The 72089-nt window shown below is 50.2% G+C and overlaps 2 long non-coding RNA genes across 3 annotated transcripts; one reads left to right on the top strand and one right to left on the bottom strand.

Annotated features, from left to right (window-relative positions):
* Positions 1-25153: 25153 nt before the first annotated feature.
* Positions 25154-50648, top strand: LOC142929644 (uncharacterized). 2 transcript variants are annotated; one of them, XR_012945835.1, is made up of 3 exons: positions 25154-25890; positions 26044-26206; positions 50144-50648. It is a non-coding gene; the product is annotated as an uncharacterized LOC142929644 (long non-coding RNA). The 2 variants fall into 2 exon arrangements; XR_012945834.1 differs by having other exon boundaries at positions 25154-26206.
* Positions 50649-62138: 11490 nt separating this feature from the next.
* LOC142929643 (uncharacterized) lies at positions 62139-67517 on the bottom strand. Its single transcript, XR_012945833.1, has 2 exons — positions 67459-67517; positions 62139-63793 (listed from the first exon to the last, which is right to left on the bottom strand). It is a non-coding gene; the product is annotated as an uncharacterized LOC142929643 (long non-coding RNA).
* Positions 67518-72089: the final 4572 nt, after the last annotated feature.

Here is a 72089-nt window from a genome sequence, read left to right as displayed (position 1 = left end):
GATGTCGTACTACGGTCTGTTCTGGATAACCACAGTCGCACGCTGCCTCCCAACAAACCTCCACCTCGGGCTGCCACCATCAGAGGCACAACATAAAACAACCCAAGACGTAGCGTGGGAAGAAGAGTAATGTTTCACAATATTGGTAGAGGGGAGAGCCGCACGTTAATGAAGCGTCTTGAGTGGTGCATGCTTGTGGTTTTTATTGCAACGCAGTAATACAATTGGGACTATTAATGTGCCAGGAAGACTTAAGACATTTCCTATAGCAGTTACGTCAACGAGATGACTATTACTGTAAGTAACCACTAATCTCTACGGCTTGACTTGAAGACTCAGCTCTCTCGCTCGTCTCAGATTCATGTCGCTTATGTTGACTACGGCACTCTAAGCTCCGTCTCAAGTTGATCTGTCTGATCACGAACCTGCGTCTCATTCTGTCTCATCGCTGTGTCTCATTCTGTCTCATCGCTGCGTCTCATTCTGTCTCATCGCTGCGTCTCATTCTGTCTCATCGACGAAGCTTATCGCTCAGCGGGCCATAGCTCGGCACGCCACCCCAAGAGCCTTCGCTGGCCACATCTGGCTCCTGGGGGTCACCAGTTGAAGAACGCTGGCATACAGCGTATTCAATAAACGTGCCCATTCGTTTGTACTGATATCAGGCGGGTGGCACCGTATCAGAAGTCTCAATACATGGTCAGAAAATTCGAAGTTAAAATCTTGCTCATTGTCCCTCGGGGGCCAATACGATCAGCCTTTATTCGTGGGAAGTAAACGGAAGTTGAACTGTGCATTTGCTAGCCCCCGGAATGATAACGTGGAGTTTTCTCAGCACTGATTTGGGACCTGCCAAACAGAGATGAGCACAGCGACCCACACTGACGTGGCCAACGGGAGATGGCAAATTGAGCTACGAATGGAGAATATCGCAAAGGTCAAGTGTCGGCGCAGCGTCGCACTCCCGTGCGCAGTGGCGAGGTGGTGGGAAGAAGCCACGTGGTGTGGTGAGGATGATCTCCCTTTTGCTGTCAAAGTCACCGTTGTTGTCCAAGTCCTGCAGCTCTGCCTGTCTGTTAAGGTTACACGGGGGAGCTACGTCAGTGTCTCTCTGTGAGTCTTGCGCCTGACGTGGCTGACGATGATCGAGCTCGCCCGTGTGCCTCTCGGCGTGCACCGCTGCCTGCTCCTGCGCGCATTTCAAAGGCGCAGCGAGCACCGACGTTGAAAAGCACCACGGCTAATTTTCCGGATGCTGCGTTGAGGTGAGGGTTATGGGCAGTGGGAGATGGTTGGTCAGGGTGATTCAGTTGGCGAGTCAATTAGTATTGGAGTCGATGAGGGGGCGAGGACTGTGGCTGATTGGTCCAGAGAGGGCTATAACTAGTTGCTGATGGTTCAGAGAGGGCTATAACTAGTGGCTGATTGGTCCAGAGAGGGCTAGAACTAGTGGCTATTTGGTCCAGAGAGGGCTATAACTAGTTGCGGATTGGTTCAGAGAGGGCTATAACTAGTGGCTGATTGGTCCAGAGAGGGCTATAACTAGTGGCTGATTGGTCCAGAGAGGGCTATAACTAGTGGCTGTTTGGTTCAGAGAGAGCTATAACTAGTGGCTGATTGGTCCAGAGAGGGCTATAACTAGTGGCTGTTTGGTTCAGAGAGGGCTATAACTAGTGGCTGTTTGATCCAGAGAGGGCTATAACTAGTTGCAGATTGGTTCAGAGAGGGCTATAACTAGTGGCTGCTTGGTTCAGAGAGGGCTATAACTAGTGGCTGATTGGTCCAGAGAGGGCTATAACTAGTTGCTGATGGTTCAGAGAGGGCTATAACTAGTGGCTGATTGGTCCAGAGAGGGCTATAACTAGTGGCTGTTTGGTTCAGAGATGGCTATAACTAGTTGCTGATTGGTTCAGAGAAGGCTATAACTAGTGGCTGTTTGGTCCAGAGAGGGCTATAACTAGTGGCTGTTTGGTTCAGAGAGGGCTATAACTAGTGGCTGATTGGTCCAGAGAGGGCTATAACTAGTGGCTGTTTGGTTCAGAGAGGGCTATAACTAGTGGCTGATTGGTCCAGAGAGGGCTATAACTAGTGGCTGTTTGGTTCAGAGAGGGCTATAACTAGTTGCTGATTAGTTCAGAGAGGGCTAAAACTAGTTGCTGATTGGTTCAGAGAGGGCTATAACTAGTGGCTGATTGGTTCAGAGAGGGCTATAACTAGTGGCTGATTGGTTCAAAGAGGGCTATAACTAGTGGCTGATTGGTTCAAAGAGGGCTATAACTAGTGGCTGTTTGGTCCAGAGAGGGCTATAACTAGTGGCTGTTTGGTTCAGAGAGGGCTATAATTAGTGGCTGATTGGTCCAGAGAGGGCTATAACTAGTGGCTGTTTGGTTCAGAGAGGGCTATAACTAGTGGCTGATTGGTCCAGAGAGGGCTATAACTAGTGGCTGTTTGGTTCAGAGAGGGCTATAACTAGTTGCTGATTAGTTCAGAGAGGGCTAAAACTAGTTGCTGATTGGTTCAGAGAGGGCTATAACTAGTGGCTGATTGGTTCAGAGAGGGCTATAACTAGTGGCTGATTGGTTCAAAGAGGGCTATAACTAGTGGCTGATTGGTTCAAAGAGGGCTATAACTAGTGGCTGATTGGTTCAGAGAGGGCTATAACTAGTGGCTGTTTGATTCAGAGAGGGCTATAACAAGTTGCTGATTGGTTCAGAGAGGGCTATAACTAGTTGCTGATTGGTTCAGAGAGGGCTATAACTAGTGGCTTATTGGTTCAGAGAGGGCTATAACTAGTGGCTGCTTGGCGAGTTGGCTCGTAAGAGTAGGGCGAGGATTTAGTTGGTTAGTTGGCTAGGGTCAGTTCGAGAGATTGTATGAGTGGCTGGTTCGCTAGTTCGTACAGGTTCGTGTCAATTGCAGCGCTTCTCCGCGTGGCTGTTAGGCGAGTTGGTTCGGTCTATAGTCACATTCTGTGGTACTTTATACATGACGTTTTCTTTTATCGGAGCATCCGGAGAAAACCCCAGCTTGCGAGTGGGCAATACTCTGCTCTAAACACACGGAAAAGGTGGCGTCCACATTTTCTGTACTGCCTTTGTGAAAGCCAGGATATGGCGCCTTTAGTGCACGGGAAGGGTGTTTCACAACACGTGTGTGATCAACTAACCCTCGCTGCCTCCACAGTGCTGGAGGCCGCGTGCGAAGCCAGCACCGCACGGCTTAAAACCTCCAGCCGGCCGAGTCCAAAGAGATGGCCGCTGTGGTTCTGAAATGTGTCACTTGAAAGTAGAAATCATAGCAAAGCAGTTATAAATATTTACGTGCAACTGGGTAACACTTCCGTTAAAAGTCTATTTTTCTAGAGCGTCCTGGCTCATTGAACAAATACAGCAACACGGAACAACACGATGCAGAGAACGCTTGCAATAACATGTCAAGAACAATATCACGGAGGAACAAACGTTTGGTGAACCAGAGAGAGCCTTAAATATAAACAAAAAAGCAATTTCCCCGTGGGAAGTTTCACTATACTGTATAACTTTAAATTACAAGATAATAGATAGATGGATTTTGTTTATGTTATGAGGAAGGGCTCATTGAGCGGTTCGGCTTCATGTCATGGGCGTCCAGCGACGGTAGAGACGTACGTTGAACTTCTTTCGCACCGTACGTAGCCAATCGTGCTAATCGCAGGTGCGGGGGGAAGGACTACAAACTAAACACCAAAAAGCAGTTGCCAAGAAAATCGTTTTCAATGTAGATGATTTAAAAGTGCGTACCGTGTAGATGTTGCGACACGGTACGGATCTTTGTTACAATCGTGGCGATATTGGTCGCGATACGAGCAGCGAGGATCGGAATGGAGGAACCGGTCGAAGACGGTAACGAAACATTTGTTCATAATTAATCAGGACAACGTTAAATAAAAAAACATATTTAGATGAAATTCATAACATTCAATATTTGGGAGCAATAATATTGTTTTAAAGTAATTAACTTCATATCGTCCAAACAACCGTTATATTTGCCATTAAAGACCAACTGTGAAGGCTTGGTTATAAATAAAGTGGCACTATTTAGACTGGAGGAATCTGATGAGCTATGAAGCTCTTGATTATGTAATAACTCGCTTACATCATCAATTCGATTGCCCGATTAAATTGCATAACACGAAAATAGTTGGATAGCAACGTCTCTATTCAACCGCGTGTGCTGCTGTACGGGAGGTGTTGGGCGGGGATTATTGACGTCACTGACATCATCAGGTGCGTGGGAGGGGGGCTGGGGGTTTCCCGCCTCCGCTAGACAGAATGTCTTGGCGGCCATAATGGTTTTTGTATTTATTTATGAAGGGGTTTAGAGTAATCGACCACAGTACAAGTAGTTCATTAGGATTTGTAGTCAAGCGATCGACTTAAAGGACTAATTGTTCCGGCCCTAGTCCATGGGCTAGGACGCACCCTGGCGAAAGGGAGCTTTCCCCCATTCCAGCATTCACTCTCGGCCCATCACACAATCATCTTGCATTGCAAGAACATCCACACTGTTCGCATCGTCAGAGTTGGAGCAACAACAACAACAACTATTATCCTCTCAAGATCAGAACTCAAGTGTAGTGGGGATCTACGCATCAACGGGGGAACGATGACAAAAGCGATGGCAGAGATAGAGAACGACATCTCTCGAAGATCGAGTCGGCCTCTGCGGGTCACACCTGACCGACTGCAACTGCTAACCGTGCCTACGATGAGAATATTTCAGCAAAATAAAAGTGGAGTTTGATTAATCTGGTGGGGGGGGGGGGGGGGGAGGGCGTTATTAGTTGGAAAGAATAAAAACAGCGCGCGTTTGCTGCGGGGGTCTGTATCGCCAGAAGGCGTTCGTGCAGCCCCGGCATGGAAAGGGGGCCCCGGGTTTGACGCACAAAGGGGGCGCTGTGAATGGACGGTGCGACCGGGACGGCCCCATTCTCTTAAGTGGTCGCTTTTCTTTTAGGTTCACTATTTATGGGCCACCCACGGTCCACCCCGGCGTCCACCCCGCACTCCTCGGCTACTTCACCCCCCCCCTTCCCCCCAACCGCACCACCCCCCACCCCTCCTCTCACCCACACAAATCCTCACCAACTTTCACTCAATGCTTCCCCACCACTGCAAAGCCACCCACCACTACCACCACCACCACAACCTCTCCCCCCGCCCCCCACGAAAACGAACACGACGCGTCTCGAATACATAGAAATATATAAATATATTCCAAAAAAATTCCCACGTTCGCTCGTGCGTCAGAAAGAACACGGGAGAGTGGGTGATGTGCGTAACTCCTCTTCTTGAGGCCCGGCCTCTCTTGAGCTTTTCTCATTTGTCTTTGTTAGGGCATTGACGTGTTCCTTCGTCTGCCTTTTGTTTATAAATACGTGAAGTGACTTTTGCCAGCGCTGTGTTTTTTTTTTAAGTCAGCAAAGCCCTCTGTGACACAAGAGTTTATTTGATGTGCGTACGCAGTACATTGATCCTGCCCATGGTGTTGTGTGTGTGTGTGTTTAAATACGCAAATGCATCTTCACGTCATATGGTGGTGGGCGTCTTTCAATGAGCGCTGCATTTTCGCCATCGTTCAGCAGCGCCCTGGAGTTTCGGGTCAAATGTGGGGTGCGAGTTAATACAAATGTATTGTCATCGTTGTTAGTATTTGGCACTGCTTAATGACATAAATAAAGGCAGTAGGCTGACGTTTCAGCCGACGGCCCTTCTTCAGAGTCAAGAGCAGACCACTCGACTGGCTTCAGTGTGCTGCTTAAACACTTTTTAAATGCTTAGACATATTATTATTTTTTATCTGCGTACTGCGTGAGACACACGAACACCCAAAGATGATCACACAACCAAATGTCAATTCAAAACATGTATACTGTACACCGTTTATTTCGGACTGGCTATATATAAAACCATAATCAGGGTACATAATGGAGCACGAGTGTGTGTTTACTTGTGTTTGTACTGCTTTTAACATTGCATACATGTTGTTGTAAAAGTATCTTCTCTTCTTAAGTTATCTCTGTCCAAGGGCAGGCCCATGGGCTACGCTCCCTCTATGCAAGCTGATGCCTCCCTCTCCCCTCTCCAGCCCGCTCGCTCGCTCTCCACATCTACACGTCTCGAGCCACGCCTTAGGACAGTGGAGGTACATTCTTCAACAGTTTGATTTTTGTTCAGGCGGTACCATTTTATGGGTTAGTTTTGGCAAAGTCACGTATGTAAAAATAAAATACAATAATTAAAATTTTATTTCTACATACGTGACTTTACCGAAAAAAAACAATAGTATAGTAATTCCTGCAGTCACGAAAGCTTCAATTCTAGATAATTAATTGTACGTATATAAAATATTCATCCACCTGTCAGAGCCAAGCAAATGAAGTTGTTACGTCATGCGAACCTAAGTCCATTGATGTGGGTTTTTAGCGGAATTGTGATGATTTTGCCCGCTTTTAAACATTCCTCCTCCGGTTTTACGAATAAAAGCAGAGCCAATAAACCCACACTTTGTGCCACCGGCGCTTGGCCAGCTGATGTACTAAATGTGGTTGTGAACCTGTTTATTAATGCTGCTGTGTAAGCTAGACGGGCATGGGGGGACGGGGGGTGGGAGATTTAAGAATCTTTTCCTCATCGTTTCAGTTGCCGCGCCGGGAGACTGAACCGGTGACCTCTGCAATCGCATTGTCCAGGGTGCGGGAACCCTTCCGTCGCTGCAGCCTCCCTCTCCATCACGAATATCGCGCCTAATACGACCGCGACTTGAGAAATCAGCGCGACTCCGCAGAGGAGAGAAGCATCCCTTCTCGCGTCCTGCGCGGGCAGCCGTTCGGTCTTTGGCGACCAGTCAACCGATGGTCCGACCGGTGCCAGGGCAGGTCACCGTCCGTACTCTCCGCCAGCTAATTTCCATCGTTCTCATTGGCAGCGGAAGACCTCTTCATGGGTCACGATGCCCATCCCGTGAGGAGGTGCGGGTCGCCGTGAGTGGCTGCCACACAACGAGCCGTGGGTTCTCCTATCGTGTGTGTCGGGCTGTCAGGAACCTGGGTGGTCCTTTGCCCTCCACCTGACTGGGCCCTGCGCCCGTTGAATCTTTTGTCGCGTTCGGCCGCGAGGAGCTGTAAAGTTGGATGCGTCACTTCCGAGCATTCTCAGTGCCCAGCGGTGATTTATTCCTTTAAACAACAAAGAACCCCAACCCCATCCGTCGATGGGAGGCCGCTCCTCCTGTGCTGCTGCTAGCGTGGCACAGATCTCTAAAACCCCTTCCAGAAGCCCTGGGCAGTCCACGCTGCCGACTCCCTGTCCCTGATCAGGTCTAGGCTCAACACCTCCCTCTCCCCTTCTGCTTATCTCTAACTATCTCCGATTTACCTTCTGCTCATTCTTAGTCCCTTGCCCCTTTGGGCCATGACCGTTGCCTTCACGCATCTCTCCTGTTGCAGCGTCTCTCTCCCCACCTCTCTTTCTCTCTCCCCACTTCTATCTCTCTCCCCACCTCTCTATCTCCCCACCTCTCTCTCTCCCCACTTCTATCCCTCCCCACCTCTGTCCCCCCACCTCTCTCTCTCCCCACCTCTCTCTGCGCGGTGGCTGAGCCCAGGCAGAGGTTAAAACGGCAACCTCCTGCGGCGGCGTCCTGCGTGGTTAATTTGGCGGTTCTGACTTCTTTGTGCCGCCCTGAGAAAATACAATTTGCCACGCTCAGAAGCCAGCAGAAGCATGCATGGGCCCTTTCATTACGGGCGCATTACAAAGGCTCCAGGGAGCTGCCGCAGTAGCAGCAGCAGCAGCGTAACGGTTCGCACCCCGGACACGCGATCCAGACGGCCACCGGTTCGATTCCATCTCTCGGTGCGGCAAATTGAAACAATGGTGTCAATTTGTTTTTTTTTTAAACCACTCCCAAATGTAGCCATCGATCAGTACACCACAGTTAGTCAATTGGTAGTTATGTGTGTGGTGGGGTTAAGTGTGGGTACGGCCACCTCCGCAGAGACGTCCGGTCAGCGTGGAAGAGTAGGCCAAAGACCCTCCCTAGGGTGCCTCTCTAGAGCCTCCTCTTACGGAGACCGTACCACCAGGAGTGGTATGAGCAATTGCAGGTCTGAGCCTTTGCCTTTTATATTTTACACAAAGTACCCATGCAGCATGTTGGCAAGATTATTTAATTCCTTACAAGTGTTTTTTCTCCATCATCATTATTGTTATTGGGAAACATTGTCGGTTGAATAATCGACGGTAGATGTTAACCACACACAAAATGCGTTTAGATATAAAACACATCAGAATCAGAATATTTATTCATCCTGGAGGAATCCGATGATCTATAAAGCTCTTTTTCAAAGATGTCCAGTTGTATATATATACACACACACAGCAAGTGGCAAAATCGGTCACGCAAGTACGGTGATGTTGATTCCGCTCGGCCGGCAGGGCCGACACGGCGCCATCATCTTGAGATGGTTGTGAGCACGACGAGAGAGCTGGGGCCCGCAGTGGGACGGCCTCTGGATAATGGGCAGTTGCTAAGGAAGGGAACAACAAGCTGGTTGCCGAAGGAGTTAACGCAGCGCCGTAAATCTGGGTTACATATTAGAGAAGTCTATCAAACGCGCGTCTCTCCATTGCTGGTCAAGGGGGGGGGGGGGGGGGTGAGAGAGGGGAGGGGGAGGAGGAGTGGGGTGGGGGGGTTAGGGAGAGATGCGAACGGAGAGGGCTCGGGTACAGGGATGAAGGATTCAGCGTGTGGTGGAGGAGGGGGAAGGAGGGGAGGGGGCTCCATCTGAATAGTGTAACGGACGTCACAGCCCTGGGAAAAGATTGCCCTTCAAGCTGATTGAATCTCCCTTCATTCCCGGGCTGAACAAAAAAAAAAGCAAAGCTACGAGAGAGCAAAAAAAAAAGTAAAACTTCTCTGTGCGTTAATCTGCGAGCGAGCGGATGAGATGGAGACCTCCGATCCGCAGAGGTTCGGAGCTAAGAAGGCCGCCGCCTAAAGCCCATACAAGTGCCCTTTTGTTGGGTTCTACCGCTCGCTGCTTCAGCCATCGCTGCTGCAAGGGCGCACCGATGACATTCACCGCTAATTTGCGACTCCGGAAGCTTTGCCGCGTAATCTTTCCCCCCGTCCCTAAGGGGATTTATTGACAACTCGGGTTGGTTTCCTTCAAAAGATTCTGACCCCACCCCCACCACAGCCCCTGCTCCCCCACCCCCCTCTCTCTCTCTACCTTTCTCTTTGTGCGTGGTTGTTTTTTTTCTCCCGCCAACTTTTCAATTCGCACTTCATTGAAGCGCAACTGTTTTTATTTCTCCTTTCAGTCTCTTTTTGTATTCATCTCCTCCTCCTCATCCTCCTCCTCCTACTTCTTCTTCTTCATCACGAGTGGTGCGCGCTTCCTCCACCCATCCACCCCCCCCCTCTCTCCGAGACCTCCTCCCCGCCCAGCACGATCCGCGTCAGATTTACGTACTAACGGCGGGGGGGGGGGGGGGCACGGCTACTTAATTACGCGCGAGACGCGGAGGGCAGCGGTGCGAGGGTGCCAAGGGGCTCGGGGTCAAGAGGGGTCACCGCCCTGGCAACGGCAGCCGCTCCGCCGCGACTCTCACAGGGCAGCGAGAGCCACCTCCACCCCCCTCTCTCTCCCACTCGCCGCGACTCTCACAGGGCAGCGAGCGCCACCTCCACCCCCCTCTCTCTCCCCCTCGCCGCGACTCTCACAGGGCAGCGAGAGCCACCTCCACCCCCCCTCTCTCCCCCTCGCCGCGACACTCACAGGGCAGCGAGAGCCACCTCCACCCCCCTCTCTCTCCCACTCGCCGCGACTCTCACAGGGCAGCGAGAGCCACCTCCACCCCCCTCTCTCTCCCCCTCGCCGCGACTCTCACAGGGCAGCGAGGGCGACCTCCACCCCCCTCTCTCTCCAGTCGCCGCGACTCTCACAGGGCAGCGAGAGCCACCTCCACCCCCCTCTCTCTCCCCCTCGCCGCGACTCTCACAGGGCAGCGAGAGCCACCTTTTCAGACTTCTGCTCGATTAGTTGACGGTGAGCGGTTTGCGTGCGTGTGGACGCAACGATGCGAGGCTGGGCCTCATTTAGTGCGCCACCGTGGCGAGATGTTAACTACCTCGCCTGGTATACGGGAGGTTGTGGGTTCGAGCGTTACCCTGAAGCCTGCTCTATACTTGAAGTTTGCTTGTCTCTCTCCCCCGTGGTCGCGTGGATTTGTATCTGGATCCTCCGGTTTTTCCCCTCCACAATTAAATATCAGCATCACGCGTTTCGAGTATTTGGCTGCTTTACTTTTCCACATGATAAGCCACTAAGTTGAGTTATCATTTGTGATAGCCAGGTCGCTTCTGAAAATAGCTATATGGCTCAGTCGGCCTTACCTGGTCAAATAAAATATAGTTGATAGTTTTAGCTTAGGTGGATAGGCTGAGAGGTAAATGTGCAGCCCTGTAATTACTTGCATCACGCCACTGCTGGTGGAAGGGCCTCCAAAACCCTCAAGAGGGTTTGTGTTGCAGCCTCCTCTTTCACGCTGGCAAGACGCCTTGGAAGAGGCAGTATCCTCGTCGAACGACAACGCTGCCATTGCCACAATTGAAATATACTGTAATTGATGGAAATGCAATAAAAAAAAGTTAAAAACAAATGGTCTGTCAGGATTGTATCTGTGCAGAACTTAAGCGTCCTCCTCCGAAATGTGCGGGATTTCTCCGGGGGACTCCCACACATACCGCCAATAGAAAAAAAAGATTAATAACAAATTGACCAAATGTCACGCAGTCGCAAACTTAAAAAAAGAGAGTACAATGCGTTTGAGACTAAACATCAGCGACTGGCTCAGGAGTTTAATTTAATGGCAAGGTTTGCAGCCAACGATTCTTGAGTTCAAAGCTTGGATTCCGGTGGGGGGCCCCACGGTGTTGTGGCGACCACCGATGGGAGGTCCCCTGCCAGCTTCGTGTGGTGTCAGCCCGAGAGAAGTTCGCGTTACGTTGCTGTTGAAGGCCCTTAAATGGCCAGGAGCGATGGCCTGGACGATGGGCACACGTGGAGCTTTGTCCCATTAGGAGCGGCTCATCTGGTCCACATTATTTCCGTTCCTAGAGTTGATGTTGTTATTTTAAAGCGCCTTCTATTCGCCTTTTAGTCCCAGAGCTAAACACACACGCGCACACGCGCGCTTTCTCGCACACATACCAACCACAAAGCTCACCAATGTAGCCTCCGCAGGCTGTTGGGGCAAGTTCTGTTAGTGAGAACCTATACAGACTGGTAGGGCACACATATGAAGGGGTGGTGTGGCTAGCACCACGCCCGGCTGTCTCCCCAGTACTGATGCTTTTATGACACCCACACCAGGTGCTCATTTAGGGGCGCGTCAACTAGGGGAGGCCCACAGCTGGGTTGGATGTCACTCGCCACTTGTTGTTAGCCATGTGCGGGAATCAAATGAAGGTCACTGGATTCTCGGTGTCGTCGTGCGCGAACCACGACTCCACCACGTCACGCTTCAACACACACACAAGACAAAGACACCCCGTGTAGCCTCAACAGACTTTTGGAGCAAGTGCTGTGATCGGGCACCTACGATGGCCGGCATGGCACACGAGGGTAGCCGCCACCACGTCCGGCCGTCTTCGTCTCCCGAGTGGCGACGTTAACACACCGCAACAGGTAGACATTTGAGGCTTAGTCGACCTAGGGGAGGCCCAGGATCGGTTCAGACACTCGACAGATAATCGATAATCACACACAGAGACATACAAACACACTAGAGACCCCTCCTTCAGCCACACACGCGCAGACCCACATGGACGCACGAGAGATGATGAGGCTCCAAGCATCAGCCCACACTCCCCCGTGACATGTGTAAGACATTTCACATGATATAAAAACACAACTTCAAGAAAACCAAAACTCTTCTACTTAAGTCCAAGCAGTTTAACCTCTCTGTGTTAATGCGTAGAGGGTTGGATTAAGATGTATAGCTTCAAGTGCCTTCGAAGAGACGGTCCCTTATACTTTTCAGTCCAGAATGTTCTTAATTCCCCTAAAACTATCCCCGGCTCCCAACTTAGACAGTTCGGGTAACGGGTGTTAAGAGAGTTCAGAAATGTCTATTGTCTCGTGATCTTCGTGAGATGACATTTTTTGTGTCGTGATTTATTTTTGCACCTAGGTACAAGGTTCGTACGTTCTACATAATTAATAATCGATGCCGCTTCATTTCCTGTATCTTCTCGCGATACAAATGGGCCATCGCTCAACTCCGGATGACCAAGATTACTCTGCCATGTGCCGTGACTGACTCACTCGCTCGCGCGGAGACGGACGTTTCTAGCACGATGCAGATACCGCTGGAAAAATGGGAGCCGGCTAACGGATCAACATTCTCATTGAAGAGCGGCCCAGCGCATTACTGCGAGAGCGGCCCAGGTGTCACGTGCTCGGCCACCTGCATCTGAGCAACGGAGCACAACGCCGATCCGGTGGGAGCGGCGCGAGAGCGCGATGCCCACGACGACTCGGCCGCTAATGAAAGCAATTTCCGCGCAACTCCACGGCAATGTGCGTGCGACCAACCCACCTCCTGGCCGAGCCACACGAAGACAACGATCCCCCGTATAAACTGAACGGACCGCACGGGCAAGTGCTATCAGCGAGTAGCAGCGCCTATGAAGGCCAACGCGGCGCACGAGGGGGTGGGTCGCCAGCAACCACGTCGGCTTCGTCTCGCGAGTGGCGATGTTCGCACACCGCACCAGGTTACGCGTTTGAGGCTGAGTCAACCGAGGGGATGCCCAGGACCGTTTCAGATCATCGTCACTGATGTTGGTCATGAGCGGGGATCGAACTCGGCTCGTTGTGCAGCGCGCTAACCGCTACACTACCGCTCCCCATACTAAAAAAAATACAAAGATCCCCCGTATAGCAGTTAACAGACTGTTGGGGCAAGCGCTGTTCGCGTGCACATACGAAGGCCGGCGCGGTACACGAAGGTGGGTGAGTGGCCAGCACCACGCCCGACCGCCTTTTTTCTCCCCAGCGGCGACACACGCACACGCGCCAATCCACGCACCAACACACGTGGCTTTGGTCGGCACTTGGAGCCAGGATTTTAGGTGCTGGCCAATATGCCCCTCGGTGCGAGTCGATGCAGACGCGGGGTGTTCCTGCCAGGCCAGCTGCAGGGTTGTCGCCAACTCGAAGCAGGTCACGGCACGGTCACTAGGACGGGCGTTATTAGACAGGCCGGTGGAGGAGGACACCGGGGAGTTGTGGAGATGGTGGTGATGGTGAGCAGAGTGCAGAGCGAGTGGGTAAGGAGGATGGGGGGGGTGGTGGAATTCGGCTTCTCACTTCACCGTTGCCACGGCACAATCACCTGCCAGGCTGAGTTGAGGCTGAGGCGAAGTCGGGGAGGTCCAGAATCGGTTCAGATAATCGTCCCTGGTGTGGGTGGCCGTGATCGGGTAGCGAGCTCGGTCGAGTCGCCGAGGTCGTAGCGTGCTAATGGGCTACACTACTGCTCCCCTGCATGCACGCTACGCATACAGACAAAGATCCCCCGTATAGCCTTAACAGACTACAGGGACAAGTGCTGTTAGCGAGCACTTATAAAGGCCGGCACGGCACACGAGGGGGTGGGTGGCCAACACCACGTCCGGCCGCCTTTGTATCACCAGTGGCGATATTTACACATCGCACCAGGTACTCATTTGATCCTGAGTCGGCCTAGGGGAGGCCCAGGACCGGTTCAGACAATCGTCATCGGTGTTGGCCGTGAGCGGGAAGCGAACCCGGATGGCTTGGCTCATATCGCAGCGTGCTAACCGGTACACTACCGCTCCCCCCACACTATACACTACACTATACACTACACACGTTGAGACACACACGTAGTCAAGATCCCTCCCGTGTGTGAGGAGCCTCGCTCGAGAGGGGGGTGGGGGAGTCAATTGTCCAAGTTTGTTTTGGTGGAAAATCCAGGACGGCATTTCTAAATGAATACCATTCAGTGTCCTGCGTTTTCTTTCGCCTCATTATTATTATTATTACCGCTACTTTTTTTATTCACATTTGCTTTGACTTGTGAAAAAAATGCAGTTCCGGTTTTGTGACCAGAGCGAGTGAAATGAAATGTAAATAATGAAACAATCGCGCTCCACCTCGTCACCATCAGCGGCAACTCCTCGCATCGCCCTGCCCCCCATCGCGAGAGTTCGCCTCTCGGAGGGACAGGGGCGCAGAGCGGCGGTGACAATTTAAGTTCATTGTCTTTTGCAGAATGCTTTTAACCACTGGCTGTCATTTTGAAAGCACTTGGCAATGAAACCCTCATTTTTGAAATTTGCGGATGGTTGTTCGTGCGAAGCTATTTTCACCCGTCAGATATTGAAGAGCGAACGAACCTTTAAAAGGTGAAACGTAGAACACTGACGTATGGAGGAGTTGTGTCGTTCACGTTTTTCTGACGGGGCCCTTCATGATTGCACCTCTGTTGCCATTCCTGTTCGTGTGTCTGGGTCGGTGTTGCAGCTCAACATCCATGAACGTGCCCAGCATCTTCTTGTCTTCACCCTTCACCTGCGCTCGCATTGAGGTCACCTAACGGTGCGAAAGAAGTTCAACACGCATACATACACCATGTTGTGAACAATGTCCTTGGGTGGATACTTGCATCCACAAGGTCGTGAGAGACGGTACCAGCTTGAAGATACCCTGATCCAGCAGTGCATTGATCGCGGCTGATTTAATGATAGTGATGACTCTTAGCAGGAACACAATTTGCGCATTGGCGTAGTAACTGCATTATCAGTGACGTAGTAACTACATTATCAGTGACGTAGTAACTGCATTATCAGTGACCTAGTAACTGCATTATCAGTGACGTAGTAACTACATTATCAGTGACGTAGTAACTGCATTATCAGTGACGTAGTAACTACATTTTCAGTGACGTAGTAACTGCATTATTAGTGACGTAATAACTTCATTATCAGTGACGTAGTAACTACATTATCAGTGACCTAGTAACTGCATTATCAGTGACGTAGTAACTACATTATCAGTGACGTAGTAACTGCATTATCAGTGACGTAGTAACTACATTCTCAGTGACGTAGTAACTACATTATCAGTGACGTAGTAACTACATTATCAGTGACGTAGTAACTGCATTATCAGTGACGTAGTAACTACATTATCAGTGACGTAGTAACTACATTATCAGTGACGTAGTAACTGCATTATCAGTGACGTAGTAACTACATTCTCAGTGACGTAGTAACTACATTCTCAGTGACGTAGTAACTACATTATCAGTGACGTAGAACTACATTATCAGCTCAGGGGGCGCGACAATCGGTCAGGTGGGGCCCTAATATTTGATTCGTCTCACCTGGTCGTTGCGCTCACGGCCTCGAACACTCAACGCTGTAGCGGCGCTCCGTCTTCGCAATTTTTTTGAAAACATCTCATGGTTGTTGGCAAAGGGAGTCCCAAGTCAGTTTTTCAGTTTCAGTTTTCAGTTTAATTTATTTGGTGTAGCCCTGTGAGCCATTCGGCTCTTGAATCGGGTGCAACTGCAACAAAAAAAAACAAAAACATGAACAAGAAAAGCATCTTAAAGTGACTATGCGTAAACAGAAAAATCCAGGCTTGGCCACGTGGGGGGGGGGGGGGGGGGGGGTCAAGGCACCTCCTGCCCCCACGCAAGTTACGCCACTGATTTTGCTGCAATGTTTAGCTGAGGGAGTGCCACTGCGCACCTGGTGAGCGCTCGCCTGTGTCCGCTCCACGTTGACACCAAGAGAGCGAATCGAGCCACTGTGGCGGGATGTCAACTCCCTCGCCTGGTGTACAGGAGGAGGTCGTGGGTTCGATCCTGACCCCTGCTGTGTATTTGGAGTTTGTATGTTGTCTCTCTCATCATCATCACGGTGGCTAGGAGAGGTTAACTCCCTCGCCTGGTGTACAGGAGGAGGTCGTGGGTTCGATCCTGACCCCTGCTGTGTATTTGGAGTTTGTATGTTGTCTCTCTCATCATCATCACGGTGGATAGGAGATGTTAACTCCCTCGCCTGGTGTACAGGAGGAGGTCTTGGGTTCGATCCTGACCCTGACCCCTGCTGTGTATTTGGAGTTTGTATGTTGTCTTTCTCATCATCATCACGGTGGATAGGAGATGTTAACTCCCTCGCCTGGTGTACAGGAGGAGGTCGTGGGTTCGATCCTGACCCTGACCCCTGCTGTGTATTTGGAGTTTGCATGTTCTCTCCGTGGTCGCGTGAAATTTTCTCCGTTGTCCTCCAGGGTTTTTTTTTTTAACTCCACATTTAGAATCAACGTCACGCTGCTAAACATTTCCACGTGATAAGCCACTTCGGTGAGCGATCATTTGTGATAGCCAGCTCGCTTCTGAAATCAACAAAAAAAATAGCAATCCAGTTCAGTGGGTCTTACCTGCTAAATTAAAAAAAGTGGTTTAGATTGGTGAGTCGTTTTAGAGGCAAAACGCGTTCCGTGGGAGCACGGAGCGGTGCCGAAGCTCCTCGCCCCTCTCGTCCCGTCGCCCCCCCCACCCCACCCCACCCCCGGTAGCACCCGCCGCATGGTGCAGCTGTCAGCGGAGTGCTCGCGGATTTTGGGAATTTAAGCCGTGAGCTGTCGCGGCAGCGTCGGGTGGCTTAGTGGCGTGGAGAGCGCTCGCGAGCTGTCCACGTGGGGAATGAGAAGAAGCCTTCTCGGGTGGGGGTTTTTTTTTTTCTTCCCCCGAACGGGATCAAGGGATTCGGGCTCAGAGCCTTCTGGGAAATGCGCAACCCCCGCGACCTGAGTTGCGTCGGTTATTTCATTATTTTTCCCAACTTCATTATTTCTTTTTCAACTTTCACTAAAATGCGGGGGGATTGTTTTATGCGCACGCGCGCGCACGCCCGATCTATCGTCGCCGTATTAATCCCGAGCCCAACTCTGGTGCCCTCTTCTATCAAGTTCCCCCAACGTATCATCCCTGCGGTCTGTGTGCACTGGTCGCGATCGTGACCGTGGCGTCGTGGTCCGTGAGTTCGATGTGGACGATGGTTACCCCGTCAGCATCAATCCCCTTTGATCCACCCCGTCCCACCTGGATAACATCTCCTCGCCCCCCTTCTTCGAGAACGATCCATCACCCCCATCGTTAATCCACCCCGCTCGATGAACCCGCACTGACCAGCGTGGTGAGGTGTGGTTCAACGTTCACCTCCGTGATCGACACTGCATGGGAAGGCCGTCTTCCAGCGGCGGATTGACGGAGGGCTGCATTATTGATCTAATTGAATGATTCCTGACTTAATTCAGGCAAACATCCTAGAGTTGTGTTCTCAGGAGGCATTATCTGTACTTGTTTTCAGCTGCAATGTCTCCCTCCTCGAAAGGTGTACAAGGTAATATTCACATCTTCAATGGTGACTCTGAGCCAGTGTCTGAAATTTCCATTACTATGGAGGGGTCCGCGAGGCTGCCCGTGACAACCCCTGCTGTAGAGTTTGCTGTGAGCCAGCATCCCAGCTCCTCCACCCTCCCACCCGCCCCCCCCCCCCCCCGGGCAGGTGACTAAGGCCACAGCGCACAGATATCACACGTCCATGCTTCTAGGCAATGCGGTGTTAGTAAGGCATTTGTTTTATGTGGTGTGTTAGCAGAATACATTTTTTATCACCTCAACGTAGCGCTAACATTTCCTGCGCGACAATAAAATTCCCCCTGCACGGTTTCCATTCCGCAGCCGCCCCCCGCCCCTCTCGCCGCTGATTAATAGCCACCACAGTCAAGGGCTATAAAAATAATGACAGAGAAACTATACGGGGCTAGCGACCCGCTCTCTCCTGTGGAATTTCACCTGATTCACAGCGGAATGTCAAAACAATAACACATTTGGCAGTGGCGAATGGAGGTGAATGAATGAATGGTTGTGTCAGCAGACAAGAAGCAGGGCTCTGCCGTTCCACACATTTTTTTTTGCATTGAGCGAGCGGCACATCTGCCGCGCGTATGGCTCAGTCAAACAAAATACCCCACGGACGACTGCAGGACCCAAGCCACGCTTGAGTCGAGTCGTGGCCTCTGCTGGAGCTGCCGCCGTTCACTCACATGGCACGTGGAGACATTCACCCCGACATATGAACAACGCCGCACCTGAATTGAGCACCGTAGCCCTGGCCAGGTGCTCTGTATTTAGACTGAGCGGCCGTTCGGGGTGGGGTGGGGTAAGTGCGATTGGGGATTTGAGGAAGACTTACGGGGGCATTTTTTGTGTGCTTGCCGGTATTTATTTATTTATGCACGACATCTTTCCGTATAATTGCTCCCAAGGCGAAAGCGGCTCAAAGATGGCACGGAAATACTTCGGCCCCTCTTGAGTCACCTTTTGCCATGTGCCAGAATTACGCCCGAGGGCAGAATGTCATCGCAAGTGGCTTAAATATGCCTCCCTCTCGTCTGCCTGCCAGTGTGTCTATAAGCACGAGTCTACATGCCGCGAGTGATCGCGTTCGTCGTAACATCCGCCTTGTGGCAGAAGCATATTAAATTGATCTAACGTTTCTGGCAAGGGCCCTTCTGAAATATGAATTGCGAATGTGGTAAGGTTTTCGGTTATGTAATTTGTGACCCATTACAAGAACAGTCTCGTTTATTTTTATTTAATTAGCACAGTTTTTCCCCCTCCCCATTGCTCTGCAAATCGAATCTAATAAAAGTATTCATAATAAAGGTTCTTGGGTTAGAACCTTTATGAATAATATTGGTCGCGAAAGCCTACGTGTTAAACCTAATAAAAGTATGTCATCTCCTCTGCAGGACTCTTGATCTAATGGCCTTTACCAAGGAAAGTGTAACGGAGTCTTGAGGCTGTTGTTGCTTGGAGGGCCCTTCTGCACTGGGTGCGATTTTGGCAAATTCCACTAAATAAGTGCTTGGCGTCTTGTGGAAGGAGTCCAGAGAACCCGGAGTAAACCCACACGTACAAGGAGGTAAACACCTCATCTATCTGTGTACCTAGATTCAATATTTAATTGCTGAAGTGACATATCATGGTGGAGTGTGGCCAATCAAAATAAAAAAAATCCCTTACGACCGACACGGCGTGGGAAGGCCTTCATCCATTGGTGGATCGAGAATATCAGGAAAGCAATGTTGTGTTATTTTGTAATTCAGTTTGCAGCGTTTGCAGTTGATGTGACCCCAAGATTTGGGTGGGCTGAAAAACACACGTGCATTTTTATCATCGACTGGAATCAAATATTTTAAATGCTGTGTAACATATGCACATATTGTCCTGCCATTGTGTAAGTTTTAGGTAACACCACCGCGTGTATTTTCACATCAGCGTAACACACCCACACCACCCACTTCGCTTACATAATGACGATGAGTCACAGCACTCTATGTTTGTAAACGGTGTGCCAGTGCGTGAACGTGGGTGTGTATTTGTGACGATTAATTGAACCGGTCCTGGGTATTCCCTAGGTCGACTCAGACTTAAATGAGTACCTGGTGTGGTGTGTAAACATCGCCATTGGGGAGACAAAGGCGGCCGGGCGTGGTGCTGGCCATTCACGCCACCGTGTGCCGTGCCGGCCTTTATAATTGCTCGTTAACAGCACTTGCCCCAAAAGTATGTTAAAGCTATAAGGGTGATCTTTGTCTTTGTTGTCTGTGTGCATTTGTGAGCGTGTGGATGTGTGCACGTGTGGGGCAGTGTTCTCGTGTGAAACAATAACAATGGTATATATTTATTCACGGAAGCTTTTCTCCCTACGCTATGATTCCAATGACACGGGTTAAATTTTAGATTAATTACGTTCAAGTGAACCTGTTCTGAGCCGCCCCTATGTCAACTCAGCCTTAAATGGGTACCAGGTGCATTATGTAAATATCAGCACTGGGGAAACAAAGGCGGACAAGTGTGGGTTTCTGGCCCCACCGCCTCATTGTGTACGATGCCGACCTCAATCGGTGTTTGTGCACAGCACGTGCCCCAACAGTCTATCAGAACGCACGGGAGGTGTTTGTGTTTCTGTGTTCCTGTGCGTGGTCGCGTCGTGCTGGCCGCCCAACCCCCTCGTGTGCCGTGCCGGCCTTCATCGGTGCTGCTCCTCGCTAACAGCACTGGCGCCTCCGATTAGCATGGTCGGCGACGCACGGTGCGGACGAAGTTCAACGTGCATGCTCTTACATTCAAACGAGATAGGGTGGGGGATCTTGGCGTTGCACTTGTTGCACAGTTGACCGCATACGCTTGTGACAAGCTGTACTTGCTTCGTATATCCGCTGTGCACAGACATATCACAGACGTCACCCTTAACTGGTTATATAAACACAATCAGTTTTAGATTCAGTAGCCCGGGACCCGCGGGGTCAAGCCGAGTTCAAGCCCGGGTCGTCTATGCCAGGAGTCGTCAGCCTGGGGCTCGTGGAGCCGCACGAGGCTCTTTAAGGGATTGCATCGCGGCTCTTGAAAATTTTGAGGATTTTTTTTTGTACCGAATTCGAAAAAAATGTCTCGTCTTGTTATTTTGGTTGCCGACCCCTGGCCATGGGAGTCCAGTTCACCATAGATGTCCAAGTTTACCGTGGATGTCCAGTTTACCACGGGAGTCCAGATTACCATGTAAGTAAAATTTAGTATGGGAATCCAGTTCACCATGGGAGTCCAGTTTACCATGATAGTTCAGTTCACTATGGGAGTTTAGTTTACCATGGCAGTCCAGATTACCATAGAAGTTCAATTTAGCATGGGAATCCAGTTCACCATAGATGTCCAAGTTTACCGTGGATGTCCAGTTTACCACGGGAGTCCAGATTACCATGTAAGTAAAATTTACCATGGGAGTCCAGTTCACCATGGGAGTCCAGTTTACCATGGGAGTTCAGTTCACCATGGGAGTTTAGTTTACCATGGCAGTCGAGATTACCATGGCCGTTCAATTTAGCATGGGAATCCAGTTCAACAGGGAAGTCCAGCTCATGCCCACTTTTCACAGATTCGCCAACCACACTGTGGCCTTGCAGAGAAAACCACACGTAGAGTACTTAGCGACGTCTTAGGCAATGCCCTCCCCCCCCCCAACTTCAAGGCAGAGCGAGAGGCGGCGAGGTAGAGTTTTAAGAGGGGGACCAGGTGGAGGAAAACTAAAGTATACAAAGCACAAGGATCAAGAAAGAGCAAGTTCGAAAATCAGACGGAGCGCAAACAGACGTCAACACCAGGCCAAACCTTCGGATGCAGGACTTCCACCGCCACGCAATTAAAGAGCAAATAGCCCGTTGTAAAGTTGTTATCTTTGTAAACAAGGAAGTATGCCAGGAAAGTGAGATAGCGTCGTGAAAACAAACAAACACGATCTAAAGCGATGCGATTTCATCCTGCTAGGTCACCCGAAGAGGACTTTGTGGCGAGGGCTTCGCATCGACATCATTTTGGCTGTTGAGAAAAGTGTGGGGGGTGGGAGGCGGGGTGGGGTGAGATGGGAAGGGGGGGGGGCTACTACAGGGCACGTCGGGGGAATGATTCGACGGCCTATGGCCAGGATCAGCGACGGGAGTTGTCAGCTGAAGGAGAGGACGCGAAGCGACACAGAGGAAGGCGCCCCGCGGACACGGGCCGCTCAAAGCGGCTCGCGTGGAGCTCCCGAGGCGGATTGCAGCATCGAAATGCCGCGAGAGATGACGTGATGAAGCATTGGGGGGGCCTTCATCCAACAGCATTGGAGGGGCCTTCATCCAACAGCGTAGTGTGTTGCAAATGATGATCAATATCGTTCGAGTCGTAGCAATAGAAATAATAATACGGCACTGCAAACTGAAGAGTGTGCTCAGGTAGTGCGGAGAGGCATGCACGCGCAGCGATGAGAGCGAAGGAAAGAGAAAAACGCCTTTGAGAACAACTCAAGCGCGAGACGTCTTAGGGGCGGGGACGTGGGCTGCGACGAGATGCAACGCGGCGATGAGAAGGGCCGCTGAGTGATGGGCGAGACTGGTGACGGAGTGGCAGCCGAACGAATGAACGCGCTCGGGAAGACGGCCGCGGTGGCGACGGAGAGACGAGATCAGCGCGCGCGCAGCAGCAGGGGGACGGATTGCGGCATTGCAGGACCATACAAGGACGAGCGTGGAGGCGTCGTCATCCAGCTTTGGGACGCTCAGGGCTGATGACGATGGCTTAGACAGGTCATAATCCAGCATTAGATCAACAACCATGGCTCATGCCAAAGATGATGCTGATGATGAATACTCTGCTCAAGCATTGCTTACATTTTATTATATAAGCAATGTCCGACCAACTGCGCAGTGAGTGTGCAATGCAGCGTATGCGCCTTGTACCGAGTTGATGTCATGTAATGTACCCTGGCCCAAGTTACTGATGTCATACCATCTACAAAGTGTTCATAGCAGCAGTGGAGGATGTGGCACCTCAGCTGCGCATTCTCGTGGAATGTTTTAACTTGACATGCTAGATGGCCTTGCTGTATACTACCCACATACATGCAGCACAAGTAAGAAGGAGGATGGGTACTGTGCACAAGAAGGCACGCTTAAATGGTGCACGCACAAGTGAATAGTCTCGCGAACAGTCGTATTCCTCATCATCATCGTCGACCAGCTGTGATGTGTCCCCTGCTGGGTGAAAGTGTCCCCAGCAGGCAGAACGTTTTATGCACAGGATATAGGGGGCGTGCGGTCGCGCAGCGGTGAACACGCTGCGCTATGAAGCCAGCAAAGGGTTGATGGCCGGCCATGGCAAACATTCGTGGTGAGCCAACCCCCAAACTGCACTGATGAGCGTGGTGATGTATGGTCAAACATCCCCCCACGTGAGTGGCATGGTACTGAGAGGACTTCATCTCGTAGTGGGTCGACACAGGGTTACAGATTAAAATTAATTATGCATTCTTATTATACAGAATAGAAGGCAGACATGTTGACATGCGTAGACATGCAGGCGTTTATAAATAAATATAATTAATAATTAGACAATGCAGTTATTGATAAACAGTATCGGCAATCATGAATATTTACGTAAACATTTGGATATATAAAAAGCCTGATTTACAGACAGACATGTTTATATACAATTATTAACTGTGGAATAAAAAAAACAACATTATTTTATTATTAACTGTCACTCATCGGTATAAAGTGACAGAAACAATGCAATAATTTGCATAAACACACGCTTCATTGTATCGGTTCACTGCATTAACAACTCCACACCAAATATAAACACATTTGAAGAGAGAGAGAACTAGACCGCTGGATGAGTGAACAGGTGAGGCAGTGTTTCACTCACAATAACAATCACAATTACGCGTGGTCCGTTTATTGGTTTGTGTTTAGTTTTTTGTCCTCGATTAGCACGGTTGGCTACGTACTGTGCGAAAGAAGTTCAACATACATACATAATATAGCACGCCCTCAATTTATTCAAAGCCTCACCGAGTCTCAAGAGTCCTTTGCAGGACGGTCCTGCTTTGCCATACAGGTTTGACTCTTCATTGTTTTCATGCTTAATTCTATTAATCAAGCAATGTTTTTTTTTTCCGGAGAAGCCTAGCAGAGCCTTAAGACTTCTTTGTTAGGAAGGCCTTGGGTTGGAAATCTTTGCTAATTCCATTAATGGGTGTTTGGCTTCATGAGGAGGAATTTGACAGAAACCAGAGGGAAATCCACCACGTACCCACGTAGGATGGGTAGCTACCCATCTACCCGCACCCATTCAGGAAACTCATGGCTACCTCGCAGCCCGAGGTGACGACAGCGGCTGGCAGTGCCAGTCAGTCGCCCGTCCAAGCACCAACCAGGTTCAGAGGCGATCGGGCGCACGCAGGGCGAATTGGCATCCTCACACGTTACACAGCAATGGTGCGGTCTATGAACCGGTCCACTTAACCGTAAACGAATACTTGGCGCACTGTTGTAAAACATCCTCATAGGCGCTCGCCAACAGCACTTGCCCCAACAGTCTTTTGGAGGCCACGAAGGGGACCTCTGTCTTCGTCTCTGTGGCTTGAGTCACGTTGGCCTCTGTTCTATCTCTCCGCTATCAGCAAGAAGAGAGACAGCAGAGCCGCTCGACCAACGCGAGCTATCGACGTCGCAAGCAGCAGATGGCGCTCCAAGACCGCACGCTCGCTTCGATGCCGATTTGCGGTGGGCCCCGTCGCACGCTGAGCGATTTTGTTAACAACAGAAATGACAACGCAATCGTCACCGTCATCATCATGAGCCGTGATCAGTCCACTGCTGGATTAAGGCCTCCCCCCTATGCTGTTGCCATCTAGCACAGCCCTGTGATGTAACCGTAATCCATCTGCACACGAGACGATTCATCGTTCCACTTCTTCACCTGTGGGACATCGTCTGGGGCGCGCTCCCTCCTTTGGCTGCCACTCCGTTGTGAGTCTCGACCATCAGCCATCATCCCTTCTAGCGATGTGTCTTGCCCAATGCCATTTTTATTTCTTAACAGTCAATATGATGTCTCTCACTTGGATTCAATAAATTATTATATTTCCAACGGGAGACCTGTGTTTGCAACTCGTTTGTCATCAGTGCGTTGCAAATGAACTTTTAATTAAAATTAAAGCCGATTTTTCGAATAATTTATTTTGCCAATTGATATGACGGATAAACATGTATACTCACTTGCAAATCATGTATTATATGACTGTGATTAAAAAAAATATCATTTCCGAATAAATGGATTTCAGATGCTTTTATTGAGAATGAGAGAGAGTGGTGGCGCAGTGGTTGGCGCACTGCGCTATGAACCTGACGATCTCAGGTACATTTTATCGTCATGGATACAATTTGCAGTGTGGGAAATCTGCACCGGATCTGGGCCCAATCTTCAAACAACAACCACCATGACCTACGCAGGGTGGAGAGGCCTTCATCCAGCAGTGGATTGACACGAGGCTGTGAGTAAATAGTCGTATTTATTGTCGACATCGAGAATTCGCTGCACGTGACGAATTCCATACAAACACAGGCAGCTCTGTGTGAAAATGAGGCATGAATCAGAGCACATGATGAAATGAGTGGCGCTGTATAATAATATATAATAATACTCTTCTGCTTTGAAAAAAACGAGACGTTACCCAATCTATGAGGATACAAATTGAGCAATTTAAAATGTCAATAAGTTTAGCTATTTCTGCTTGTCGTTTTTTTCTTCTTCTTGACGGCAATCCAGTGGGCGAGTGCCGGCCTGATGTCATTAGGGAAGTGAGCGCACATCGCATGCTGGCACGGTGATGCGTGTCACCATCGTGCCAGCCACGCATGCCCACGCTCCCACATGAACCCGAGGGTAGAGCTCCCCCCTTTGTTTCCCAAAGATGCGCGGTAGACTCGGTCATTAGCCAGGGATTGTCTCATCGCGACAGCCACGCACAAGCCCTGCTCACAGTGCGTCATCTTCTTCTGTTGCTTCAAGGCACGGAGCGGCGCGAGAAGACAACGTCTTCCTCCAACCCACACGCGCATCGCACCCAGCGCCCCTGTCGCTAGAGCCTGCGGAAGAATCCGTGGAGCGATGAAAATCTTTTTTCACTGACGTCCGCGCAGATTGTACGGGAGTGGTCAGCACGTGTGTGTGTGACCTTTTTGCTATACAGGGTGCTTTCAAAGAAATGCTAACACCCATATTGGACTATCGTTTTTAATGGAAAAAGAAAACACGTTAACATGATAACAAATGTAATGTTAATAGCTTCAAAAAGTCAAAGAGTCTCTCCACTTGTTCGCCATCATTGTCAACGCATGCCTGGAATCTTCTCCAGGTGCTCTTCTTGCGGTATTGTTGCACATTCTCAGAAGTGTTAAAAATGTTTTTAAGCACCCTGTATATCAGTAAAAAAAGTGTCATTTGCAATTCCTTTAACACTCCACTGCTTTGAACTTTGATCGGCGTGCTGCGCTGAGCACCTCTGCAGCAGGGCATGTCAGAAGATGCAGCACCGCCCTCACGTGGACAAGAGGCGACTGAAGAGATCCCCCGACAAAGTTCTGCGAGGTCAACGCGAGCGTTTCAAATGGAAACGTCTTCATCTCCCCACACGCCACCAAGAAGAGCCTCGCCGTCATCGCGAGAAAATGGTGAGCAATGCAAATGCCAAGATTATGACAGCAGAGCATCGCTCCCTCCCTCCCTCCCACATCGCTATCGCTCAGTGAGAGCGACGAGACAATGAGAGCCACAACTCCCCACCTGCACAGGCATCTGGCCTCACCCATATCACGCTCCACAGTGGCCAGTCACACACACTGCATCGGTGGTGAGATGTTAACTACCTCGCCTGGTATGCAGGAGTGCGTGGGTTCGCTCCCGACCCCGACGTGCATTTAGAGTATTTAGCTGCTATACATTTCCAGGTGATAAGCTACTGCGTTGAGCGATCATTTGTGGCCAGGTCGCGTCTGATTGAGAGCTATACAGCCCAAGTGGGCCTTACCTGGTAAGATATAAAGTTGATTTATAATACTTTATAATTTAGAAGCTCTCTCTGCCGTTGCACCCAGTGTGATTGCGTGCACATCAGCCGGTGCAGGCGCGTGATCCTTAACCTTAACCCTTGAACGCACGCATCAGCACTCAGCCCTACGCTCTCGTTAATATATATTTTATTAATAATTCACAGCCCATGCCTTCCACTGCTGATTGTTGGACTGTACTTCTTCACTGCCGAAGGTGCCCAGTGCCCAGCACCGGTTAAAGAGGCCAACTTGTCGTGATGCGCTGCCTGCGGTCGAAAAAAATCACCAGCGGGAATTACCGTTTGCGAACGGGACAGCCCCACCACTTCCGCGGGTTGCAGCTGCACGGCCACTGATGACGGCCGTGAGTGGGGGACGCGGCGCGAGTGAAACACGCTCGCGGTGGGCCTCCGCAACGGAGATTGCATTCAAAGTTAATAAAAAATATATATTAAAATAATAATAATGAAATAATATAAATGCACTAATAATAAAATAATTATGAAACAATAGTGGAATAATAATAAAGTCATAATAAATGATACAATAATAATAAAATAATAATAGCCGGAATGGTTGCGATAAGGTGACGCTTCCTTCCCATGTGGCAGGGCGCATTGTGCACCGCGGCTGCAATAGCTGACCTTGAGGAGTCAGGTCTGACTTGAAATTAATGAAATCTGCTTGACCAAGAACTTCCTCCAAGAAAAAATGTAAGAGGCGTATAACGTGCGGGGTTTTTTTAAAAAAAATTTCTTTCCTCCAGACGAGAAACATGCATTGAATGAGAACATTTTAGACAGTTCATTCCCTTGTCTAATGTGGAAAAGCGGAGATACGGTGGTTAGCACGGCATGAGCCAGTTTCGTTCATGACCACGGCTGACATCCGTTGCGAGTCATTATCCGGACCGACCCTGGGCCTCGTGTGTGTGTTGAACTTTACCAACCCGCACTCACAAGCATGGCGAAGTCTCACTCAGACAACCCCCATTGGTTGACATGACGTGGGGAAGCAGTTATCCAGCGGCGGTTGACAAAGGGTTGAAAATTGTAATTTAAGATGTATTCATCTTCTTTGGTTCTTTCGGTAAAGTCACGTAGAATGAGAATAAAATGATAAATTGATCAAATAAAATAACACAATGAAATTATCACGAACGTTTCGGCCACAACACAAGCGGCCTTCATCAGGTGAAGGGACGAGACTGTCTGGAGGACAGCGCCGTCGTGAGAATTTTATTGTGTTATTTTATTTTATCAATTTATAATTTTATTCTCATTCTACGTGACTTTACCGAAAGAACCAAAGAAGATTAATCCTTGCAGTCACGAAAGCTTTAAATCGAAATTTAAAACGTATTCCTATTTTAATAATTGACGGTAATTTGTTCACCCACTGTTGGATGAAATCCTCTTATGTTGTCAGCCACGAGTTTAACCGTACTTCACGATGCCAGGGTTTAGGCCACGGTTAAGTGTGCTTACCAAAACACACAAATGTATCACTCACCAAAGCTCATGGCAGTGGTATCACAGAGACTTTTCTTGACTTATTTCAAGAAACTTGGCTGGGAATTAAATTCAGGTGGCCGGGTTCCTAGCTCGGTTCATCAATCATTGTGCCACTGCTCTCTATTCTCTGTATTAAAAAGTTACATTTTACGTATAATGATATAAAGTTGTTTGTTGATGGAAGGAGTTTGAACTAATGACCTGAAATTGAGCAGAAGACTAAATAGCGAGTTTATGAAAGCCAAACTTCCAGAATATCGTCCATAATATTTGAACATTTTGACACAATCTATTCATAGCACAATTAATTATTTAGATGTTATCTGCTCAGCCTATTGTGAGCCTGATGATTATTCTCAATCTCTTTCTTTCTTCGTTTTGTGAACAAAATTTCCTTTTCGTTTCCTGGCATTGGAACTTTTTTTTGCCCGAATTTGGGCGCGCGCACGCGGGCCCCCCCCCCTCTCCCCCTGTCCCCCTTCCTATTCTCATCGTTGCAAAGGGACAGCGCAGAAACGTCAATGAACATGTGGCTTCTGCAGCGAGGAAGTTCAGTCATAAATCGCCAAGCAGTTGTCACCCTATTTCACGGACCCGGCCGATTTCTGACGTAATCGCGATCTCTTCGAATTCCGTTTTAACTCAAACAGAAAAAAAAAACCCCGAGTCCTTGCTCAGCGGATTTTGTGGCTTTCTGCCCCCACCGGAGCTGAGTAAAAGCACTCAGGATGTACATGACGACGTGAAGTCGTGGTACGGCACGAGCGATTCGACGGGTCCGACCACCGCTTCCTTCGGGGGGGGGGGGTTCACTTCCCTTGTCTCCCCCCCCCCCCCCACCACCACCACCACCACCAGACAGGAAACACGATTTGGAGACTGCGTGTGACAGAAGCCACGTAGAGGATGTTGCCCTGTGCACTCTGACAATTCACCGGGGCTGATATTGGCTGTGAACATTGTTCGGCGTGGGATGCAAGGGGGAGATAATGGCACCAGCGGCCCTCCTCCGCCATCCCAGTCGCACATCCAGGAATCGTCTGAGACGGCGGTGCCGTTCTGTATCTTCCCTTGCAGTGCCTCTGTGCTTGAGAGGTCACAATGTAGGGTCATTCTTTTCCCAAGGCCAGTCGTCGCTACGTGCTTGTCTTTTACTTGGGATATCTCCAAAAAAGACCCACGTTTGTTCGTTGTTAAGACAATTCTTTTTGTTCATCCTCGTTGCATGACACCTAGCGTAAGGCTGAGTGCCAGGTCAAGTGGACCGAGGGGTCATGTCCACGATACGCTTCGAGTGGAGAAATCAACGCGTTGAAAAAAAACACTTCACCTCGCCGTGGGTCTTTTAATTAATAAAAATAATTATGTCCAATTGCACAATTTTATTGGCTATTTTGCAAAGGCCACTGGATGACACGTTCAAAGCCTATCAAAATAAAAAAAAATGGCATTAAGAAGAAAATACGTTTAAGAGGCGTAATCCAGTGAAAGTGCAGCGCAAGGTGTTTCGCATTCGCTGACGTGGCCAATTCCCACCACGCTGCCAAGGGGAGTCGTCGGATCTGCCCATTTTAATTTTAATAGAATTACCTCCCCCCCCCCTCCTGACAGATTTAGGGAAAGCCTTTGATTTAAAAGTGTTGCTACAAAAAAATTCCTCCCCCACCTCGTTGTCCAGGGAGGTCAGATGGATTGGTTCGATGAGGATTGCACTCGACCTGAGATCATGACAGAATGCAGTGGGCAGGGCTGGAGCATTGCACAGCCAATTATAATTATCCCGGGGCGTGTTTTACATGCTTGTCTGGTAATGTGTTTACCATATCTGGTTCTGCTCGTCTTTACATACACAGCAAACATTATTTATTTGCCCTGCATTCCCCATACTCAACAGCAGAGTCGTCTTGATCAAAATACCTTCTTCAGACTAATAATAAACAACAGCTTCTTTTTCAGTCTGCTGCCGCATCATTGCCTCCGCGTGCCATGTCAATAATAGCGGTTGCCTGACCATACTTCATCATCTTGGTCAGTGTGGGTGCAAGAAGGATGGGGAGGGAGAGGTACAGGACTGGTTTAGATAGCATTCGCCATTGATACTTGTATTCTCGGAAAACGTACACAGGTCGTCGGGAACATAATGCAGTGTGCGATCCGAAGCAAGCTGAAATGTCACTAGTTTACCGAAGGTAAGATAGTGGTATCACAGGCTTTCACTGGATGTCTTTCAGGCGTTGTGTCTCATCACGACATCTCGACTTGCCGTCTCTAGCCGTACGGATGAGGGGGTGCCTTGGTTTATGTCTGCTCGCTAAATAAATCCTCGATGACAGGCAAGGTCAAATTACATTGTCCTCACACTTCGGGGCTATTCTGAAACTCTGGATTCTTAGGAATCACTCGAATCGATCGTCGGGTTAAATTAGATTATCCATGTGCCTATGTACAGTATAGGTTTATGCGTGTAATTGTAAACAGTTTACGTATCCATGTTTGACTCTGAAGGGTTTGTTTCCAACTCAATGTCTGCTCGAGGGATATTGTTTACGTTTGACATTTTTTTGGTAACATGTTACACTTGATTTAAAACTTCCAGCGGTTTAATGCATGACAATGTTAAGAGCGATCTTCGACGAGAAGCCAGCCAGTCCTTCTGCCTTCCCGCTCGACTCTACGGGGACATTGTCTCAAATACCAGACTACTATTCCATGTATTTTGTTGCTATAAGGTTGTGCTAATTAAAGGTGTTGAATTTTGTATAGTTGTGCTTGTACATCACTGTCACCACAGTCGCTTATTTTTAAAAATTTGCCAGTTGATAATTCGCCTCTCTGCAAGCCATTTTCAAAATCCTCACAATTCGGGGTTGCGATTATGAATCAATAATGAAAAAAATGTGGACTCGTTTTTGCTCTCACCTTTGTATAATTTCTCAGTTGTTTTCTTACCTGCATCATTTGTGCAATGATGCCCCACAACAGCCTACTTGATTTCCAGACTAATCATGTCAAGCAGCATTGGTTTAAGCAATCCACCCCTGGTCTGGTATTGACCTTCTGTGTCTCATCAGCAGGCAGGGCTCCTTTAAACGTATGCTGCTGGATAACCAGATGTTTTTAATCAGACAAGAGTATTTCCATGTAAACTGTGGGACCCTGGTTCAGCACAGGAAGAGCAATACCCGTACACAAGTTAGTGTGGTCTACAGGTGTTTGTATCTCGCATCCGTGTGCGAGGTGACACGCGATCTCCTGCGGTGGCTGTCCAACCTCGCATCGTTCAGAGAAAAGGACCCTCCCCATCCCCACCGTTACAGTATCAAGAGCCTGGAGGGCTCACAAAGAGAGCCGGGCGATCTGCTAAGCCACACGGCACACTCCGGTCATATTGGATCGACCTTTGATGCCACGGGTGGCTGCTGGGGGTTCGTTATCGCCACAGTAAACCAACAGACCTCCCGTGAATGCCCACTCTCGCCTGCCCATCAGGGCAGTCTCTCGGCTGCAGAGGCAGAACTCTTGTGGCAGAATCATCTGTCTCAGTCCTCCCCCCCCACCCACCCAGTCCTCAAGGGGAAAATGTATTTCTGGGTTGTTGGGGTCACGGAGAGATCACGAGCTCTTTATGTTCATAATCCAATCACGCGGTGAAGGCCCGGTGAACTAAACGTATCCCTCGAGGAAACCTCGTCAATTGTACTTTAAGTAAATGCATCGATTTTGGGGAAAAGCCCAAGCGTGCCCTGTTTGCTGCTGCTGCCCTGATGTCTTGCACATGGCATTAGTTAACGTACTACGTTATATATATGTTGCATACCGGAAAGCCCTTTTAGAATTTTTTTATATTTGTGCAAAACTATCCTTCATGTTGTTCAAACACCGGCAAGCCAACTATTATTATTGTGGGTTGCTGTTGACTTTGTCTGTGGCCTGTTTCTATTCATCGATATGGCCTCTGTCCGCCTGTTCCGATGGCCTTGCAGCTGCATGTTGCTGAGGCTTGGTTCTGCCTGTTGCTATGGCCTTAATTCATGTTTTGCCGCAGCCTGTTTCTGAGTGTTGATATGACCTGTTTCTGAAACTTGTCTATAATTTACTGTTGGCCTGCCTTGTTTTTGCCTGATGCTTCAGGTCTGATTTTACTATTTCTGTACATGTCTATGCTCTCTCACATACATCTAACCATGGCTAATATTAGTGGCAAGTGGTATCTAAACCGGTCCTGGGCCTCCACCCCTTCATCAACGCACACTGACCAGTTTGCTGAAGCATGACAATTGAACTCCTATGCCTCTGACATGGCGTGGCATAGCCTTCATCCAGCAGGGGATTCATAGAGGGATGTACATTACCATTACAGTATAAACAACATTTCATGCAATGGTTTATAAATTACATTTGACATTCTTGCATGATGAAATCGTTCTATTGTTTAGGTTTTTTTCCTGTCATATATGTTTTATTTGTTAAACGAGATTTTCCATGAAAGAGACTTGTGGTCTAAGGTGAAATGAAAACACTTCTGTCTGTCGCCCAACTGAAAGCCTGAAGCTCGATTTGCTGAGATGCCATCTGTTCCATCTGTATGGAATCGAGCGTTTCCCCCTCGCAAGCATGGGTTTTCTCCGGGTGCTGCGGTTTCCTCCCGACTGTAAACATTGATTGGCTGACACTGCCTTAATATATTGGTCACAACAACACACTCGCTCATCCACTCCCTCGCTTCCTCATTCACCCACCCGCTCACTCAAACACCCATCCACTAACTCAAACACCGACTCACACACCCACCCACTAACTCATCCACCCACTCACACACCCATCCACTAACTCACCCACCCACTCACACACCCACCCACTAACTCACCCACCGACTCACACACCCACCCACCCACCCACACACCCACCCACTCACACACCCACCCACTAACTCACCCACTCACACACCCACCCACTAACTCACCCACCCACTCACCACACCGCAGGTCACTTCTCTTCCTGCCTGTCCTCGCAATTCTTGACTTTAAAAAAATATAATAATTCTCTCCCGTAGTATATTTTTCCAAGCTCGCATAGTAAACTCGCTCAATTCACGTTAGCTCTCACCGAATACAACTTTTTTTAGAGTGCTGTTTGTGTCTGACCACTTGAAGTTTTGGACCTATGGGCCCTGTGCTCAGCAACTGTGTAAAATAAACCACATACACACTCCCTACCAGACCCAGCCACCTCTTACATCTGGGCTTATAGCCTGAGTTGTATTGGCAGTGGGACCCTTGATATATTTCTTGTTAAAAATTTAAAAACGACACGTGTACATGTGGTGTGTGTGTGTTTTTTTTACCCTTCATATGTTTTCACTTTGAACACACCGACAGTGTGAGCTCGTGTTTGCCTTGATTGGCCGGTGTGCGTCTGTGTTGCTGAGAGTGTGTGTCCGTGCGTATTCTTGCGTGTTTGTGTCTCTTTGTCTGTTTATTGTATTTCTGTCTGTCTCTTCACTCATCCAAATGTCCGTGTGTCTTACTATCCACCATCTGTCTGGCATTGGATGAAGCCAGTTCGTACAAATATATGTGTGGCATCAATCATCTATATTAATGTCGTCAATGAAAAGCAACATTGGAATAGCAATACAATAAATAATAAAAAACACATCTTTATCCAAATGTGAACTTACCATCTTTCCATTGCATTAGCTAATAATAATACAAAAAAACACATTTGTTTGCTCCTACACAAGCAAGGTCAACGGTCGGTCAACGATCGCTGGTGCTCCAGTGACTCGGATACTCCACCTGTACCAATCGGTCGGACGATGACCAGGCTAGGTAGAGGTGTAACATCATTGAGACGGTGTCTCAATAGAATCACTGAGCCGGTGTCGGAACACATACCGTCCCCGCAATATCAGTTCGTCCTCCTTTCTTTTTTTGATATCAAACAACGGGAATCCGAATCCCCATCCACGCTCACGAGGGCAGATATTCACTGGTGGGAACGGGTCTGTGCAGTGACTGCACTGACTTGGCATGCTGACATTAGAAACACGACGTTGTCAGGTTGAAAATGTCCCCTCTCAAGTACCCAATTAGTGCGGCTGAGATGCTTGCGGTGATGTCGCGTGTGGACCCTTTCGAATTGGTAAGGAGTCGTGCTGCTGCGGGACCGTAGTGGGACGTGAAGTTACGAGCCTGTGTCCGGCCTGTGCGCCCGTAGGTTCTCAACCCCTGCGTTGCGCCCTTTGAATTCTGGGCAATATAATTACGAGCTTGTTACCAGCCGACCACATAGACCCAAGCGCTGAATTGTACCGGACTTGTGTGTTATGAGCGCACGGCCGTGACGCACACTTTTCCAGCCACCCCGTGGAAAAAAAAACCCCGTAAAAATGGAAAAGGAAGAAAGTAAAGAAAAAAGGCAAAGCAATCTGAGTCGGTGATTAGGGCCCCTCTACTCGTTTGTGGGTCAGAGCCGTTGCCTTGGTGTGGACCTGTACGGAATATGCATCACCAGCGCACATCAAATGTGTTACTTTTTTGGGCGGTTTCCCATTAGGCTAATGGGCAACCATTTCATAACACCGCGGTTGTCAGGGCAACCCAAAGAAACACGTGCTTAGTGCCCATGCACAGACCTACAGGCGAAAGGGAAATTAGGAAACTTACGGAACATAAAAAACCGATAGGACATTACGGAAAAAACCTGTCGGAACATCAGGGAAACCGAAGACTATGGGAGATCATGGAAACTGGCATATCAAGGAAAACATGGGACAACACAAATATACGGCAAAGCCTCTCAAAAGCCGGGCTCGAACAGGATGGAAGGGTTTATGAACTGAATAAATTACTACATTAAAAAAACGCCCTAAGTAAAAAAAAACATCAACATGTCCAGAAAAAGTGCATGGTGGTCCTCGTGTGGCGATGCCATGAAAATACATTTCAGCAAATGTGATCGACTCTCATCGGCGGTGATGCAGTGACAGACGACTATCTTAAGAATGAAGTACATTTTTATTTGATCATAATGTACTTCATTTGAAAGTTTTATTTATTTATTTGCAATATGTTAGACATCTCCAATCACCGGAAAAGCTGTCCTCTGGATTTGTCTGGCTTTGAGAGCTTTTACTGTATAAGGCATCAAGAAAACTGCTAAATGTTGTCCATAATAGACATCTCCATATATGTTATCAATTAATATATTAATATGTAATGATCAGTATATTTAATATATGTTAATACTACGCAATCTCTTCAAAACTCTTATTAATGATCATATACTTTGCTGAGTAAATGCATGGCATTAACCCGAGCAGTCCCATGCCTAGCAAGCCCTGGTGGTCACCCATCCAAGCACAAGCCACAAAAAAACTTGACACATTCATCGATACAACTCCGTGGCCTTAAAAGGATATTTTATAATTTAGAATAGGCGACATGTCGGGCAATGGCCCTTCTTCACAGCGCATAAAATGTACAAGCCAGGCGTTTGCAGCTTCTGCGATGTAACGATAGGGTGAATATTTTCTTGCACAGGGGTACCTCCTATTGCGTTTCAATCGGTATTTTCTGCTTTGTGTATATATTGGAATCTGTGCGGTGCGTGGTTTTTTTGTACATATTCAATTCCAGGCCTTCTTTGCAGAAGAGACGCGTGCTCTCAGTCGCCCTCACTTGGCTATAAAGGTCGCGCATCTGTCCAGCGATCTAAATACCGCAAGCTCGGGGTGCCTCTCATGGCCAACAGGGTCTCGACATTGGCATTTAGCTCCTGGACACTTTGCCATTCGCAAGAACATAACGGTGCCTTGAGATGTATTTCAAGTCGCGGTGTTGTTTCTTGGTGTTGCAACAAAACATTCCCCGATCAAAGGGCAGGTACAGAGCCATCGATGTTCTGACGTCTCATTTGCAAGTGGACAGCTGCGCTGTAAATTAGGCATCTGGTGACCCCTTTCCTTTGTGTTGAAACTTTGAAGGATGCTCGGCAAGCGTGCGTCACACAGAGATCTGTGGCATGTCGGCAGAGGGAAGAAAATGTTTCGCCAAGCCAAGGGTAAATAAACGTGTGTGTGAGCACTGTCGTACAAAACCTAACACGTGTTATCCCACGATCGTTGTAAGATGCAACACAGCAATAAGGCGGCTTCAGTTCTCACTCACTGAGATATTGTCTGGGCCACCGGTAGACTGGAGGAGGCATGTGGCTTCAAGCCACGACCTTAAGCGAGAGGCGTGGTGTGCTGGGTGCGGAATAATCTCCAGGTCGATGAAATTAAATCTTGAACAGTTGTAATAATCCACGCAAAAAGGTGATTTATAGGCGGCGATAAAACGTAAACGTGTACAATGCACGGCCTTATTTTCAGACCACCAACTATAAAGGGTCAACACTGCAGACGTCATCTTTCAGACAGCAGCAAGGTAGCGAGCCGGGCAACCGTGAGACAGTTTACCGCGACCCCTCTCGTGGTTTCGCCGCGCGGTTATCTCCCGACGAGCTGTCGGGTTGCATCGAATTTTCCCCCGAAAAAAGCTTTCGGTCGAAAGCAACAGGGCGGTAACAAACCCCCGAAAGCACGCGGCAGGGTCGTGGATCTCCGTCCCATCCCACGCTGTCGCGACCTTTACCCCTCTCCCTCCGTCGTGGGGGTTGGTTAGTGAAGCAGGCCTCACACGTCCCTGCACCCACCCCGAGGCGGCCTTCATCCTTCCCCTTGTGTGGCCTGTCTGGCGCGGCAAGAACTAACGCGTTGTGCTTTGTAAACATTTTAAATTGGCTTGTTGTCTGCATTGGACGACCCGGAGGAATGTGGACAGGAGCTGGCGCGTACATGGGAGAAAGTAAACTTTATCTGTGCGAGGGAAGGGCCCAGAATTGCTTTTTGTTTTATTTGGGTTTTTAACAGTTTCGTTCATTCCCGACATTCCTTGTGCCAAGAAATTGAAGGTCCCAAGCAATGCGCATACCAAATTGTAACTTATATAAAGCGGGTGCCGATCCAAGTGTTATTAAACAAAAGAAACATTCCTCCCATATTGCACCGTGGAAAGGCTAAGCCCCTAACTGCCGCAGTGCCGTGTTGCCAAATGGGCCCTGATTCTTGTTATTTCTGCTCCCCCTGCCTTGGTCGAAATGCCTCTTCTTCTGTTTAAGCCTAAGGGGCACTGTCTCCTCTTCAGATTAAGGGTCCCCCCTATGGGCCTTAAAACATCCTCATCAATTAAACCCAGTGTAGGGAACTGGTGGTCTCAGTCCGGTTACCAATGATTGCACACGAAAAAACCCCATCACATTAACTCTGGTTCTGAGAATTAAGCATATCCGTTCGGCTGTAATGCAGCGAACATCACTCTGGGTGGTAGGGTGGAAGGGAAACTGCTGCCTCCCGCTGTATCGACCTAAGGTCATTTGAAGGGATATCCGAGGTAGCTCTACACTATCCACTTCTGCACGCCGTTTTTCCAACACAACGGACTGCAGTGCTCTGAGGGATCTCAATGGCTACCACGTCCTATGCAATGGCATCTAGAACACCATTGGGATTAAATCGTGGAAATAATTTTGAGCGTTGTATCAGTGTGTGTTAGAGGGCGACTTCTTCTTTCGTACGGATTGAAACCGAGAGGTTTGATGGCAGGGCCCTGTTTGAGAGATGTTGATTGTTGACATCGGCCGCAGTCCATCGTTTGTATTTGTGGCGTGGAGTGAGGCCGCTGTGATCCAGAAGGGGTGTCGTGATTTTTGGCGAACAGGCGGCACTGGGTTCATGTCCCGATGTATCGGAAGGTGCGCGGTGGGGGGTGTCACTAAAACTGACAATCTTTTTCTCGGAGCTCAAATTTAGACAAATTAATTGAGGAACTAAATTGTGACGAGATACTAATTTTTGGTGACCAGCATGAGACCATTAACTCTCAGGATGAAATCATTAACTCCCTATACTTTGAGGTCGTAGCTGAACGATGGGTGGTTGAAACACGGATTTTATCCCAGGATCTCAGCGGCGTTAGCTCAGCGCTCTGACCCTGACGGCGACTCAGCCACCTCCGATTTCATTCGTCTCGAGAGCTCCACGATTCTTCTTCTTCTTCTTGTTTTATACAGCATGCGTAGAACCACGACTAGAGATTCAGTTGTAAGCGAATGAGCCGTTCAATTGCTTTGTCTGAGAGTTGGTGACTTGCAGATACGCCGCCGGCTGGAACCCAGGCTCCACAATCGACGAATCTCGGCGTTTGCCGGCTCAGCGCTCTTGACCTCTGCACCACGCGGTCAGACACACACTGCGCAGATTCTTGACATGTCGATGGTGGCGAGGGAGCCCAGACAAGGCAGGAAGGCACGGGGCAGGAGAAGGAGCACGCGCACACAATGCAGGGAAGCGTGGCCCGGCACTGGAAACGTTTCTTTAAATCTCACACCAACAGGGAGATGGACAATCAAAGGGCACCTACATCTCGTTCATCATCGTTCACCAATGCGGCAGAGGTTGGTCGCATTTGCAGAACGTCTCAGTGCACGACCGCACCTCGAGATGCCGCGCACACCAAGGGGGAGGTGCACGTGACGAGCGATAATAATGAAGTCTGTCATTTACTTCCCTTTTCCTAGCCTCGACTGCAGTGTGCTTCACTCATTGTCAGAGGGATGGTGGGGAGGGGGGGCACTTTCCCCGATGAGACATCGTCAGTGTGAGGGCCGCCATATATTTGAAACCACTGGGAGCTTGACAGCAGCAGCACGATGATGATGATGATGACAATGATGACGATGATAGGTGCTGTCACTCTTTGTGTTTCGTGTCTAGGGACCGCACTAAAGGCCACCAGGGTCGCCAAGCGGCCCGGAGAGCCTTGCAATGAGGAACGCTGCTCTGCTGGATGCAGACCTCCGCATGGTCCATACAAATAGCGCCCCACCCGCGCCATTTATATAATGAAACATATAAAGCGACAGTGAACCCGACTAATCAGGAAATGCTAAATCACGGTTACATTTCTACGGTTCTCGCACAGCTAGGATGACTTTGGGACCCCACAAATTCAAAGCGTATTGGCTTCACGCACGACGTCACCGAGGTAGTATCCACACAGCGTGCCACGAGGCTAATTGGGGTCAGCGCTCCGAAAACGAGCCGTGGTCAGCGGAGCGTTGATTGGTGAATGATTTAAGGCGAGGGAGGCAGTTGGGCGTTCACGCTGCTGACAAATCCGCCGTAGTGAACAACACATGGTGCCGGCCGCCAGCGGTGGAATGTAAATCACGGAATCGTGGGGACGGGGAGTGGGTGGGACGGGCCCACGCGCTCGAGCGAAATGGACCCGGGTGGCATCGTGCGCCCAAGACTGACGGCGATCACCCATGGGGGCGGGGGGGGGGGGCAGGCCTTTATCCAGCAGTGGATAGACCACGGCCTGATGATGATTCTAATTATAATAATAATAATCATCATGCAATAATAATGTGGAGCGATTTCCATCATTTTAATTGACTGCGACTCCAATTTTTCATAATTTAACAAAACATATCGCAGGCAGTCGTTAACGTGGCATTTCTTGCTCGGGTGTAGTTTGCAGCTGTGGCTGCTGCATTTGTTAACGCTCCTCCTGTTATCTACGCTGCCGCCCACTTACCCACTTTGCAATCACGAGTTTCTCTTTAGTTGTGTATATATAGAGAGAGATTATTGCTGAAATGTGCGTTCCGAACGTACAGAATCATCAATCGTACCGCAGACGTTTGGAATTCTCTCAGGCCAATGCCCTTCCTTCGAGTGTTACCAAACTCCTGCGCGCTACTAAAAAAAAAAACCCGCATCTTTTTTTAACGTTTGCGTAATTTCTAAATCCTGCCGTGTTCTTTTCTAAATTTTAATTTGCCCCAGATTACGCGACAATTGAGGGTCAGGCCCCAAAAAAAACCACGCAGCATAATAATCGTGTCTCAGCAGCAGCAGCAGCATCCTTTTACCGTACACGGTGACAACTACAGGAGCTCCTCTGCTCTGCTGGCAGCTCGGCTGCGGCTAGCGAGACCAACGTTTGCACGTTTAACTTCTTTACCACCGTACATAGCCAACAGTGCGTTTCGGCAGTGGGTGGCCGCTTGGCCACGTCGGGTGTTAGTAGTGGGGCAGAGAAACCCAATGGGGGGGGGAGGGTGAGAGAAGTGGGGAGAGGCGGTCGGGGTGGGTGGGTAGAGTCGCTACCTCTCCAGGTTGTCCCAGGATCGTCCTCTCGTCGAGGTCGCTGCTGCTCTGAGAACTGTATAATGATTCCCCCGGGGACATTAAAAGCCCCAGTTTGTGTCTGTTCACATTGCAAACCACTGGCGACAATGGAGCACTCAGGGGAGTGACGTCACGCGTAGTTCTCCCCTGTTCCAGTCACGTGGGATATTCAAACTCTTCTTTCAATGATATGTCCCCAGTGTTGTACGCATGTCTGCAGTGACAAGGCTAAGTAGATAATCGAAGCGCTTGGCCAGTGAGGCACAGCAGGCGGGGGGGGGGGGGGGGAGGCTGTTGTTAGCCCCCTCATTGCTCCAGAACTAAAACGAATAATGCGACTCTGCGAGCTTCCCCGTCTCTAGACCTCTTCCCATCCAGCACCTTCACTGAGGCCGCTGGGTTCATGAACTCACGGCGGCGGCAGCAGCAGCAGTCCACTCCTGTTGGCGATCATCATCATCATCATGATCATATTCCATCCGCTGCTGATGTGTCCTCGTCATTGCTCTTTGCTCCAGTCCCTCCCTCCTTCTCCTCCTCCTCCCTCCTCCCTCCTTCTCCTCCTCCTTCTCCCTCCTCCCCCCTCCTCCTCCCTTCTCCTCCCTCCTTCTCCCTCCTCCTCCCTCCTCCCTCCTCCTCCCTCCTCCTCTCGTTCTCAGCCGTCCTCTTCCTCCGTTTCCTTCCACTCGAGCTAGGTTCACGTTTCTCTGCCATTCCTCTGAAGTGATCAAGCCATACTTCACCATGGTGGTCAGCTGTAGTTTGCGAAGGTGGAGAGCACATATTCGGAGGGTGGGGTCATATCAGAACAGTACAAGAACATGCTTTACTGCACTGACCTTTGCTGCCAAGCATGCAGCCCCATAGACTGTCACACCTCTTGTGCGTGCTGATGTCCCACCAGAGACTCTCTGAAAGCTCTATACCCTGTTTTAGCGTCTGAGATCGGATGAGATTGGACACATTCCAGGTTATTTGGTCATATGCATACTGCCTACAAAGGGGAGGAATATCCTGGTTACTGTGAGTAGTAATATAACTACCACAGAGGGTAATAATATACTGGCGATAGAGGGTAGTAATATACTCACTAAACAGAGCAGCAATATACTGACTACAGAAGATGCAGGGACTGGTTACAAAACCCATTCTTATGCCGGCTACAGAGGGCAGCAAACTATTGCCTACAGAGGGCAGAGGGGTACTTTGCGTGTCATTTTTACTTAACATAAGAAAATTATTCGTTGTTTCTCCTCCAGTCTAACATTATACATATACTGTTTTACGAGTGATAACTGCAATCAACCTCTGATTAATATCAATACTTGAGTTTAAAATTTCAAATCTAACTATCTTAACTACCTCGCCTGGAGCGTGTGTACGGGAAGTGGTGGCCTGTTGCTTGGTGCACTCTGATAACGCATTGGTCCCTTGCTTGATGTGTACCTGTTCATTACGTAAACATCGCCACTGGGGAGACAAAGGCGGACGGGCGTGGCGCTGGCCACCCACCCCCTTGCGTGCTGTGCCGGCCTTCATAGGTGTTCGCTACCAGCACTTGCCCAATAAAAGTCTTTGTAACATTTATTGTTTGTGCGCGCCAGTGTGCATGTGAGTCCGTGCGTGGAGATCGATGCCGCAATGGGTAGCGCACCGCTAAGGGCTATTCGTTTGCCAATCTGGGTTCAATTCCCGGCCACTGCTGACATCAGTGGCAAGTGAAAAAAACAAAGTTGAGTCACCCTTAAATTACTACCTGGTGCGGCGCGTGCAAATGTCAGCATTGTCGGGACAAAGGCGTGGCCACAAGCGCCTCTGACCACGCCACCCACTTGCGTTCAATGCTGGCCGTAATAGGTGCTCGTTAACAGCTCTTGCCCCGACAGTTTATGGCTGTACGGGAGATCTTTGTCTGTACGTCTGTGCTTACGTGCGTACGTGCAGGTGTGTGTGCGCGCGCGCGTGTGTGTGGTCCGATTCGAATGCCTGACGACGCGCAACATCAGCGGCAATTATCATGTTTTTTCTTTTAGCTTTGCCTGGGCCTGTCCTATAGGTTGACTCGGCCACATATGGGTCGGCCTACATTGTGCAAGCGCGTCAGCTTTGGCAGTGCAGAGTTGAAACGCGCCGTTAATCTGCGTCGCATCTCTCCTTTCCCGTTTGTCATTGCCCCGATGGGGCGTGCGGTAAATCGATCTTGAGAGTCGCGTGCAGGTCCGTAGGATGTGTGCTCACATGGACACGGGGACTTTTGTTTTCACGGTACTAAATTATACAACGCGAGTACATTAATCACATCTAATGCATGTTTTTCAACGTGTGCTTAAACAACTCCTACTGCTTGACATAAATAATCAAGGTGAATAGGTCAATAGACTAAAATGATGTATAGATATTTTATCTTAGTAACATGGAGCACTGAGCGTACATTACACTCGCACTCTGTGAAGTGCACTGCCTGCTAAATGAGTTCTGGATACAGTTTAAGATAGATTCTAATGGTTTATGATAGAGACGCATGGTTCATCATACAAATGGTTTATGACCAAATCACCGCGAATGCGTCTGCTCTTGTCAGATCACGATAGCTCAACTGCGTCGAGCCTGGGTATCGCTTGACTAATCATAATAATAATACTACTACAGTAAAGATAACATTGCTCTTCACGAAACGCCTTTTATCAAGGAGCTCAAAGTGTTGTGCGAGACTCCACGGCAGCGGACGGTCGGCGTGACAGTCGCTCGCGAAACGAGAAAGGATCGGCAAAATAACAAAGCCAAAGAATGCTTAAAGCCGTTTGCTGAATTGGCTAAAAGTTGACTGATCGGAAATGTGTGGATGATGTTTTGATGCAGCTTTATAAACGCCCACAGACTCTGAGATCCTGGAATCTCACGGGGGAGAGATGATAGGAGATTTGTAGGGGGGGGATGGTTTCACGATTCGGAGTCATGACCTCACTGACCCGCTCCAACTGGACGTCGTGAAAATGAGCTTCATAGCTCATCGGATTCCTCCAGAATGAGTCTGTGACCCTGACGGCGAATATCTGGGTCGCCCATCGACCCGAAAACGCAGAGACGATCTGCATCCACTGATCGTGGAAGCCTTGAGAGGACGTTGATGGGCACAGCATGTCTCTGACGAAGGCTGTGGGGCAAGGTAATTCAGAGAGTTGTACGTTCGCAGTACTGGACCTATATGAGGGTGGTAGACTGAATCCTGCGTGATACTGTAAGGCAGTGGAGGGAGACTGCCATGCACGCCAGGCTGGTGGGGGCCTCCGCGGGACCACGTGGCGTGCGGGAGACTGCAGCGCGGAACACGGCTCCACTGCTATGCTGCTGCTGTTCACCATCCTCGCCTTCACCCGTGCCGTGACGTAAACCAGCGTCGTGAGTCTTCGTCGAATAGACCCCTCACTTGCTGCACGCCACGGGAGGCATTTCATCCAGCAGCGGATTGACACACAAACAAAAATGTAAACTCCGTACATCTGACACGTGCCACGCTATTTTACAAATCCTCCGCAGGACATGGGGCCCTGCATCTCTGGCCTTGTGACTTTATGATGCACAGGGACGGACGCGTAACCACCGAGACCGGGTTCCTCCAAAGTCACGGAGCTCTTTGCCTCTTGCCACCCGTCTCGATGTCTCCGCCACTCTTTCTATTCCTCCCCCAGATCGAGTCTTCCCCCTTAACCCCTCCCCCCCCCACCATCCCTGCTCATTTCGACCTCTCTCTGATCTTTTGGGGTTGTTCTAAACTCCCAAACTTTTTTTATCGCGGATGTACGAGTGAAATGTTTATGCGGTTGCTCCCAGGCGTCTTTTTAAAATTGTGTTTTAGAAAGTTTTCTCTAGCCCTCTTCGTTCGGTGGGGGGGGGGGGGGGGGGCAAAAATACACGAGATGTTTATGTTACGCACAGATTATCAGGGTAATATATCATGTCGCCCATAATGCTGCGTTCAAATTCATGAGAAGATTTTGGGCCCTCATCTGCTAGGTCCTGCGCAGGCGCTTTGGGGGGGGGGGGGGGTAAGAAATAAATAGACCATAACATGAAGGAATATGTTTGTGTTTATTTAAACAAAAACATTAACCATTCTTAATGCTGCTATAACATGTAAGAAAACAATCCCCTAATGCTATAAATCGCTAGTCCGAGAGTATTAAGTACAGGGCTGAACATGACCATTTTTAAAATCGAAATTGAAGATAAATATTTTTTTATAAACGTAAAAAATGTCTTTCGTTGTCTTCTTCCTTCCTCTGCTGAAGTGACTCGAGCTTTTGAAAACAACAACAACAACAACAACCCTCACTGACTCTCTGGGACGCTGCATCACTGTTCGACAATGTGTTTAGGTGTCGTGTGGGAAGAGAAGTGCCATACATCCGTCCATGGTGGCCCCATAGACGTCGTCAATGTGTGTCGCAAATCTGACTGCCGTCAACCAGATGTAATGTTTCCCAAACTTTAAATCACCATTTTTTTAAAACTTACATTAAAAATACATACAATCAAGACTTACTGTTTCACAAATGTTATTCGCTCAAAAAATGTCCTTTAACAAAGAAATCCGGACAAACAGAGTAACGGACAAACTCACATTTGCTCCGTTACAGTCTGATGGTTACACACGTGTTCCCAGCAAGCTGTATTACCACTCACGCTGACGTTTAATAAGATGTATAATCAAATAGCCACGTTCGTAGGGCTACATCCCCACAGTACACAGAGTACGCGAGAGACTGCACATCAACTCGGCACGACAGGCACTGCGTGGTGCTCAGGATTACGCAGATGTGGGATCAATAAACACGAAAAGGAGCCACCTGACCAATATCGCCCCTGCGACTGAGGACCAAACGTGCACTGAGAACGCGATACGGGAGAATCTTCGGCTTCGTAGAAGACTCGCCGCTGGGCTAAGTTGTAGAAAAAGTTTTTCACGATGTTTCGGAGCCCTGCGTTTATCGGACAAACATTTCACAAATGAAGCAAAAGCAGCGAGACACTAAACCTGTCAGCTGATGTGTTGTGTTGTCGCAGCTGCCCCCTTCAGGCGCCGTGCCTGATATTTAAAAGAAAAATGTGTTTTTCCTGCTTCCAAAAGAAAGGTTTTGTAAATATTTCCTCAACTTGTATCATCGGAGACCGGTGTTGCTTGCTATGCGGATGTTATTTCACAGCAAGAAATTCCAGGGATTTTTTTAAATTAAGCTTCTGAAATAAAGCCATTGGAGGGTGTTTCTTTTGGCAGATAAGGCTTCTCTTTAGCCTCGTGAAAGCAAAGAAACATCAACTGATGTTTGGTCAAAATTGCAATGTTATTCTAGTCCATGTTTGTCGTATTCAACGATCCCGACGCAGATTGTGAGACGTTCCGTTCATAATGTATACGATACCCTTAAAATGATTGCGGAGTGTTCTTAATTACAGCTAATATGACCAAGAAGTTTATGTGCTAGCAGCCACCACATGGTTTGACTTAATGCGAAGGTAGACCTTGTTTTTTGTACCGTGCTACATCCATGTCCGTACGCACATGTTAGACGCACAGGCCCGTTGTCAATCCACTGCTGGATGAGCGCCTCCCCACACCGTGTAGGTTCGCGGGTGGTGGGGTGGTTATGTTGCCATACTTCACCACGCTGGTGAGTGCGTGTTGGTGCATGCAGGGAGTACATTTATGTGGGAGCATAGCAAGTAGAGCACAGCAATGGATTGTATTGCACTGTCCTCTGCTGCCCACATCTAAAGCTCCGCATTAGCGGGCTGGAACAAGCTGTTTGTGCACACCGCATTATCCAGGCTCAAAGAGCCTGCTTAGCTTGTAAGATCTATCGAGATCTGAGCGTATTCCGAGTGATTTGTCCATAGGGGCAATTTGACTTTTGACACAAAATGGGAAAAAATCCCCCACAACATTCCACCCATCTTCAAGAATTGCCAACGTAGGTTAGGAAGTCACGTGAAGTCTGTGGGTTTCCATTTGCCTGCAGCGAGTTTGATTGAAACTCCCCCCCCCCGCCCGCGTGTAGACCGCTGTACCGCGTGGGCTGTTAACAAGATTGGGAGACTTCGCATAGGAAGCGAGCGAGGCAGGCAGGCGAGGCAAAATGAGCTGGCTGCTGCGTCTGATAAAGATCGGGCAGCAGCGGGCACGCGCAAGCACGTGCGCCGCCACACACACACACAGCCACACACACACGCCGCCACACACACACACGCGCCGTCACACACAAACACACACGCCGCCACACACACACGACCGCCGCCACACACACGAGCGCCATCACACACACACGAGCGCCACCATACACACACGCCACACACACACACAAGCGCCGTCACACACACACACGAGCACACACACACACGAGCACCGCCACACACACGTGCACTACACACACGCGTGCACCACACACACACACTTGCACCACCACACACACGTCCACTACACACACACTTGCACTACACACACACACACTTGCACCACCACACACTCACACGTGCACTACACACACACACACACTTGCACCACCACACACGTGCACTACACACACACACTTGCACCACCACACACACACACACGCACTACACACACACACGTGCACCACCACACACACACACGTGCACTACACACACACGTGCACTACACACACACATTTGCATCACCACACACACACACACGTGCACTACACACACACACGAGCGCCACACACACTTGCACCACCACACACACACACACACGTGCACTACACACACACACGTGCACTATACACACGTGCACCACCACACACACACACGTGCACTACACACACACGCGTGCACTACACACACACACGTGCACCACACATACGCGTGCACCACGCAACGGGGGTCCGGCCGGGCGAGCGGGGTAGCCGGCACGAATCGTGGCCCCCGTCATTTACACCGAGTAGGCGCGCAGCCGGAAACCTGGGGGCTTTGATTACCGCACGATATGGACTTATTTAAACAAAGCCCATTGTGTGCCGGTCTGTTTGTTAGAGACAGTATTATGAGATGTGGTTTTATTATTATATATTGTTTATCCTATAGTGTCTGCGATGAATGCAGACACCCAGTACAATGATTGCTGGAAAAACATGGAAAGTACAAGGGTCGCACATCCGAACTCGCTTGGGGACTGGGGAAGATCGAAGCGGATGCGTGAAAAGGCCATGCACCGTGCGTGGACGTCTGCAGACAGCTGGCTCAGCGGTAGTGACCGGCAGGTCGTATTTTCAAGTTCGGAACCTGGATGGGGGTTGACTCATCGTCATCGAACCTCTGGGGACGACAACATGATTCTGGTTGGCCTTTTAATAGACTTTCCCCTGCCATGGGAATGTAGAATTCCCACCACTGGCTCAGGTTTGTAAAGAGGAAATGAGCGTCGCCTCAATGCTCATCCGAGCAAGACTTCTCTATGGACAATGACGGCAAACACCGCGCACAATGTTTATTCTACCGCGCTGCTGCCGCTGTAGATGCAGAGCAACGACTGCGGGTGGTCAAGCCGGACGACCGCGCCGGGAGTAGCGCAGTGTGTCGCTGCGATCCCCCCCCCCCTTCCTATTTGTGAATCGGACACGCCTACGAAGGAGACGTCGCAGCGATACCGCGCGCGATCACAGCGACGATAGCACGTCTTAGCTTGACAAGCGCCGCTGCGCGTCATCTGCTCGCTCTCGAAGAGAGAGCACAAAGCCACGCCGTGAGCTGGCACCGACGTTTGCCCAAGCTCTGCGGTTCCCTCTATATAGATGTATAACAAAAATGTTTGCAGCACCGCCGTCTCCTGGCGAGCCACGGTTACGGCACCCCCTCGACGGCCACGCGAAGGGAGTTCCACAGCGGCATCTGCGCGGCGATCCACCGAGCCTCGCTGGTGCCTCCGCAGTGCTGGATTACAGGCGGCCACGTGGATAGCCGCAACCGCCACCCGGCTAAAATGGGTTACAAAACCAAAGTGCGGACTGCTCGAGACGTGGGAACACGCTTGGCCGTGCTTTGGTGGTTGAGCAAATGTGTACGCGCACGAGATCAATAACACTTTGCTGCATGTGAAAAGGTCAGAGTTCATGGACGTCGATTGCATCGTGCGCAGGCAGATACTCTGCTGCGTGTGGGCATTTAATTGGCAATCCACGGCTGGATGAAGGCCCCCTCATGCCGTGTTTGGACGCGTCGATTGTTTGACCATACTCAACCATACTCCCTAATCACTGTGGGTTGGTGATTAAGGGGAAAAACTCCTGAATGGGTTCGAATATCAGTCACTTCTGATGTTAGCCGTGACCAGGATTCAAATTTAGGTTATTACGTTCATAGTTCAGAGAGCTTAACCCCTGCACCATCGCTGCCGTCTCCCCAACCCAGCACTGCTGATAATACTGCAAGTAAGAGGCATGTACAGTATTTATTCAGGTGAGCATCACTGAGTTTTAAAGTCACGTGACTTTACCGAAAGAACCAAAGAGTATGGATTCCTGCAGTCACGAAAGCTTTAAATCAAGATTGCGTTTTAAGTATGTAACTATTCGGCAGGGTCCTGCGTTTGATTGTTAGGCCAATTCTCGTTGTCAGTGGTGTATTGTAGGAAACAGGGCACCCTGGAGAAAACTGGCACACATCAACGGGACGCAACTCGAAATTCCACCCAGATGGGTTCACGGACCCAACTCAAAGCACTGACTGCTCCTTTTCACATTGCGTCGCGGCGGGCTGAGGAGTTTTACAATCGTCTGTGCGCTCCATCAAACCTTGCCTCCAAAGTGTTGCATCGCAGTCGTGTACCACCAAAGCCTGGGGTAACCGTGGTTTTCCCACGGACACACTTGGCTTTGTCATAGGAATGTGGAATTCCCACCACTGTCGCAGGGCTGTAAACAGGAGACGAATACCGCCCCATGCTCGCTCAAGTGGGAAATTACTTTATTTCTTTTGTGTGTTTGTTTAAGTTTCGTGGTATTTCTTGAATCCAGGTTGTTGAGGGTCTTGACTCGTTTAGCAGCATAATGGGCAGTGGGGGCCTTTAATAGAACAGTGTTGAGGAAAAGAAAGGTCACTCACTGGCAACCGCCAAATGTGGCGTTCCGCCTCTTGTGCGCGCACACGTGCGCGTGTGTGTTTGTGTGTAACTATTAACCACCGTAATTGATGGTTAAAAATCTCAAAAGTGCTTTAGGCAAAGTCAAGCAGAGATGGTCAAGGCTCACTTTAAGCGTGGTCTGCAATTTGAATGTTTATTTCCATGAAATAATTTGTGGCGTTTGCAAGTCATTCATCTGGCTTGAGTTTATACACTCGCTAGCCATAGGACGCACTCCCCCACACGCAGAAAGCAATAACGCCAACTTAAATAACCCAACTTCATCATCATCATCAGCAGCCACGATCTATCCACTCCTGGTTGAAGGCCTATCCAAATCATCGCGTGCCCTCCTCGCCATTGCGCAGTGCAATTATCCCGTACCAGCTCCTGCGATACGAGCCACGCCTCGTGCCTCTGTCGCCTCGGGGCACCTCCTCTCCTGCTCGTGCTCGTCTCTATCCCTTTGGGCTGCCACTCTGATGCCAGTCTCGGCCACTGGCCACCGTCCCGTCGGGCGGTGGTTCTCAAACTGCTTTGGTGGCCCACGGACCACTCAGCCGTGCGAACACTTCCGCGGACCACCCGGCACCCTCCCAGCCACCACCACCCCACCTGGTGACAACGCGCAGTCACTTCTCTCTCTCTAAATACCTGCATTTGCATCACAGCCCCTCGGACCAGCTGGAGTATCGTCACGGACTGCCGCTGGTGGGACCGGGGACCGCACTCTGAGAACCACTGCCTTGGAATATTCGTACGTTGAACTTCTTTTGCGCCGTACGTAGCCAACCATGCCAATCGGAGTGGCGTGTTCTGTTGGTGCCTCTTACTGCCACACGTCTGCATGTTGATGTCACTGTCAAAACGAAACACAGAGCTCACTTGCACCTGTGCTTAGCCTTTCCTGTTGCCCTCTTGCTCTGATATTTTACCTGCGCTGTTATTGTCGATTCGCGTCGGTTTCGCTAACGGTCGTCAAATAGCTCGCGTGTTGGTTGTGGAATATTCCTTTCGGGCTCTGCTCTAAACAATTCTCTGCAATGTGAATGTTTGCCTTTGCTTTGTTGTGGCTGCCGCGGCTCACGCAGCGCCACGGATCTCCCGTGGCAAAAAAAGTCGGGGAACTCTCTAAACGGGGTCATCTGTGGAACAAATAAATTGTACTTAAAATGCTGTGTGAGTATATAATAAGTCTCTGTGTGAGTCCATTAGTCTATAATCTGCATAGCCTTTCTAATCGCATCTTGTTTACCTCTTCTCAACACATGCCCAAACCATTTAAATCTGGCCTCCATTACCTTCTGGAGAATATTAGTAACCTCCGCTCGGGGTCTAATGACTTAATTCTTGCTATCGAATTCCCATACAAGTTTAATAGCATAAGTAGTACAATTGGAAAACCCATGCGGTAATTGCTGTGTGCTGACTGTAAGCTCTGCATTCAATCACGAGCTGGGCCCTCCCGGCTGTACGGTTTCATACACAAGCGACACGCGGTTACGTACGCGATGCGTGGCTGCAACTCCCACGACTTTGGGAATTAAACGCCCAGCAAATGAATCGTCGCCGACGGATGAACGAGACTGGTGACGAAGTGGCAGCCGATGGAGGGAACGCCGTCCCATGAGGATGGCCCCGCAGGGGGTCGAGCGATGTGGACAAACTATAAACTAATTTTTTTTATTTAATTCACCAGCTAAGAACCACTGAGCTATACAGCTCTTCTTCAGCGAGCTGACCACAAATTATAACTCAATGAAGTGGCTTATCACGTGGTAATTTATAGCGGCCAAAAACTCTGAACACATGTTTATAAATGTGGAGGGAAAAACCGGAGGACACGGAGAAAAATCTATGCAAGCACTGGGAGAACATGCAAACCTCCAAATATACAGCAGGCGTCAGAGTCGGGATCGAACCCACGAACTCCTGTATACCAGGCGATGTAGTTAATATCTCGCCACCGTGGCGATGAGTTGATGGGCAGGAGTGAGAGGAGGGATGGGTGCTGCAATAAACTGCGAGGGATGGCGATGTTAGGATCCAAATTGGCCAGATTTGAAAGTTATACTGCAAATTACTCAATTGGGGCGCAGACTAACGGCCAAGGGTCACTCTGGCCAATGAGACTCAACTTTGGTCTCTTGGAGTAATCATTCAGTTCAAAGAAAGTAAAATGTAGAACTTGAGCTTCATGTTGTGAAGAATCCTTTATCCAGCTGTTGAAAGATAATGGCTGCTGCTAATAATGATGAAGAATTAATTAATTTTACTTGCTACGTCGGCTTTCACTCGCAATGTCACGTTCAGAATTAGTTTATTGTGGGTTAGAGCGTCATGTCGGTAAAATATTAAATTCCTTTACTCATTACCCTCCACCATCTGGCACAGTCAATCAGGTTGTCACCATGGTTAATATTAGTTTTTGTTGTTGTTGTAAAACCGAAACCTTAAACAGCAAGCAAAACCAAACAATTCTGTACGAAGTTTCACTGAAGATCGCCATCAGCATCAAGTATTAACAACATTTCTGCTCTCTTTTGTGAATTGTCTTTGAATTTTGCCCAGCGCTGATGTCTGTGCACCGTACAATGTATCTGTTTGAGTCTGAATAGACTTAGGGAAGGCCCAGGACCGGTTCAGGTTTCAGCTGCTCCTGATGTTACCCGTGGCGGGGAATCAAACTCAGGTCACCAGGTTCGCAGCCAGAGTCGACAATCCACGAATCCAATGCTTCACGCGACCACCAAAAACAAAGATCCCCGTATAGCCTGCAACAGACTGTTGGGGCAAGTGCTCTAAGCAAGCACCTATGAAGGCCGGCACGGCACACGAGGGGGTGGGTGGCCAACACTTGACACACACACAACAATAACCGCCATTCGCCACTAAGTGGCGGTGACGCCACCACGACGCCTGTGCCAGGTCATGTGCACCTTGAGGCCACGTGAAGTGTCGAACGCGCGCTGGCAGGAGGTCACGGGGCAGACCCAAGTGCCACGGGTCGGCTGACTGAGATGACTGAGATGGTTGGCTGATGCACCACCTGTGCCCCCTACTGGGCCAACCTGCTGTGCTTTAGCCACCCGGCGCTCCGCTCGTTGTTGTGAGTGTCGCTCCTCCGCCCTCCGTTGTCGTTGGAGGGCGACTGCCTCCCAACTGCCCAGTAGCGTCCTTCACGAGCCTCCTCCACAGAGACCGATCTTGACACCGCTGGTACCAGTAATCGGTAAGTCCACTCAGCTCCACGTCCTCCTGTACCACATCACTCCATCTCTTCTGTAGCCCGTTTAGCCCCCTCGATCCGGCCGAACAAAAGCTGTTTCGGTATGCGGTGGCTGGGCATGCGAGCTACATGACCCAGCCAACGCAGCCTTGCCTGCCGGAGGAGCTCACCGATGGGATCTTGCCCAGATCTTTCAAGGATTTGTGAGCTCCTCACACAATCCAGCCTGTTTAAACCCAGGATGGATCGTAGGCAGGCTAGCCTAAATGTTTCTAACCGGCGAAGATCTTCCATTAGGGGGGTCTACGTTTCGCAAGCGTAGAGAAGACCTGAAGCTTCGTGCGGAGCGACAGACCAGGTAGCTTCCACACAGCGTTACGCAACCGATGAAAAGATATTGCCGCTGGACTGATTCGGAGTGAGACCTCTGCTGTTAAACTGGAGCCGGTCATAAGCACACTGCCCAGGTATAGGAGACTCTCCACTCTCTCCACAACTGCCCCATCACCGACTGGGAGTTGTGGGGGTGGAGGTAGACACACACACACGTACACACACGTACACACGCGCGCTCTCGTATGCTCGACTGGTGCTTTTAACGAATCGGCTGTATTCCATTGGAACTTTAAACAGATAAATGTTCGTTATATATATTAACTTATTATTGCGCATGCAGACCGCCGGCCTTTGATGTTACAACTCAAGCGCCGTGTGACAATTTGCCAAACATTTCAGAAGCAGCATCAAGGCCGCACGTCTCTAATCAGAGTAATGGGCCGCAGATGCATCGCAACGAAGTGCAAAATTCCCCCTTCTGAGCTTTTTTTGCAAAGAAAAAAATTAGTCACGATTGTTGAACAAAAAAAGGTTCTCTCTTTCATTCGTCAATCATCATTCCACCTGTTGCACCTAGGAAACCGTCGCACGAGTCTCGTGGCTAATTTGTTCAAGAGGGTCCTGCCGAGTGTGTCGCAGGAGGGAGCGATGGTTGTCACCGTGTAGTCACAACTGAGTACACTCGTGTGCGGGGTAATTTTTGCTCCCTCTCTCTCAAAAAGTTGGCAAAAAAAGTGACGCTAGCACGGAATAGCCCATGCACACTGTGAAGCAGACGACCGCTTATTCAGAATCAGGATATTTATTGGGACTTGAGGAATCCGAGGATCTATGAAGCTCTTTTTCACAGATGTCCAGTGGGGGCGGGTCGGCAAGTCACCGTGATAATTAGTGGGCAACACGCCCAACAGCATTATTAGACTAAACTATGTTTTATTTTACCAGGTAAGGCACGCTGAGCTTTACAGCTCTTTTTCAAAAGCGACGTGGCCACAAGTGACAGCTCAACGCAGTGGCTTCTTATGCGGAACTTCATAGCAAGCAACTACTCTGAATGCACGTTGTTTATAAATGTGGAGGGAAACACCGGAGGGCCCGGAGAAAAATGCAAGCGACCACAGGATGAGTGAACATGCAAACTCCAAACATACGACATGCGTCAAGGTCGGAATCAAATCCTCGACCTCCTGTATATCAGGCGAGGGAGATAACATCTCGCCAACGCGGCGTATTAACTAGGGCTGCCGCTGGATTCGACCGTGAACCTCTGGAACATTGAGCGGCGAACGCAGCCCTTTCCAGTGGGGCACGTCAGCTGTTCTCTTTCCCACTGCCGGGGCAAAGGCCTCCCCCGCCAATGTCTTTCACGTGTTGACATTTTCACGAAGGATCATTTTGATTTTTTTTCAGTCATTAAAGTGCATTATTTAATTATGCTTATCTCCGCAAAAGCAGTTCTTTGTTTCGTGTTGTTTCTAATTACACGCATGGCCGCTGCTGGGTGGAGTGGGTAATGCGCCAGTGGTCGGCGCATTGGAAGTCAGGGAGAAGAGGGTGCTGGAGAAGGAACAGACTCACATGAGGACCAAGCACTTGAATGACGACATGCGTGGTCATCCAGAGGCAGGGCAGACGAGAGCGGTGGGAAGTGGAGGCCGTCAGCGATGTGTCTTTGTACATGCAGCACGTGCTGCTTGTAAAGGGTCCCCCAACTCTATTGTTGTGGGACACCACTCAATTAAAACTTTGAAGACTTTGTATCAGGGCCAGAATCCCAAAGCTGGGTTTAATGACCAGGTAGCAGCAGCAGTAGATGTGTTTGTCTGTCTGTCTGCGTGCTTCCTTCTCCATGTCTGTCTCTTTAATAAAAAACAGTGGTGAACATTTTAGCCGGTCATGGGCCTCCCCCAGGCTGACTCAGACTTAAAAATGCACTCGAGAGACAAAGCCGCGTGGGCGTGATGCTGGCCACCCAATCCCCTCGTGTGCCAGCATTGATGCGTGTTCGATAACAGCAGCAGTCCGTTATTGTGGGGAGCGGGTCTTAGGCTTCGTGTCGATGAGTCTCTTTGTGTGTGTCTGTCTGCCTCTGTGTCTGTCTCAGAACGCTAGTCCTCCTCCTGGATAGGGCCCGACTTATTATCGAGACGACTCCTGAGTGTTTCAGTGAGCTCAATAGCGTGTGTGCAATGGCTGCCGTTGATGCGAAGCAGAGCTGAGCCTTTCCTCGAAGATGGCTCAGTGACTCAGCGGGGTGGTTAATGCCTCGTCTGATACATTGATCCGGCACTGCCGAGACCCTGGGTTGGAGTCCAGCTCTCAGCCACCCGCGATTAAGCAGCTGGGTTCTCAAGTTTCCAGTCGAGGTCACGCACGACTGGGCGCACAACACACCACCTTTAATTGTTTTTTTTTTCACTTCAATTGGAGTATTTAATTTGGCACTGAGCATTAAATGTATTGGTTTTTGATTGACTTGGAACGGACACTCTTCACAGGGCGTTGACGATGCCCGCCCCCAAGGTGGGTCCCGCGAGAGGGGGACACTTGTCAAGTCGGTGACACCGAAGCACTTTAATGTTGGCGTCCAAGACCCATGACACTTTGCGCAAGGCAGAAATCAAGGAGTGTAAGCGTCTCACGTCTGCCTTGGGTATCCGAGGGCATGGTCCAGACTAATGAGAAGAAGCCCTTTAAAGGGGAAGTGAACAGCGATGGTTGTTTCGATAATTCCACCATAGGAACGTGGAATTTCCACCACCGGCTCAGGGCCGCGAGCAGGAGGTGATTGCAGCCGCCTCGCTCCGTTCGCCTTGAGCGTGGATGACGAAAGTTCATCGAGGTGACGTCACAAGACATTGTGACGCCATCGTCGGGAGCAGGCTGCACTCGCCACGGTGTGGTGCACTGCTTCGCTCACTCTGCGAGAGTTCCAAACAGGACGTCCTTAATCTCGTGGCGTGAAGCCGATCGCACAATTGGAGTTGAAACAGGAGAGGGGGAGGAAAGCAATAACTTAAATTTTTTATTGCGTTATTTTATAAAGGGCCGCTTTGTGTTGGAACCACAGGATGGGAATGGCAACTCTGGTGGGTCACGTATCAGGGCAGGGAGACTTCCTCCGTTGCTGGGAAACGCATCAAACACATTTGGAAAATAGCCACGCTTGATACGAGAGCTCAATTCCCTCACCCAGACACCCCCGCCACCTGATGTTGATATATATTTTGTTATTGCACAAAATGTACTGCGTTCTCTAAAAGAACCGCAAGAGAGTCTCAAAAATGTCATGAGAAAGTTATTAATTTCTTTGTCTGGCTCGGTGCAGCTGGGATAACGTGAATTATATTGCTCGGACTATGACTCACGTTCAAGAGTATTTTCATTTCATGTCGTGCAAATCTTCTCACGCGGAGATAAAAAAAGTAATAATTAACGGATGCTATCCATAGGACAATGTTATATGAGGAACTTTTGACAATCATAATAGCAAGATAGTCGTCATAAACATACTTGGGATGAATACATTAACAAATAAAAGTGAGTACCGTGTCAGCTAGAACTGCTTTGTACGTCTAGTGTGGTGTCCTTCCACGCACCTCCGATTATCACGGTTGTCTACGTACGGTGCGAAAGAAGTTCGGCATGCGTTCATCTCAGAAGCTAAGCAAAGGCGAGCCTGGACGTGCACTGCGGCTTGGCAGGGCGCTGTAGACGCGGGCCCCGGGGTGTGCGCGACACACCAGAGGTGTTGCGGCTCTCCCTTGCAGTGCGTGGCACTCGCTTCCTTCCACGTGGAGCAAAACGATCGATTAGAGGAATTGGCGAAACATCCCAACGTAGCAGCATCCTCCCGAGAAAGATCATCGAGACTCGGCGATGCTTCCCCTGCGTAAATAATTGGCATGATTATTATTGTTTGTGCGTTTTTACTATTATTTATCAATTGCGTGTATGTATGTTGAACTTTTTTCGTAGCCAACCGCGCCTCCAGATTTTAGGAGCTGCAAAAAAAATCTTGCTCACTAACATATGAATAATAAGCATAAAAAGAACACAACTACTCATGGAGAAAAAATACACGTCTTCGCAAGCGGGGTATTTAAGAACTGTGTGTCGCTGCGAGTTACCCAAGTCACAGGCAAACCATGTTTAGTATTTTCTCAGCGTTCGTTGAAGGTGCCAAAGGCTCCAGCAGCCCAACTGAAGGGACGTAGCGAGGGACCCTGAAGGGTAGCAGGAGTAACGTCCCAAGCCGTGCCAGATGGCCGCCTCATTGCTAAACATGGTACCGTCGGTCCGGATTGTGGTCAGAATCATGGGCCACATTGAGACTGCTTACGCAATGGCCTTAGCAAGAGTTTGGGACTGCGATGATAATAGGGCGCTCCAGTGGCGTGATGTTAACTACCTCGCCCCGTGTACAGGAGATCGTGGGTTCGATCCCAACCCTGACGCCCGCAGTATATTTGGAGTTTGCGCGTCTCTCTCTCTCCCCAAAGTCGCGTGGATTTTTCTCTGGCTCCTCCGGTTTTTCCCTCCAGATTTAGAAACATGCGTTTAGAGTTATTTGGCTGCTATAAATGCCCACGGGTTAAGCCACTTCGTTGAGCTATTATTTGTGACCAGGCAGCTTCTGAAAAAGGGCCTAAGCTGGTAAAATAAAAATAATTTCGCTCATAGTTTAGTTTAAAAACAAACAAGAGCCGAAACGATGATCAGACTGAAGTTCACAGACGCAGAATCGACGTTTTGCTGATTGGTAAGACAAACAAACGAGGCAGCATTTGGACGCCGGACCTCTTGAACGCGGTTTGGATTCTCAGTCGGGGTCGATCTGCGTCTCATAATTTAAGTGAAAGTGGCGGGCATTCCACGGGACCAGACATCAGCAGACAGCGATCACAGCTGGCATAAACACAACGTCCACGCTAAGTTCCCAATCATGGACCCAGACAGATAGCAGCGCTCTCCCTCTCACTCTCTTTGTGTTGAATTTTCCTTCGCCGCGGCTGATGCATCACACGAAGGGGGGGGAGGGGACGTGAGAAAATCGCACTTAATGTTATTCTCGTAGCTGTGAAGCCAACTCTGCTCTCCCCCATCGCCCTGTCGAGGACGGCGACGCGAAGCGAGCGGTTAACGCTCTCGGCACTCACTTTACCCCGCTCAAACTGCTCGCTTTCGGGGGGGGGGGGGGGGAGAGGCGGGGGTCAAAATAGACTGCGAGTCAAGGGAGTCGGAGCGACGAGTGACACGACTCGGTGCGTCCTCACGCGGCGCCGGGAGAGGTGAACTCTGTCGCCCGGCTCCGGAGAAGCTCGTAGCGTTGCGGCAGAGGAAAGCGACTTGTGTCAGCGAAAGAGAACTGCCCTTTGGGCGACAGCAGAGTTAACTTAAAACTAAACTACGTTTTTTTTTTATAAACTAGGTGAGGTATAGTGAGCAATTAATTTATTTTTACGAAGCAACCTGGCCACAGATCATCATGTCGCAATGTATAGCAGCCAAATACTCTAAACGCGTGATGTTTATTCTTAATGTGGAAGGAAAAATCGGAGCACCTGGAAATAAAATCCACGCGACTACGGGGAGAGGGAACACACAAACACCACATATACAGCAGCAGGCGTCAGGGTCGGGATGGAACCCACGACCTCCTGTGAACCAGGCGAGGTAGTTAACATCTCCTAGTTACCGTGATGATGAGAGAGAGACACACAAACATCACATATACAGCAGCAGGCGTCAGGGTCGGGATGGAACCCACGACCTCCTGTGAACCAGGTGAGGGAGTTAACATATCCTAGCCACCGTGATGATGAGAGAGAGACACACAAACACCACATATACAGCAGCAGGCGTCAGGGTCGGGATGGAACCCACGACCTCCTGTGAACCAGGCGAGGTAGTTAACATCTCCTAGTCACCGTGATGATGAGAGAGACACACAAACACCACATATACAGCAGCAGGCGTCAGGGTCAGGATGGAACCCACGACCTCCTGTGAACCAGGCGAGGTAGTTAACATCTCCTAGCCACCGTGATGATGAGAGAGAGACACACACAAACACCACATATACAGCAGCAGGCGTCAGGGTCTGGATGGAACCCACGACCTCCTGTGAACCAGTCGAGGTAGTTAACATCTCCTAGCCACCGTGATGATGAGAAAGAGACACAAACACCACATATACAGCAGCAGGCGTCAGGGTCTGGATGGAACCCACGACCTCCTGTGAACCAGGCGAGGTAGTTAACATCTCCTAGCCACCGTGATGATGAGAGAGAGACACACACAAACACCACATATACAGCAGCAGGCGTCAGGGTCTGGATGGAACCCACGACCTCCTGTGAACCAGGCGAGGTAGTTAACATCTCCTAGCCACCGTGATGATGAGAGAGAGACACACAAACACCACATATACAGCAGCAGGCGTCAGGGTCAGGATGGAACCCACGACCTCCTGTGAACCTGGCGAGGTAGTTAACATCTCCTAGCCACCGTGATGATGAGAGAGAGACACACAAACACCACATATACAGCAGCAGGCGTCAGGGTCAGGATGGAACCCACGACCTCCTGTGCACCAGGCGAGGTAGTTAACATCTCCTAGCCACCGTGATGATGAGAGAGAGACACACAAACACCACATATACAGCAGCAGGCGTCAGGGTCAGGATGGAACCCACGACCTCCTGTGAACCTGGCGAGGTAGTTAACATCTTCTAGCCACCGTGATGATGAGAGAGAGACACACAAACACCACATATACAGCAGCAGGCGTCAGGGTCAGGATGGAACCCACGACCTCCTGTGAACCAGGCGAGGTAGTTAACATCTCCTAGCCACCGTGATGATGAGAGAGAGACACACAAACACCACATATACAGCAGCAGGCGTCAGGGTCGGGATGGAACCCACGACCTCCTGTGAACCAGGCGAGGTAGTTAACATCTCCTAGCCACCGTGATGATGAGAGAGAGACACACAAACACCACATATACAGCAGCAGGCGTCAGGGTCGGGATGGAACCCACGACCTCCTGTGAACCAGGCGAGGTAGTTAACATCTTGCCACCAGTGGCGCAACTCGACACCGTCTCATTGCCACCCTCCTCCTCTAATGGGAACGTTTCTCCGAGGTCTATTCACGCGAGATACGGCCACCTAATCCCCAACAATCAGTGCGACCTAATCCCGGCCGATCAGAGCAGTGGGAATTACCGGTGGAGGGCGGAGGGCTGCAGGGAAGAGACAAGAGACATGCCTTTAAATGCCACCGCCTCTCCCCTGACCGGGAGAGTCGTCGCGGTGTTTGCCGCGAGACACGGAGCTGCTGCTACTTCTGCTGCTGCTTCTGCTGCTGTTTCTGCTGCTTCTGCTGTTTCTGCTGTTTCTGCTGCTTCTGTTGCTGTTTCTGCTGCTTCTGTTGCTGTTTCTGTTGCTGCTTCTGCTGCTTCTGTTGCTGTTTCTGCTGCTGCTTCTGCTGCTTCTGTTGCTGTTTCTGTTGCTGCTTCTGCTGTTTCTGTTGCTGTTTCTGCTGCTGCTTCTGCTGCTGCTGCTTCTGCTGCCAGCACTCCTCGCTCGCTCGCTAGCTCGCTCCCCTGCCGAGTCCTGCTCTCGCCCCGCAAGGCCTGACAGCGGCTCCCAACTACGTCCGTCTATGCTTGCTTGCTGGCGTATTACGCGATACCTTGGGCATTCACGATCACGGAGGTGCTCGATTAAAGCTCAGCACCTCAGCGTCTCCCCCTCCCCACACCCCCGCCACAGGGAGAGTGGTGCTATACAGCGGTTAGCGGACTGCGCTATGAACCCGGCGGCCTGAGTTAGAATCCTTCCCAAGGCTGACATCAGCGGCGAGTGACATCGGTACCGGTCCTGGGACCTAACACGGAACTGGCACTGCCCGACGTGGTGCAATTTTGGTGAAACCCCCAAACTCCCCCCTACCCCTCACGACGGACACGACAACTCTAATTTTCAGCAGTGCTACTGAGTCAGAGGCGAGCATTCCAAATTGCCTTGGCGGAGAAGAGTCGAGAGTGCACCGTTGTTGTCATCAACAGTGCTGCGTGTGTGTGATTTCTGCTGACGGCACTGATGGGCCAGTGGTGGAACTTTCACCGCTCCATGGTGGGGGGCCGATCTATTCTTAGGATTCTTAGAGGAGGGCGGCTGTTGCTGGAATCACCGTTGAAGGGATGAGTTATAACCGGAATGCGAACGCATTGCTATTGCCTGGAGATTCATAGATTGTCAATGCCTTAAAATTGCCAGTAATTGAACGGTGCTTACTCAATATCGGCTCGTGGTTCGCGAATGCACTGCTAGATGAAGGCATCCCCATGTATGTATGTTGAACTTCGTTCGCACCGTACGTAGCCAACCGAGCTAACAGGAGGTGCACGGAATCAAACTCAGGTGGCCGGGTTCAATAGGGCAGCGCCACCCATGTCACGAGTGCTCCTCGCGTGTACCCACTCGGGCACACACACTCAGATGCCGCCCACCCATTGCCGCGCTCTGGAAACGACGGCGAGTGCCATCACAGCACCCCCCCCCGCCCCCCCCCACTGGGGACCGAGCCCAATGGGACGTGGGTGAGCAGGGCCGTGTCGGTCGTCGGCGTTGAAGGGGGACGGGTGGGGGCGAGGTTGTTGACTACCTACCGTGCGAAAAAGTTCAACACACACACACGTAGAGTGGCAACACAGAGAGAGGGAGGGAAAGAAGCCACGAGCGAGCAGGGCACGTGCCCGAAACCCGAGTTCGGCCCCGTCCCCTGGCAAGCTCCTGCCAACAATGTGGATCTACAAAAGCGCGATGGTCATATTCGGTTCTCTCACGCAACAGGCATGCCGGTGGTGACACGATGCCGGCATTCTCTCCATCATAGGGGACGAGGCGCTGATGGGTCGTGGGTGTCGCTGTGTGGTGTGGTCGGGATGGGCCCTGATGTAAGGAATGAATTGGGAGCCCCCCCCTCCCCATCTCCTCCTCCCCCTGTCCAATTGCCATCGAAGTGCAAGAACAAAGCAAAATACATAAAACAACCCGCGGTATTACAAACATTAGTCCTTACTAGTCAGTTTTAAATGGGCAATTGTGTTTATTGCGCGGTGATCGTGAAGGTGATTATTTTGAACCGTGCTCAAAATACAATTCTGGAAATTGTCCACGACGCAAAATGTGTTTAAAATCATAGCTATGCATGTTCATTTGTGTTTTTTTTTATTGTTGAATGTTTTGTTATTGCTTTGAGGATGTTCGTGTTGTTGTGCCTGGTTCTTGCTCTGCGTTCGGCATTGCCACGTGATCCAGGTCTCCCGTGGAAAAGAGGCCATCAGTCTCAGTGACCTCTAACCTGGTTTAACTTAAGCAAAGTTCTTCATTACAAGGCCCGCAGGCCACTAGCGGCCCATTGTGGCCTTTAGTGCGACCCCCGACAATACATCGATAGTGGAAACACCCCCATCATCATCATCATCGTGCTGTCAAACACCAATGGATTCAATGTGAACTAAAGCATGTGTGCGGGTAAAGCAGTGCTGGAGTGGTGAGCGTGTACTGCGCTACGAACCCGACCACCTGCGTTTGCTTCCCGACCACGGCTAACATCTGTGGTGGGTGATGCCTCGTCAGGTTGCAAGCACCCCCAACTCAATGACCTGGTGAAGTACGGGCGAACAAACACCCACGACCGACGCGGCATTGGGAGGCCTTCATCCAGCGGTGGATTAACAAGGAACGTGAATGTCTGTCTGTATGCAGATAACAATGCCATTGGGCGATTGTGTTTGTGGTGAATGTGGACAAACGGAGACCGCGGAGTGGATTTTGACAAGGTCAACCCTGGCACGTGACCTCCTGGATCATCCGTGACCTCGTCGGATGCTAGGAAAGAGAGGCGGATGGAGAGGTGGGGGGTGGGGGGGCGGGGTGGGGGGGAGCTGAGACCACTGCGGTGTCTCTTCCATCTCCTGGTCGAAGGCCAGTGCTGCTGAAACTGGAGACTCGGGAGGCACGCAGAGACGCCTGGGGGTGTGGAGGTGGGGGGGGGGCATGGATTGTTTTGACGTTTACTCGTCGTAGCAGGTACGGGGGAACGTTTTCCAGTGTGTGAATGTTCCAACACGCCTGCGAGTCGGTGACGCATGACCGATGTCAAATTATCCAGATGTTGCCTCCATAACGAGGCATCCCTTTCCAACCGAGCTCACGACGATTCGCCGACTAAGATTAAACGCGTCCACTTACGACACACGTGCGTCGAGGCCCCCGCGAGCGAGCGACTCGATTGTTCACAATGCATGCAAATTATGCGTCAAGGTCACGTTAACGCTCATCGCATTTCTACACAACATCATGGCCGGGAGCTCAACACCCTTGAACGTTTGGCGGCCCCCCGCCCCACGTCGATCGAGCGTCGCTGCACAAGCACGGCGGTGGTGGCGAGGTCCCAGCAGCAGCTGTAGCAGCGCCACGGTATGTTGGGGATGGCAGGAAAGGAGAGGAGCTCGCCGTTCACGAGCCGGGACAGAGCAGCTCTCCCCCGTGCCGTTCAGTGGCCGATCCAGCACTCCACCACCTCCTCTCATTGGTCGCACTGGCAGCCGTCAGTCCCCACCCCCGGCCCTCGCAACTCCCTCGGTCGCGCATGCGCAGTTGCGGCAAACGGTGCGCAGTGAAGATGGAGCCAGCTGGAGATTGTGCCGTGGAATGAACGAGGCTCGGAGGCGCCCGCCTGATGGAACAATCGAGACCGAACAAAACGCAGTGAGGATGAGCGAGGCGGCTACAACGAGGAAGCGCCAACGCGATGGACGAAAGTCGATTCTCAAACGGAACCGTGACGCGCCTCGTTTATAGCACCGCCTAAAACGAGCTCCTTTACTTAATCGAGAACAACCTATATCTCCTCCCCCCCGCGCCCCGTCCTCATCTTCCAACCCCTTCGCCAGAGACGTCACCGTGTTGAAATCACACCTTGTCCCAAGCAAGGGGCGTTGATCGCACGAGACAGTGCCAATGACCACTCCCCCCACCCCCGCGATCCTGGCCACGGCACGTGTTGCCTGGCCTGCATGCCGTCACGAGACTGACCCTGGAATGATTTTGTCGCGGAGTGAAATCAGCGCGTGCGCACCACCACGGGGGGACTCTGTCACAGCGGTGGGTTGACTCACACACTTGGCCTGAAGCAATGGGACACGCTGATTTAAACTCATGGCTCTTGTACACCCAGCGGTGTTAAATGTTCGGTGGCGTAAAGTGTGAGTACTCACGATTATTCCAACATCACTGGGCAGTGTGGAAGAGTAGGCCAAATACCCTCCCTAGGGTGGCTGTCTAGAGCCCCGACTATAGTTGAGTCGGTACAACCGGCGGTGTTGCGAGCAAGCAAATTGCAGGGCTGCACTTGTAGCTTTGCCTTACACCGCAGGTGGAGGTCACTCAGATGAGTGATAGCAAGTACGAGACGTGCACACGTGTGTACGCTGAACTTCTTTCGCACTGTACGTAGCCAACCGCGCCAATCGGAGAGACACCGAGTCGCCACCGCTGAACAGCTGGGATCACATCTGGGCTTCATCCACCCGTGGTGAAACGATCGATCTGACAATCTATCAATGTCATATAGAATCCACTACGCCTTGGCTAAGCCACGCTAACCAACTCCTAAAACCATCACGGGAGTGGTGAGGCCATCGTCGAGAAGTGAATTGGTAAGAAACTAACTGTACGTAGGACTACAGCAAATATAAATTATCTTTAATGTTAACGTCTAGAACGATGGATGGACTTCACCGGCTCGCCGGCAGAAGGCGGCACGGCAAAGTGTGGACCCGCATCACCTGTCCCTTCTGTCCGGGATAGACTGCTCCTTAGCCCGTGGCGTGCGATGATTTTTCTCCCCGGTGCTCCAGGCTTCTCTACACAATGTATGAACGCTCGTGCCTTGACTGCAAGCATCTTCATAACGTGGACCGCGTGGCTGCTGCCGTCTCGCTTGGCCTGTGGTTCCTCGTCGATCGTGAGATGCCATTGACACGATCGACGGCGCTCTATCGACTAAACAACCGCGATTCGTCCTCTCGCCCTTTTCTGCGGTTCCTCGTCAATTCGCGTGGCCCGACTTTGCCACGGCGACTTCGACAAACGCCGTTTCATTTCGTTGCGTAGAAAGCCACCGGGGAGCTGCGCACTTTGAAAATGCCCAGATTGAAAACTCATTTCTCGAGAACTTTCCTTGCGTGCTCAGTTCGTTGTCCTTCCCCCCGGCACCTCCGATTAGCGCGGCCGGCTACGTACGGCGCAGAAGAAGTTCACCGCAGCGCGTGCACTGCCCGCCTCTTGTCGTCGTAGCCCCGCCGACTCGCGCGACGCTCCGCGGTCGAACTCGGTCTGCCCCCCTGCGTGTGGGCGCAATCGTCCGCTCTCATCGCCCCCGTCGCTCGCCAGCTGGGGGATTGTTTTGTTTGCTCGCTCGCTCTGAACGAGCCGCGCCGCTCGCTTACACCACCCCCCCACCACCACCTCCTCCTCCCCCGGAATGAGAGGGAGCGTTGATTGAGTCTCGCCGTGGTGAGGGAATGTTTGCGCTCTTCGCAGCTCCTGGACGCTGATATTTTGTTCGCCCAGGTCAGGAACACGATGAAGCCACAGCGCCCTGCTCCTGCTCCTTACATCATCATCATCATCCTAAGTGTCAGCGCTGCGGGCCAACACACTCCGCTCGCATTCCGAGAAGGTCACTCGGTTTTTGGTGTTGTCTGTGTGTTTCATTTTTTACGGGCGAACGTAATTTTGATGGTTTTTACTCGTATGTTACACGCATAATCATTCACGGTCCTTCCTTCATCCTCTGTTGGATCAAGGCGCACTTCATGGCAGCTCTTTGTCCATGCTTCAGCAAGCTCGTCAGTGTGCGGAGGCGTCAGGACTGGTTTTAATATCATTTTACCACTCTGGGCCGCCTTTGTATCCCCAAAGTGGTGACGTTTATACACCGCACCAGGTCGTCTTTGCAGCCTGAGCTGATCTGATCGCCGTAAGCCCCAGCGCTCCGCTCAATTCCTCTTTATCCGTGGGTTAACGCCGATAATCGTAAAGATAAGCCCTGTGTACGACAGCAGGAGAATACATACTACACGCAGATTCTCAGAATAATATATGATTATTCATAATATATATTTTTTGGGGTTATATCGTGTAAATATAAATGTGTCGTTAAACCCGCCACCACCCAACACAGCCAATTAGAAAGGTTTGTCACTTAAACAAAACGTGCCAATTCGTTGCTACTTCAGCACACCGGTTGTGTGTTGGAGAGTAAACCCACAACGTGTACGATCCGAGTAGCGTGACGTTCCGCCGGTGATTACAACAATCGGCGTCATCAGGTGATTGGCCAGAACTGTGAGAACCTTTATGTTATACAACAGTAATACGCCTTACAGCAAACGGTGGCCCTGTGGATAAATATACAGCACGAAGAATAGAGTGGTCGATAATGGGGGAGAGGAGGAGGTCGGGGAGACATTTACTACTATAATGAGCCAAGAATGTCTGAGTTTCCCGCGCGTGACGTCACTCCACGTTGACCAGCCCCCCTCATTAATAATCATGAACAGGTGACGTCCTCCACATGGACCCCCACCCCTCATTAATAATCATGAACAGGTGACGTCCTCCACATGGACCCCCCCCCCCCTCATTAATAATCATGAACAGGGGCGAGGCGACTCCAACCCCCTCCTCGGCGTCAGCTCACAACCCTCACTACAAAGGCAGAACCCTCATCACGTCACGCGATCTCCGTAACGCTGGTGAGACATATAAGTAAAAAGGACATCATGATGAACAAAGGATTCTAACCTTTAAATGAAATGAATCTGTGTCACCGCGGCCTTAGAAATTGCACGCGAATTGATGCAATGAATATATCACGTCGCGGTCTGCTTTTCGCTTGCAAGTTTCAGATTGACTGCAATACACCCGTCCTTGGACGGGCAAAAGGCTCGTTTGCCAATACCTCCCATTATCTCATTGCATTCCAAGAGGTCACACTGTGACCGCAACTCTTAGATGCGAACATTGACCGTGCAATGAGACCCCATAGCGTAAAGAGACATACTGTAGTCCTTGCCGCTAACATCTGGCACGTACACCAGCATCGATTCGAAACACTCCTAACTCTGCACGTCACAAACATTTGCAGAGTTTTGCTCGTCGAGAAACGACGCCGCTGACATTTTAACGCGCTCCCAAGGAATCCGTACTGCCGATTGTGGCTTGTGTAAGGAATCGGTTTTAATTTTTTTAAAGAGGAGATGTTCCCAGAGACGGATGTGATGCGTGCAGCAGACGGAGCTGTCTGACGCAATGCGGGCGGCGATCGTAACGCACCGTGGACTGTCGTTGTGTCTCCTGGCAAGACGGTCACGACAAGGCCTGGCTTTGTTACTGCGAGAAGGGGGGAGGAGTTGGGGGGGGGGGTAATGAATGGTAGTGGGGGGGGGGGTGCGGTAATGAATGGGGGGGGTGATGAATGAGACGTCGTCATCCGGCGAAGAGCGCTGACTGTCAACCGCAGACGTCAACAATGGAAGTAACACGACTGTTTAACACGTAGGCTTTTATTATGAGCAACACGACTGTTTGGAGAAATAAAAAAAACGTATAGAACCGAGTTTTGATGCAAGGGCGAGAAGAGAAATAGCTGAATGGCAGGCGGGTGAGAGTGAATGACGGAACCGTGCTCGAGTTAGCTGCGCGCTGACCTTTGTGGTAGCGTGATGCGTGAGTGATGTCGCGGAACAATGTCATTCATTCAATCAATTGACCCCTGGTTTTCAATTGTTGTCTGCATGTCTGTGGTCCTGGTGGTCTCCCCATGTGCCTGTCTGCCTGTAAGTCTCTGTGCCTGCCCGCCCACCTGTCTGCCTCTCAGTCTGTTAAGTTTGTTGTCCGTCTGCTTGCCTGCTTGTTGGACTATTCTGCTTGTGTGTCTGCCTGTCTCACTTTCCGTCTGTGTCTATGTCCGCCCGTCTGCTCGTCTGCCCGCCTGCTGCGTCGTTCTGTAGATCTTCTGCCCTTCTCTGAAACTCATCGTATGTCTCTGCGTTTATTGTCCCAGTTGGGCTCCGTGCCCGGTCGCGTCACTCCAAGATCATCGAGGATGAGCGATGCCACAATCGGAGGGCTGCGGGAATCGTCGCGGCACACATTGCCATCTGGGCTGTCTGCCGGCTCGAACGCAGCCCCTACCCTGAATGCCACCGCGTGTGCTGCGTGTGGTGCATGCGGTGACATCACCGTCGCTTGTGGTGGCGAATAGTGGCGTTATTGTTATTGTGTGTGCACGCACGCTTGTGGCATTGTAGGAAGCAGTGTGATTGGGGTGGCGGGCGGTAGCACGCAGAGGGCTAAAGGCACTGTGCTCCGAACCTCGGCCACCCGAGTTCGATTTCCGCTCACGGCCAGCAAACACCGGTAGCGATTATTTGAATCGGTCAATGGGCCTCTCCTAGGTCAACTCGGCCATATATGAGTACCCGGTGCGACGTGTGAACATCGCCACTGGGGAGACAAAGGCGGTCGTGCGTAGTGATAGCGACCCATTCCCATCGTGCGCCGTGACAGCCTTCATAGGTTCAGTCTTGCCCCACATCAGCCTATTAAGGTTATATAGGAGAGGGTCTTTGTCATTGTAGTAAGCAGCAACAGAGTGGATCGGACCCCTCGTTACGACTCTGTGCAAAGCCAAGCTCAGTTCCCGGCCACGGTTAACGTCAGCGGCACATGTTGTATCATAGCCAAGCCTTGGCCTCTCCCTAGGTCAACTCAGCCGTAAACGATTCACCTCGTGACGGCGTGCACGTGACGAACGGGGCTTCGTGTCCTTCAGCACGCACCTCCGATTAGCGCGTTTGCCTACGCACGGTGCGAGAGAAACACGCGTACATGCATCAGTTCGGGGGAGACAAAGGCGGCCGTGCGTGGTAGCTAGCCATAGCAGCCCCATCGAGCATCGCCCCGATGCACCTCAATAAGGTGATGGCGAGCAGCGCTTGTCCCAACAGTCGCCTGTAGAAGGCTGTCGAGGCGGTGTGGGGTGGCTTTGTGTGACCGGGCAGCGGCCACGCGCGCTCCGTGGCGGCGAGCGGGGGGCTCGGGGCACGTCTCGAGGTGTTGAGGATCAGCGTTGCTGTGCGGGAACGAGGAGGGAGTGTGTGTGCCCCGTGTGTGTGCCCCGTGTGTGTTGCCCCATGTGTGTGTGTGCGTGCGCGGGGAGTGGTAGTGCAGTGGTTAAGCGCTGCGATACGAAATCCGGCGACCCGAGTCCCATTCTCCATAACGGGCAACACCGGTGACGATTATTTGAACCGGTCCTGGGCCTCCCTTAGGTCGACTCAGCCTCAAATGAGTATCTGTTGCGGTGTGTAAACATCGACCACTAGGGTGACAAAGGCGGCCGGGAGTGGTGCTGGCCATCCGCCCTCTCGTATACCGTTTTGGCTTTCATGGGTCCTCGCTAACAGCACTTGCCCCAACAGTCTGTTAAGGCTATACAGGGGATATTTGTATTTGTCTTTGGAGCGGTAGTGTAGTGGTTAGCGCTGTGCTGCGTACTCGGTGAAACGAGTTTGAGTCCCGCTCACGACCAATAACAGTGGGGAATAATTAAGCCAGTCTCTGGGCTTCCGCTAGGTTGGCTCAGCCTTAAATAAGTATCTGGTGCGGTGTGTAGAAAATCAGCACCCGGGAGACAAAGGCGGTCGGCCGGCCGTGGTTTTGGCCTCGTGTGCCTTGCAGTCCCTGATAAGTGCTCGCGAACAGCACTCGCCCCAAATGCCAATTGCCCCAACCGTAACCCTCAAAACTGGGATGAGTCATTCACTAGCGGGGCTGGTGGGGAGCAGCTCAGTTTAATTGTTGTAGTTAAATTGTTACAGTTGAATTGTTTCAGTTGAATTGTTACAGTTGCATTGTAACAGTGGAATTGTTACAGTTGAATTGTTACAGTTGCATTGTTACAGGTGAATTGTTACAGTTGCATTGTTAAAGTGGAATTGTTACAGTTGAATTGTTACAGTTGCATTGTTACAGGTGAATTGTTGCAGTTGAATTGTTACAGTTGCATTGTTACAGTTGCATTGTTACATTTGAATTGTTATATTTGAATTGTTACAGTTGCATTGTTACAGTTGAATTGTTGCAGTTGCATTGTTACAGTTGAATTGTTACAGTTGAATTTTTACAGCTAAATTGTTACAGTTGAATTGTTACAAGTAGCTTAACGTATATCCCAATAATGTAACTGGCACATTCTTTGTCTTCCAAAATGCAATGCCAGAGAACATTATTTACGACGCAATAAACTCACGCAAATAAGTTTATGTCGTCGTAAATACGTTGCAATTTTTTCATGGGTGTGCTTGCATGTTACTAAATAGTTACTGAGGTAGCTTCATAGACGCTGGTCCTCGGGAAATGTTTAAAAATTCAGTTCTCGTCAGGCACCGTGGTGTAAACAATGCAGTGCAAGCTCGCATATCCCATCGATCTCTCTGGTCTCTCTATCCACGAGCTATGGAGAAGGTTCATTGGCCCAACTCTCGCCTGTTATATGTTTTCACGTTCATGGCCACACACACGCACACACAGACGCGCGCAGCGGTATCGTCGAACGTGTCGATGTTTTACACATTACATCACACGTTCCCTTCGAGGTGGCAGCAGCTTGGAAGTATTTTCATCCAGCAGTGGATGGACCACGGCTGGTGATCGTGATGACGATGACACGTGCCGGTTTTTGCGAGTCGTGTCACCGCTTGCTCTCACCGCGTGCCGGGTGTTGTTTTAGCGACTTGGTTCGGCTCTGCGGTGAATTTTACCCCCCGGATCCCAAGAATTCGGGGACTCGTTTTCCACGCTGCTATAGTTTCACACCCTCGTGGTGGCTGCGTTTTCTCGCTTTAAGTGATAAATACGATATGTTCGTGACAGTGAGTCTTAGGTCGGCACTGCCGATAAATCTTGCGGCGGGCTGCTTGGGTTTCCCACAAGTTTTCTGTTTCTTCCCATAGGGAGATTCAGCCTCGGTCTCTCAAGTTTATATTTGTGAGCGTGCGGTCATCTGTGTGTGCGTGTGCGTGCATGTGTGGTCGCGCAGTGGAGTGTTGGTGCAATGGTTAGAGCACTGCGCTATGAACCCATTGACCAGAGTTCGATTTCCCGGTCTCCAACAACATAAGTAGTCCAGGTTTAGGAAAGGTTTCTCTACCATAGACCACACATGTACTGAAAATAAAAATGAATATAGAATTCCGTTATGGCATTTGACTGAGTGTAAATTATCAAAAAACTCTTTACAAAAATGGAACAGCTACACCTCAACTAGTGCCCGCGAACAGCTCTTGTTCTATTTTCTTCTGTCAGTTTTCTTCTGTCAATGGCATGGCTAATTATGTTGATGTTGAACGTGATGATGTCAATTCGAGATATATTTGCCGTTTGTACGTGTGCTGGATCACTCGAGGAAATAATTGTTATTATTGCTACTAATAATGCTCCGTCGCTCGGTATTAGCTCTCAAATGAGAGGCGCGAGGAGGAACCACAGGCAAGCGGAAAGGCAGCCACACAGTGAGCCGCCGCCATCAACGATTGCCCAAGTTCTGCGGTCCTATGTACATGGCGGCGTTAGCGGCCAATTGGTGAGAGCGCACATGTGAAAGGGAGCCGGAGCACCTGGAGAAAGCTGAACAAATCAATAACGAGTGGAGGCGTCCGGTGAGCTCAGTGGTGACACCCGTCTGAACCTGCGCCGTCGGCTGGCGTCGTATTCACTCGGGCGCAGCGGATGCGGCCACGCTACTGCTGTTGTTATTGTTGTTTTGTCACGGGGCATTGTGTTGTAGGGACGTCATCTTTTCTCTGACGCCTGCCTCAGCAACGGGCCGAGAAATGTGCCGAAGGGGCGTGCTGGGATATGGTAAGTTGAGTGAGAGAGCTCTGTTTATGATCACGGGACTG

Source organism: Petromyzon marinus, chromosome 32 (assembly GCF_048934315.1).
Source record: "Petromyzon marinus isolate PM22_M1 ecotype Great Lakes invasive population chromosome 32, UKy_Petmar_22M1.pri1.0, whole genome shotgun sequence".
Classification (NCBI taxonomy): domain Eukaryota; kingdom Metazoa; phylum Chordata; class Hyperoartia; order Petromyzontiformes; family Petromyzontidae; genus Petromyzon; species Petromyzon marinus.
The sequence above is the reverse complement of the archived record's forward strand: the minus strand, read 5'-3'. Positions and strand labels throughout refer to the sequence as shown.